Here is a 72,089-nt window from a genome sequence, read left to right on the forward strand (position 1 = left end):
TACCCCATTTCCCTTTTTCCTTGTTTCTTTACTTAGGGTTTTTGGGAGAAGAGAATCAGAGCCGCAGCTGCCGCCATCGCCATGGTGAAGTTTCTTAAACCGAACAAGGCAGTTATCGTCCTCCAGGGTCGATACGCCGGCCGCAAAGCCGTCATTGTCAGATCTTTCGACGATGGCACACGTGACCGCGCCTATGGCCATTGTTTGGTTGCAGGGATAAAGAAGTATCCGAGCAAGGTTATCCGCAAGGACTCCGCGAAGAAAACCGCCAAGAAGTCACGCGTCAAGTGCTTCATCAAGCTCGTCAATTACCAGCACCTGATGCCCACGCGCTACACCCTCGACGTGGACTTGAAAGACGTGGTTACCGTCGATGCTCTCCAGACCAAGGACAAGAAAGTGGCCGCTTGTAAGGCAACTAAGGAGAGGTTTGAAGAGAGGTTCAAGACTGGGAAAAACAGGTGGTTCTTTACTAAGCTCAGGTTTTAAGTGTTTTATTGGAACATGTTTTATGCTTAAGTAGTTTTATCGAACAATTTTGAATTTAATGACGGATTTTGAATCTGTTTGGATAAGATATTTCTGGGTTATTATTTTTGTTATTTTATGGAACGTGATTTGCTCATTTCTATAAGAAGTTTAAGCTTTTGAACTATTTTGTGTCCTTTATAATTTATCATATTGTCTTAACGTAGATCTGTAGATCAATGGAGGTTGTGAATTGAATCTTTTAATGTTTGAACCTATTATAATGTCATCACTGTCATTGATTTATTTTTGGATTTTTGAATGTTTTAGCTAACCCAAGAAATGGGTATGCTTTACTGCATTTTGAATATGCTTGGATGTGGCTTTTCTTGGTTATCGCTGTTTCTGTAAATCTGCATTGATCGAGAGATTAAGCTTTTAGTTTAGGGTTTATCCATTATACAAACTATTTGATTCTTAGTTGAAGTGAGCAACATGTGCTTGTGTTTGACTATCGGAAGCTTGAGGTGGCGGAGTGGGGCTTATTGAAATTGGAATCATAATCCATATTGGAGGGCTTGCCGTGCAATTCCAGTGCACAGAGGTTTGTTACCTATAGTTTACTCGTATAACGAGCGTTGCAGTGAACATTATGCACTCGTTACACGACCACCACTTAGAGGAAAGTTCATGCAAGTCAAGCAAATAGTAGGCAATATTCTAAAAAGCAGTGTTTTACAGTTCTAGTTTTCAGAATCTGATCTACTTGGATTTTTTTACCCTGCATTGTTCCTTTGGGTTTAAAGTAGTGTTCGTATTTGTTATACCACCTCCGGAAATGGCTCTACATGTCACCCCTAGAACACCATGCCGCCCATGGACTACCTTCGTCAAGAGTACTTGGCCTCACGCTCATTGATTGCTAAGCTGCCTTATAATGTCTCATTTTCGACCCACGTGGTCATGTTGCAGCCTGTATAAAGGGACAACAAGATGTGACCTTGTCATCAGTTAAACATTGAACATGACATCTCCTCTATCTTTTTTATGTAAGTCCTCTCATTCTTCTAACGAGGGGCCATTCCATTCCAATATATCCTCTACCTTTCAACTTGCTCTCCTTCCCTATAACATTTGCAACTGTCCTGCTACCGTCGATGGTTCTCTGCCTTTTGAGGGTGAACAGCCACCTTTCCTACCAGTTAGTTGGTTTTCACCATTATCAATTTTGTGTTTTATGTTGTACATTTGATTCATCTTTTTTGGACTAGATGGCAATTATTTAATTTTACACATTATATGGGTTTGGATTAGCAATGATTTGCTTAGGGCTTCACATCTATTTAAAGTTACATTATAAAAATTATAAATAAAGGGAGAGATGATACTTTTCTGCCATTTCACACCAATTATAACTTTTTTATTAAGATTTTGAAGTTGATAGTAATTCCTTTTTCAATGTATAACTGCAATGTCAAAATTAGATTTATAATAATAAATTTGTTTCAAATGCCAAATCGACCGCTCATTTTAGATTGTAGAACATCATTTCTCGTTTTTAATGTGTTTTTTTATAATTCTTTTTCAATCTCATAATTTTAAAAAGTTTGAATTCTGCCTTGTAATTTGTATAAGTTGTGGTTGTCCGAATTAAACAAATGATAATAATTAAATTTATTTGGTTAAATCTTGCTATTAATCTTATATATATAAACATGAGATAATATGTTTGCCATGTCAAAATTTAAAAATAATAGCACTTAATGAATTTAATAGCTATCAAAGATCAAAATCTTAAAATTCTAAAAGTATAGAGATTAAAAATGATCATATTAAAGTTATCGACTAAATCCATAACTTATGCATGGTACATAGGCTACTAATAAAATTTAACCTTTCTAAAAACTACAAAACTACACCTGAATAAATTAATGTTATAACTATTGTTTCTCTTCTTCTCTTTTAGTTTTTAATTTTATTACGCTGTACAATTTCTATAGTTTTAATTTTTTTATAATTTAAAAAACTGTGTTAGAAATGAATTTGGATAATAATACCAATATTTTTATGAACTTATTTGTTTCATCACTCAATTTGCTTCGGAAGTTGGAACATGCAATCTTAATGTACACTGAAATGGTGTCTGGATTACAAAATTCATGTAACAGGCGAAGATTGAAAATGAAATCGTGGTAGAAGGTACCTTCATTATCACCTTGTGAAGTATTTGGATCCATACGAACAAAGTATTATTAGAGGGTGCAACTCCAAATCATGTAACAGTTATCGGAACAACTTCTTGAGATGATAATCAAATTGAAAACCATCCATCACGATAAGCAATGGTTATTCAACTAAAAATCTCTTCATGTATTATATACGAAAATTTCAATTATTATTTAATTAGAAATCTCTTCTTGTATCATCTGAATAAGACATAAATTTATAGGGAAGAATCATCAAAGGCAAATAAGTTTTTTACATAAAAGTTTGAATCGATGAGGACATCAACTTTTTAAGAAAATAAATTGAGACAATAAACACGGCGATATAAGTGTTTCGGCCCCAATTGGTTACTCCACTACCTTAACTTTTTACAACTAAGGATTTTTCCAAATTTACTAATTTGACAATCTTTGAGTACAATGTTTAACCTTACAAACTCCCTTAATGTTTCTACCCAAACCCTAAGACAGAATCTTCTTAAAGAGAATAACAAATAAGCAAACTAAGAACAAATCCTTACAAGATTAGAATGTTTGCAAATTAAGCACAAATACAAGAAGAAGCATTTGAGCTGAAATGAATAGAAGGAAATCTCACAAGTGTGTATAAAGAAAATTGTTGAGAATTAAAAGCACAATATTATTTTGATTGATTTTTAAGCTTAATAATCTTTCTTGTTATTGTAGGGTCTTTGAAAGATGATATTTATATCCTTAATTGATTTCCAATTGTTGTGGTTGTTGGGGAAATAAATAGTCGTTGGGGATGAAATAACCGATGCATTTAATTCACCCGCAACCATGAGTATTGGTACTTGCTAACAAAGTATCAATATTTTTAGCATTTAATGCAAAATTCAGTGACCATTAGAGCCAAAAATATCGATACTAGTAAGCTTTTATCGGTACCTTATGAAAAATATCAATACTGGATCGATTCTTAACTAAAATGTTTGAGAAACATAATGTCAATTTGGTACCGACTTTTGGAGGGGTATCTATATTTTAGAAACTATTGATACTTGGCCAAGTATCGATACTTTTTTTCCTTTTTGCCTAGAGCTATACTGACTTATTTTAAAATAGTTTAACTTTGATTGAAAAAGTCTAACTCGATTGAAACCATTTTAATTTGATTAAAAGTTTATTCAAAAAGTTTTTCTAAGATTTCAAAATTATATCTCTTAGACTTCATTTGAAATATAATTTTGTCAATTTTGTTCAACTTTAACTTTTATTCAAAAATATTTTAATTTGTTATATCAAAAAAAATTATCAAATAAAGCTTGTTATAACACATATCTCTAGGATTTATAATATTCACCATGATAACTCTAGTTTTTTTTTTCATTGAGCCACCAAGGCTTCAAGTAGATGAGCTTCTTTCTATACTGTAACAACCCAGTTTTCAATGGTGCCGAAAATATTGGTTCAAGGCCACCAAATCCAGCAAGTAAGCTTGTAAATTTTATTATTTAATATTTACATGTCAAATATGGTTTTAAAAACATTTTTGAATGGGCAATTTATGTTTTATAATGAATTATTAGGTTCGAGTGGTAAAATTCTAGGTCAAGTGGTTTTAGAAAGTGAGGTATTGGGACCTCATTTCTATAAACCGAGTCATAAATATTTTTATAAATATTTACGGAGTAGAATTAAGGTGGTATTAAAGTTTCGTTGAAAAATTTTAACGTTTCGATATTTAATTAATTAAAAAGGACTAAATTGTAAAAGATGTAAAATTTAATCACTATTTGATTAAATGGGTAATTGATAAAGTAAAAGGGACTTAAATGGTAATTAAACCATAGTCAAAGTTTCCAAGCAGCGTTATGATTGATTCCACTAGCTTTTGGATTAATTGTTCTTTTAGTCCTAAGAAGTTTGAGATTAAATTATAAATAAGTTTATTTAGTTAGAATTTAATTAAATTGAAGGACCAATTGTGAACTTAAACCTTCCTTTGATGGTAATTGTGCCATATATTTATGTGATGGACAAATATGGGCATATATTTGGTGTTTTAAATTAATTATTAACTAAGGGTAATATGGTAATTTGATGGATTAAATTAAATTAAATTAAAAACATAAGAAAAAAGGTGTGGTTATCATCTTCTTTCCCAATTACAACCGAAAGCTTCCATAAAAATAGAGCTAGGGTTTGGCCAAGCTTTAAAATCCAAGCGGTAAGTGATTTTCGTCCCGTTTTTAATAATTTTTATGTTTGTTAGATTATTGCAACTAGATCCAACTAGCTTGTATCTTCGATTTTGAAATTGTTAAAGATTTTGAAAGTTTCCATTGATGAACCTTGTGATTTTTTATATTAAATGATGAATTTAAGATATTAATTGTTATTTAAAAGTATTTTATTAAGTGATTTTTGATGAATTTTCCGGTTATGGACTAAATTGTTGAAATAGTATTAATACAAGGGTTTGTTGCGAAATTATTGCAAAAATGGGCTGTATTGAATGCCATGAATATTCGGCTAGCTTGGATTTTTATTAAAAATGGTTAGTTTGCATGTTTTAGGTTCAAGGTTCAGAGACTAAATTGCATAAAAGAATAATTTTAGGGGAAATTTTATAAAAATATAAAAAATGACCAAATTACATGAAATGAATTGTTTTATTGTCTAAATTAATATATTGAATGAAATTATTAATTTTTAGTCCCGAGGATCTGAGGATCGGATTGGTAATGATATATTTGTAATTTGAAAACTTAAGTTTGAAAACTTAATTTGAAAATTTGGAAACATAAAATTAAATTTTGAAGAAGCTTTTTGGAAAATTTGGAGAAACAATTCAAATGGCTAAATCGAGTTCTGTTTTTCATTCTCAAATTGATAGCCTTTTATAGAGGGCTATTCTCTCTTTACATTATTTGAATCGGGAAATCATTACATTTGAAACTTTGATTAGAACTTTTCAGAGAATATATTCTCTGATTACAAAAATACAAATTACAGAACTATTCACTTGTCTTTTCTTGCAGGGAATATTTCCTGTTCACGCATTATTTTGTTGCAGGGAATCTCTCCTGTTCACACATCATTTCTTGTAGGGAATTTTTCATGTTCACGCATCATTTCTTGCAGGGAACCTTTCCTGTCCACGCATTATTTTGTTGCAGGGAATCTCTCCTGTTCACACATCATTTTTTACAGGGAATCATTTCTGGTATTATTTCTTTTTGGACCTGGTGATGGTTACCAAAGTGGTATCATCTGCAAGATTCATCGTCTTGATTGAGGATGCTGAAGATATCTTCAGATTCAGAGTCCAATGAGCTGAGCATTTCAACCATGAGTTTTTTGTATTCTTTTTTGGTCTTGGTTTGAGCTAACATTGCACTAGCTGTCGACTTTGCTTGAAGAAATTTTGTTGTGGTTTGATCCGGGGCTACGGACTTACATAATCTTGGATTCTTGTTGAAAAAATTATCCAAATATTTTGAATCATATTTTTCATCATTAAATTTGTCCCACCATTTAGTCCTGTAGTTGCGAACTAATAATGGAATTCTCGTATGTTGGTCTTGCTCATAAGAATAATTCCATGAGACAATCCAAGAAATGCATAGTTTTAAGAAAAAATGGATTGTCCTGTAAATGTGTTTTTGATCTGGTTCAGGATGAAATTTGTCAAAGAATTTGGGCCATAAGTTTTGAATTTTTTCTGGTAGTATCTCAAAGGATGATGGTCTATACCAATTCTATCACTCTTGGAACCAGTTTGGGAATTTGAATTGGGTGCCATATTTGAAATATATGAGCCAAGAATGTCTCATGTGTTGGTTGTTCATTAAGAAGGCATTGTACCATGCAATTTGGTAATCCCAATATGTAAAATATGGGTAATGGTCTATTTTGGTGGTAAATTTGGCTGGGAATTTCTTTGGAGAATTTGAGTTTTCACTCCAATCTCTTGGTCGAAGAATTTTTAATATTTGGGCTGTTGAATGGGTAAAAAAATTTGGATCTTTTGGATCTGTGTAATGTTTGAACAATATTGATCCAATTTGGACCAGTATATTTTCATAATACTGTTGGGGTTTTTGAGAATCCAATGGTTTGAAATGTCATCCATTGAAAAGTTCTTTTGCAAGTATTTTTGGAGATTTTTTTGAAAATTTAGCAGCAATTTGTTTGAGAGGAGTTTCCTTTTTCATTTGTGAAAAGGCCAATACTACTTCCGGAGATTGAGATAGGGACTCAATCCATTTTTTGATTTGAGAACCAATCTCATTTGGATCTTGTGTATCTTGAATTATTGTATTTTTGGAGGATTTTGACGATAATGATGATTTCTCATCTTTTTCATGGCAAATTTCATACCATGACTTAATTGGTTTTAAGGTGATTTGGGTTTTGGATAATTCTTCTATTTTCCCTTTTCCTTTTTCTCGAAGTTTGGGGGCATTTTTGAAGAAACTCTCTAGTGAGAAAATCAGGAAAATAATTAGTTTCTTCTTTGATGTATTCAATATCAAAATTAAATATGCTCAAAATTGCTTGCCATCTTGCAAAAATCTGTTTTGATGCAATGTTTTGAACATCTTTTTCTAAAACTTCTTTTGCTGATTTGCAATCGATTCGTAAAAGAAATTTTTTATTTAATAAATCACTTTGGAATTTTGTAATGCACAAAACAATTGATAAAATTTCTTTTTTAATGGTACTATAATTTTGCTGAGCAGGATTCTAGTGTCTGGAAGTAAACTGGACTATTTGCTCTTTTCCTCCTTTAATTTGTTTTAGGATCCCACCATATCCTTTTTCAGAAGCATCTGTCTCGACTATCTTGAGGGCATTTGGATCAACTAAATATAAATAAGGAAGCTTAGTGATTTGTTTTTTGATTTGGGTGATAATATTGGTATGGTTATTTGTCCAACGTTGTGGATTCTTTTTGAGCCTATCATATAACGGTTTACATAATTTGCTAAGACCTGAATAAAAGTCTATGACATAATTGAGGCTTCCTAAGAACCTTTGTAATTGGACCTTATCAAGAATTTGGTCTGGGAATTTGCTAGCAAACTCTATAGATCGTTCTATTGGGGTAATGGTTCCTTGGATAATATAATTACCTAAAAACCTTACTTTGGTTTGGAACAAACTTATTTTGGATTTAGAAACTACTAAACCATTATTTCTTATGACTTTTATAAAGATCGATATATGTTTGAAGTGTTTTTCTAAATTTTCTAAAAGTACTAATACATTATTGATATATACTATTGTGAATTGAGAATATTGGTAAAAAATATCATTCATTATTCTTTGAAACTCAGATGGAGCATTTTTTAACCCAAAAGGCATTACATTCCATTCATATTGTCCAAATGGTACGGTAAATGCTGTTTTATATCTTTCCTCTTCTTTTATTTGGATTTGCCAAAATCCAGATTTCACGTCAAATTTTGAGAAAATATTTGCATTACAAAGTTTTTGTAACAAATCTTTCTTATTTGGTATTGGGCATCTAATCTATTTTAAGGCTTGATTAAGAGGTTTATAATTAATTACTAATCTTGGTGTTCCTCTTTCAAGTTCTACATTTTTTATTACATAGAATGCTGAACAACTCCAAGGGGAACTGCTCTTCCTAATTAAATTTTTATTAAGAAGGTCTTGTATTTCTTTTCTACAAAATTCTTCCATTTCTTTATTCATTTGTATGGGTCTTGCTTTTATGGGTATTTGTCTTTCATCAAAATCATTTTCATATGGTAATGTTACTTCGTGTTTTTTTCTATTCCAAAAGGCATTAGGAATGTCAGAACAAATTGTTGATTCTATTTCTTTTTTGATTTGATCTATTTTTTTTGTATTTCTCTTTTTCTTAATTGTTCCGTTAATTTTTTAAAACATATTTCTTCTTTTAGAAAAGAGATTTGCTTCTGTTTATAATTAATTAAATTATTAATTTGCCCATTATGAATGGATAAAGATTTTAACAGGTTGAGACTTCTTATTTTCGGTTTTTCTACAAAAGAAATTTTACCTTAGTATTTAAAACTTTGGTGGAGATAGAATTATTTGTTACTTTATAAGGTTTGAGTAAGGATATGAATGGGGTTCCTAATATGACATCTTGGGTAATATTTTTTACCATTAAAAACATGTTTGATATTTTATACCTTTGATGGATATTTCTGCATTGGGAATTTTGTAAGTAATTTTAATTTTTTACCATTTGCAGCCTTAAGAGATTCTGATATTTTATTATAATATTTTGTTGGAATAATTCCTTCTCTAATGTAGTTTTGGTCCGCTCCTGTATCAACAAGGGTTATTGTTTCTAATTGAAATTCATTATTTATAACAATATTTATTTTTATTAAATATCTTTGAATAGATACTTCAGTTAGAATCATCATATATTCTTGTGTATTTTCTTCAGGTTTAGGTTCAGTTTCTAATGAACTTCTTTCTGCGATTTCGTGTTTTAAGGACCTCATTTGTTCTTTCATTTCTTGTTGTTCTGTTTTAAGCTGAGAAAGTTCCAATTTAATCTGTTTTATTTCCAGTTGTAATTCAGAATTTGTAATTTGCCTTGGTTTTATTTTTTCATATTTATTAAATATTATGTCTTGTATATTATACATTTGTGATTGACTAGAAATGATTTCTTTTTCTTTTTCTGGTTTATCTTTTAATGAGGATTTTAATTTCAAAAGGTATTATCTTTTAAGCTCTAGGTTTTGAATTTTATCAATAACTTCAATCATAAATTCTTGATCTTTGGTTAACATGTTAATTGAAGGTTCCTTTTCATCAGTAGAAGACTGAGATGTTGTATGTAATTCATCTATTTGTAATTCATCTGTTTCAGTAGATGTATCATTTTCAGAAGAAGTTGTTTCTAATAGGATTTCATTTAATTTTTGTACTATCTCTTCATCTAAATTTAAATTATTGATTTTTCTATTGATTTTACAAAATTTTGAAATATATCCTGGTTTTCCACATCTATAACATTTTATTGTTTTATCAATTTTTTTCCGTTTTTTGTTGTTTCTTCCCTTTTCTGTATTTTCTATATTTAGGTTTTTTATAATATTTTGAAATATTCTTTTTCCTATTTTTTGGCTTTTCAGGGCAACATGTTTTTGAAGAAGAAGTTTCATTCCTGATGTCAAATTGGTGACAGAATGATCCTAATTCCTTTATACATTGATATCTTTCTTTCTTAAGTTGTTTTTGTAATTTTAAATCTTGACAAATTTTTAATCATTCTTTTTGGGTGAAACTAATTAGTTCACCATATGTAAGCTTTTCATATTGAATAATACCTTTATAATTTTCTCTCATTTGATTCCTAACTTTTTCTCCTAATAAAGTGGGAAGTCCTGCTAGAAATTTTTCTTTCCAAAATGGTTGTTGGTTATCAGATCTTTGCATAACTCTAGTCATAAAGACATCTTTATACCATTTAAAATCGGTTAATTTTTTACATTTTAAATTTGATAATAATTCTGAATTTCTATCTTTAAGATGATAAGGATCCCCAATAAAGTGTTTAGAGATTGAGAAAATTAAAGTTGCTACTGCATCTTGGATTTCTCTTCCTTGTTCGTCTAAAATAATTCTATCTTGGTCATCTTTTTTTATTGCTTTTAAAATTTCTTCCTGTTGGGTTTTAGTGAGTGCATGATCCCACCATCCTTTTAATTGACCAGTAAATCCAACAACTAAAAGATTAGCTATAGCATGATCACTGATCAATCCATTTTGATTTTGGGTTTTATAAACATTTGAAACCATTGTCATTTGTTGTAATAAACTAAGAATATTATATTTAGACATTCCATCTATATTCCATTCATAGATTGTATTAGCATTGTATTTATTTTGGAAAATAAGTTTTTCTTCTATGTTAAGATCAGGTGCAGTGATTTTTGGATAATATAATCTTTTTGGTTCTTTCCAAGCCATCTTGTTAATTTGTTGTTCATCTGACCGATTCGAGTCAGATTGGGAAGATTGGTGTAATGTATTTACTGAATATTGGGTTTGTATTGGGGTATCAGGGGCAATTAATTTAGACTTGTAGCTTTCCAAAGCATTAAGTCTATTTTGGATTTCTGTTAGGAATTTATTTTGGGATTTTGGAAAGTATTTGGAATCTCATAAGGTGTGAATATTGGTTCTTTGGAACTTTTTTCGATTATCTCTTTTACTGGTTCTTTCCTGATTGGTTGACTCTCTACCAGATTCTCAATATAATCTAATTGTTTTCCTATTGTATGAAGATTAATATTTGTATAATTGTTTTGTTCTACTATCATTTTAATATCTTTTGATGAGATTTGTTCTCTTGCATCAGGAGCTCTTATTCTTAAAAGGTTTGCTTTTATTCCAGTATTCTTGTGAAGATATTGAACTTCCATTAAAGGGGGATGTCGAGATTCAACTTCTCCTTTATTAGTCTGCCATCTAGTATTATGTCTTATTGTATTAACAGATTCTAAATAATATTCTTCAAACCATTCAAAGAATTTTATATGAACTTTATGAGTATTCATAAATCCATAATATTCTTGAAGAATGTTTTTTTTATCATTATAATTTTTAAAGTAATCTTCCCTTTTTTGCTTATTTTTGTTGGAATAGAAGTGCTTTCTACACCATTATTTATTTATTTCAAACGTTTTTCTAAAACAAATATTTCTGAATTTTCTCATTGTCTTGCATTATTAGTCATTGATGAATATGTTGGTGACATATTAGGTGAATTTTGAGGACTCTCTTCCTGTCTGGCATAGATAGGTTGAGCTATATTTGAGGAATTATCTATTCCTTGTAAATTGGTCCTAAATGTTGTTGGGATAGAAGAGACAAAGGCTCTGGCTGTCCTAAAATCTACTGTTTATGTTTCTGGATTTGACTCTTCTTCTATATTTAACCTCCTAAAGGTTGTGCTGGTACTTCTTATTTCGAAAGAGTATCTTGAAGGCATTCTTTGTGGCCTATTGAATTTTAATTTGATTGTGCCATCTTGGTGCTGAGAAATTTCACTTAATGAAGTGTTTCTTATGGGGGTTGGTGCCCCGGGATCTGTAGCACCTTCAAGTTTCCACTTATTAGGAAGATTTATCTCATGCCATTGTATTGTTCTTGGGATTGTGGTATGAGATGTTGTGGTGTCTGTCTCTATTAAGAAGGTTTCTCCTTTTGGGTTTTGGAGTAAAGCCTTAGTATTAACAACAGAATACATAGCTTTGAAATGGAGTTTATACACTAAAGTTAATACTTCCGTACCAGGAAGCATTTTGTAGTTATGGGTATGTATTTGGAGGGTCAAAGATTGTAAAATATTTTTATCAGTTAAAGAAACCATAAAATTTGGATAACAATTAAAATGTATTGGGCCTGTACATAGGCTTGCTTCTATAGTTCCTAACAATGAGTCATTAAACATGATGTGTCTTTGGTCTCTTAAGACTACTAATATTGAGGTATTTTTAGTGGCTTCAACACTAAGAGGTTTGACTCCAACCTGGACTAATCCAAAATGGATATATTTGTATCTTTGTTCTTTGAGTTTATTAATGACGACTTTATCTAATAATTGGATTGTTTCATATTCTTTTTGAATAGGTAAACTCCTTTCTTTTGTTTTTATAACATAACTGCTGTAATAGGCCCAATTTTCCCGGGCCCAAAAACACAAGCAAAAATTACAAATATAAAAACCAAATAAATAAATAAATAAAACAAAAGTCCACTATTAATGTCCAGCTTTTACAAACCCAAGATCAACACAGCCCAATCAGCCTAAGCCCAACACCTTAGCCCAACTAGCCTAAACAAGCAGAGACCCTAGCCCAAATACCCGCCCAAATACCCCTAGTCCAATCATAACTCAGCCCAAATGGCCTAACACCAGAATACACAGCAGCAAACCCTAGCAGCATTCAGACCCCAGCGCCGCAGCAGCTCCTTTCGTCTGCGCGGGCCAGGCCTCTGCACTCACGCGAGCCTCCATACACGCGCGCCCGTGCACATCCGTACGTGCCACGTCCACCTTCCGTACTCGTACCTACAGCGCAACAAAAGCATGAACGAAACAATAACAGAAAAAAACAAATGGGATTCTGAGATTTTTACCTTTTATTTATTTTTATTATTTATTCTATAATTTTGGCTATAAAAAAGGCCAATAGAGCACTGTAAACGATTACGCATTCAAAGAAAGATAGTACAACAAAAGAAAAAAACTCTTAAAGAAATTGAAGAGGTGATTTCTGGGTTCTTTTCTTTTCATTTGCAGATTGGTTTTTTTTCTTTTTTTCTTTCGTTTTGCACTTGCTGATTGTTTGTTAAGAAAAAAAAGCAGTAAAAGAAAGAAAGACGTACCTGGTGACCACATTCTCCCTCTCCGTCGACATCGGAGTTGAGCGGAGATTGGAGTGTCTGAGGAGTTGATTCGTCGAACGGCGCAGAGTTTTTAGTTTAGGTTTTGTTAATGAAAGTGATAGGTTTTTAGGTTTATTTTAGCCTTAAACACAGAGTTTAAAATGTCACCGTTTGTTGCTAATGCAATGGCTTCAAAACGATGTCATTTTGAAGACCTGATCCGAACGATGACCCGATCCAGGAAGGATCCGCGCATTATGGATCGATTGGTCTATTTATTCAACAAGTCCCTTTATGTTTTGTATAGTTTCAATTTGATTTTATTCATTTTTTTTAATTTGAACTGCATATTTAATTTTGATTTCATTTAGATCCACGTTTTCACTGATCAGATTTGAGCATCCAAATTTTTCGTTTAATTGCTATTTTAGTCCCGTAGAATTTAATTAGTCATCAATTTAGTCTGAATTTGTGTATTTTATTTTTTAATTTAGTATTTAATTAGTTTTTTTAGCACTTGACTTTTAATATGATAAGTCTTATTTTGATGCATTATTTTTGAAAAATAAATATTAGTTCAATATTTAAATCGGATAGTTTTAAATATACTATTATTATAGCTTAAAATATAATAAATTATTATCCTAATCTATTATTAATATTTTTCATTCATCATACATTAATATTTTGAATCCGCTACATATTTTTTATTTAGATCATTCTTATTTTCTTTTTATTTTTAATTTTATTTAAATTATTTGTATATACCTTCCAAACCTATTTTATTTATAGGTAATTAACTTCTTTTAAAATTTTGTGACACAGTTTGCTTACTTTTTTTCATATATTTGTATGTATGTATCATTACTTTTTATATTTTTATATGTATTATCATGTCAAACTAATAAAGGCATATTGCTTACTTTAAGTTTATTCCTAATTCATTTCAAATACTATTCTTTTAATATTTCTCGAGTTATTTTGAAATCATGTATTTAATTTATTTTAGAACTTTTTTATTTATAGGATATATTAATTATTATTATTTTCTTCTCATTGTCTTGATGTATCTTTTAGAAAATTGGTTATTAATTCATTGGATGTTAAATTGTTAATATTGATGGTTGTAAGATATGATTAAAATTATCATTGCTATTTGCATTTACCTATTATTTACTTGTTTTTAGTGTGTGTGTTTGGATTACCATTTATCTTGAACATTGTATATTACCATTCCATTATGCTACATTTGTAAAAATTGTATTTTTTTAGCACAACAATCATTCTATTTCATAATTTTCAAAAAGACCCGTTGTTCATAGCTCTCGAGAGAATTGTGCCCTAACTTACTGAGCTTTATTCTTCTTGATGAATTTGAATAGCCAAGTGTTTATTTTGGTAAAACCATACAATTTTAAAATAAAGCTTTTGAAACTTCAAAATGTTGGATCCTAACTTACTGGATATGGCATTTGGTTACCTCGATTTTAAAATAAAGGTAATGTTTGATGTTTAGGAATTTCAAGAAATTGAATCCTAACTTACTGGCTTCTGATTTCTCGTTTGACTTAAATAACCAAATAACCTTATCAAAATGCATGAATTTTAAAATTTTAAAATTAAAAAGACATACTTAATTTTGACGATTGAACTGTTGCACCCTAACTCACTGAGTGTGGCAATTTATTTCTTCGAAATAAGTGTGTCTTAATATTCAATTTGGTTTATTCAAATTTAAACTTCAAAGGATCGTATTTTAAAATATTTTCAAAATTTTGACATTAAGACATTAAACAATCAATTCGGTACCAATTTTGGGCGTCACGAGGGTGCTAACCCTTCCTCGTGCGTAACCGACTCCCGAACCTGTTTTCTCAAAATTTGCAGACCTAAAATTATTTTCAAGGTGATCCGATCACACCTCAATAAAAGATCGGTGGCGACTCCAATTTTCATTTTCAAATCAACAACTAAACTAATTTTTTTTTTCAAATTTAAATGTGGTTTCGACAGCTGCAAAAAACATTTAAATTTTCAAAAGTTGTTTTTTTGTAAACTTGGTTTGTTAGAACTCTTGGAAGAGTCCAATTATCAAATCTTTGGGGAATAATTTCATAATGTTCTTCTTGTTCATTAACAGTGTTGTTTGAGGTTTGGTCAGATTCTTGGGATTGATTAGAAACAAAGCTTGCAGAAGAATTGGTTCTTCTAAGGAAAGGAAACATTTTTTGTTTTCTTATTTCCTACAGGGGGTTCTACTATCTAGATTTCCAAATTAATTAAGTTGCCTACAAGGATACTATGTCCTTAACATGCCTAACCCATGGCTAACTGGACACTGTATCAATTCTCAGCAAAATAATAATACATTAATGAAGATAGTTAAACCAGAACTCGGAAATATTGAAAACAAATTGAATTTTTTCTTAAACTTAGAAATAACTGCTCCTCCAAATCGAGGAAAATGGAAAGTTTCCAAAATGCCCCTGAATATTAGTATTTCTGTAATTTAACTAGGTAAGTTCGTATGATCTGTATTCTGTATAATTTTGATTAAAGTGAATGTTAATTGGTGATTGGTAATATATATGTTATATTGTTGGAATTTAATTATTGTTGGAAAAATATTATCAAATTTAATACTCAGTTTGGATTGAACGCGAGATTTGAGTACATTCGTGATTTGGCGAATTGGCAGTATTGGAGGAAGATATTGGCAAATTACCTAAGTAAACCAGGGTTCAGCATTTGTTACGAACTCTCGTGTTTTACTTTTTGTTTAGCTCTTATGAGCTTTTGTTTAACTCATATGAGTTTCTGTTCAGCTCTTATGAGCTTCTATTAAACTCTTATGAGTTTCTGTTCAGCTCTTACGAGCTTCTGCTCAACTCTTACGAGCTTTTATTCAGCTTTCGAGCTTCTGTTAACTATGTACTCAAATCCATAAGTCGTTCTTTGAATGGTAAAATATCAGGAGTTGTCTTGGATGATATATGTATATGAAGAAATGGTAAGAAAATGATATGTATCATTATATGTATATATATCAATATCTTGATATGTTGATACATGGAAATTATGTAAGTTGAGACGAGTAATAAACTCAAGTGTGATATGTAGAGATAATAAGATTATCGATGTTGAAATTATATGAAATATGTTCAAGTACGCTAACAAATGTTGTTTTTTGATAATTAGGCAAGTGTCAAGCTATTGGTTGAATGGTAATATGTTTAATTATAAGTTGTATTGAAATGGTAAGTGTTCAAATGAAAATATGCTTGAGCTCATGAAAGAGTGGTAAGGTTTAAAATTATTTAAAATCCTACTATGCTAGGAATGATAGTATAAGTGATGTTGTGGATTTTTATTCACCTTGTGAGTTGTTGAATATAACTTCATGAATCTTGCGGTATCGGTATTGGACTATTCTTGATATGTATAAATTTCATATTTGAAATGAATTGATATGATTAAAGTTTATACGAGCTTACTAAGTATTCATTGCTTACGTATTTGTTTTTCTTTACTTTTCAAATTATCGGAAGCTCGATTGGGTTGGAAGCTTGTTAGAGTTATTTCATACTATCCATTGGTTTTATCGGTACTTTTGGATGTTTTGATTTCGGTTATAATGGCATGTATAGGTTATTTTGGCTAAATGTTGGCCTATATGTATTTTGTGGAGATTAGCCACTTATTTGGCTTGTGTTTTGGCACATTTTGGTTTGTGCATATTTGCCTTATGTGGTTGATGTGTGGTTTAGTTTATGGTTGTATAGTGAAAGGTAAAGTGTTAGCTAAATGTGCATTTATATACATGTGTTTTAGTATGCGATGAGTTGATCATGAATCGGTACCTTGATATGTAAGGTATATATAACTAAATATGCTAGTATTTGAAATACATTTTGGCATCAAATGGTATGTTTTGGTAGGTAAGTGACTTAGTTTGAAATAATGGAAATTAGTTTGGTAAACCTTGGGTACAAATATGCATATAAGTTAGTTATACATATGAATATATTGAATACATGAGTACATATGTTATAATCTGTCATCTGAGGTGCCTAAAGGCATATTGGTTGTATGTGAAGATATTATATGTGAAAAGCTTGATTTTGGTATGTTTTAGTGCCTAATTTTGGCTTGTTGTTACGCACAATGTTAACTGAAGGTACATGCCTTGTTGGGTGAGAAAAATGGTTTATAAAATAGCCTATTTTTGTCCACACGGGCAGAGACACGGGCGTGTGTCTCAGCTGTGTGTGACACACGACCAGGTGATACTGCTGTGTGTCCCCTGTATCTTTTAAAAAGAATGCAAGCCAGTGAGTTACACGGCCTTAGACAAGGGCGTGTCTCTTGACTGTGTGAGTCACACGGCATGGTCACATGGCAGTGTGACCCCTACAGTGTTGAAAATATTAAATGCTTTCGGAAAATTTTCTAAGTTTTCGATTTAGTCCCGATTTGTTTCTAATATGTATTTTGGGCCTTGAGGGCTCGTATAAGGGACAATATATTTAATGTTGATTGGTTTCTGACATGTATATTATGTGATGTGAAATGTTTGAAATTTCTGTCTATTTGTTCTGTAAACTCCGATAATGCTCCGTAATCCTGTTCTAGCCACGGACTCGGGTTAGAGGTGTTACATATACTCTACAAATCGGGCTAATTTAAGTGGGTTAAATGAACCTCCTTTAATATATTAACTTTGATGAAAAATTTTATGTGCATCCGTCACCGACAACAAAAATCTAATTATAGTAGAAGGGTATACCCTCCCCTACAATGTCACATAATAGAAAATCTTTAATACAAATGGGTACATAGCAGTTAACAACAAAACCAAAATTCTAACATTTTGATAGTATGAAGTTTCATATAGCTGCTGCCCTATATGTGCTTAATCTTTATTTAGCTGTTTTGTTGATTTTGATTCAGAAAAAGTTGCTAAAAAGTGTTATTATAAATGATATCTGTTTATATATTATAATTCACTAAGATAACTATTTGAGTAATATCTTTTAAATTCAAAATCAACTATTTAGATTATTTTGTTATAAAAGAAAATTAATGACAAAACTAATGTAAAGAAAGAAGGAAAATAACTATTTAATATCTAACTTAATTTTTTTTAACCAACCCTTAAATAAAAGAATATACGTTCCAGCACACTTAAACCCACATTTTCTTGCATTGAGAACAATGTTAATGCCAATTGAATTAAATTATATTTTAAAATAATACTAAATTATATTTTATTTTGATAGATTTAGTCGATTAAACAAAAAACTATTTTGTTTCAAATTAATATTTATTTAAACATTTTTATCATTTTTCCGTCTCACTAAAAATGTCATGTTGATATTTTGTGGTCAAATTTTTTTAACTCACTTCAATTAATTTAAATATTTTAATTAATTAAATTTTATAAAAAATATATTTAAAACCTACTTCAAAGAATGTTCTTATAATATCTTTTTTATGGATAGCTAAATTTTTATTCATGATAAATTTTAAATAATAAAATGTCAAAGTTGAAACTCTTTACCATTAACAATGAAAATGTGAAAAGTGTATTGAAAAATAAAAGAGAGTATCAGTTATATTTGATTATAATTATAATTATTAATATAAAATTATTTTTAATGATAAATGAATTCCAATTCAACCCAAGTATACTCGGACCAACAAACAAAAATAGAAAATTTTGAGCACCATTACCTCTACTCGTAACATCAAAAAAGAAAAACTTAATCATTTTTGGAAAGATTTCAACTTAAAAAATTAATTAAGATATGATAATTAATTAAGTTAGTTAAGTTTAAAATTCCGTGTGTTAACTTGATGGTTAAGGTGTTCACTACTTCAGGTGTGACTTGAGTTTAAGTCGTACCCTCTTCTTGTAATTAAGAAAATCAAAGTATTGTAATTAAGCTCGTTATTGTTAGGGATTTACCCTCTTATTGTAATTTACCAAAAACTGGTATATTTTAATTTACCACAACGTGGAAAATAAATTTAAATCAATTTCAAAATATTTTAATTAAAATTTTAAGGTTTATATATATATTATATTAATTAAAATTTTCTATTAGTTTAATTATCAGTTTAAACACTAAATGTTAATTTGAAGGATCAAAATTTAAATACATCTATACTTATTGCATGGTACAACATAGATATGAATGTATTAAAAAATAGTAAATTTTAATTACACTATATGCTTCTTTTTTGTACAGCTAACATGTCTATGTTATAGCTACACTACACAAGTGCATTTAAAATTTGGGTTAAAATTAGATTTTAGCCATTGTAAGAAGTTGTGTATTTAGTTCGTATAATTTAATTTAATTTAATTAATTATAGTATTTGTACTTTTTGATTTAATCAATTTTAGTTTTTGTACTTTTTAAAATATAAAATTTTAGTCTTGATCCGAATAGTAACGATTAAATCCATTTGATTAAATTCAATTACTAGTCATTTAGTCTACCTATAATTGTAGATTTAGTCCATCTTTTCCAATTGAATTATTCTAAGTCTTTATAATTTTTGAATTTTGGAATTTCGGTCTTGACGTAAATGACAATTGTTAATCCGTTAATTAGATTTTTAGTGAGTAATATATGGAAATAATAAGTTGACATGGTATTACACATATGCTAATATGTTTGCTGTGTCAAACTTTGGAAATAACATAACATAACTTAATGAATTAAACAATTATCAATTAGTGAGGATTGAAATTTTAAAATTCAAAAAATATAGGGACAAAAAAAATCAAATTAAAGTATAAGGACTAAATTCATAACTTTTACTAAGTACAAGGACTAAAAGAAGAATTTAACCTAAAGTTCACATATGATTTAAATATACTCCTCATCATATTTGAGATAGCAGTTAACACTTAAGCTGACATAAGGATAATGGATAGACCTAACTGATGTAATATTTATACTTTGAGGATTCAATTCAAATATTTAAAAGTTTAAGGATCAATTTAAAATCGAGATTATAGGTTGGGATTTATTGTGGAGTTAAACCCTTTTTTAGTTTAGATTTTCCTTTTCCTTTTTCCTTTTAGTAAATTAGTGCTAATAAGATAAATATATATAAATATCTATTTGAATACAAAAATTTGTACCAAATTCAGTTGGCTCAAAGCGGTCTCCATTTTCAATCACAGTAGCAGCAGCAGCAGCAGCAGCAGCAATGTAAGCTTTCAACTACACTACAACTTTAACAATTTCTTTCTTCCTTTTCTCAATTGCTTTCCTTTGCTTTGGTTGGTAAACAAGAAATTGAATTCAAATCTTCTTTTTCTACGTTTTTTAATAAATATATATTAGTCAGCTAATAAGATCTTATTGTTAGATTCTAGGGTTCAAATTTAACCCGAATTTTTCAGAAAACCTAGTTTAACTGTGCTACCGAAATGAAATTATTGTGTTTTGTTTTAAATTTTCGAGTGAACGTTGTGAAAAAAATTAGGAACAATTCAAGGAAAAATTTTCAGTGCCCCCTGTACTTGATACTTCAAATTTTATCAGTAAACCCCGGCTGCAGGTTCTGCTAATAATTGAAACTCTGCCAAGGTGACAGGTAAGGTAAGGCTGTGTGTGAATTTCATATATGTTTTAGTTCATTGCTTGAGTTTTTTTGCTGCTATTCTGCTCTGCTGCAGCAGGAGCTGTTAGGATTAAGAAAAGAATAACTAGTTATTAATTTCACCCTCCTAGTGGATGTGCATGGAATTTGTTGTGTTGAAAGAACTTGATTTTCATGTTCCTTGATCTTGTAGAGGCTATGAATAGTGTAAAAAGAGGCGCCAGCTGAAGTTAAGAGAAGGTATTATTGTATAATATTTATTGCTGCTTTTTCTTTTCCATAAAAACGAAAGTATAAACATTGGCATAGGCTTCATATGGCTGCTAATGATGCTTTCTTTCTCTTTGTTTTCAGGTGTCTTTACTGAGCATGATAGGTTTTTCAAACAAGTTCAATGTTTTCCATGGAAATAGATCTTGAGGTGCCTTCAAAAGAACAAGAGAAGTTAATTCCTGGATCAGATGAGAATAGTGATGTCCTGGACGCTGCAGAGGAAATAGATGAGGAAGATAATATGGAACTCCTGCAAGCAGTGAGCATGCTGTGGAAGCCTGTGAACCAAATTTGATAGAGAGTTTTACTGGTTGTGAGGACAATGTGGATGTGACTACTGTTGAAGCAAATGTTCACGAAGGTGCCATTTTTGAGCCTCAAAATGGTCTGGAATTTGAATCAAAGGAAACTGCATATGCTTTTTACCGAGAATATGCTCGGTCTGTGGGATTTGGAATCACAATAGTTTCTAGTCGTCGTTCAAAAAGATCTGGAAAATTTATTGATGTAAAAGTTGCATGTTCTAGATTTGGAAGCAAGCGTGAATCTAACACAACTCTCAATCCTCGATCATGTCCAAAGACTGGCTGCAAGGCACGCATGCATATAAAGAGGAGGCAAAATGAAAAATGGGTAATCCATAGTTTTGTAAAAGAGCATAATCATGAGATTTGTCCCGATGATTTTTACTATGCTATCAGGGGAAGAAGCAAACAGCCTGGTGCAGTGTCATGCCAAAAGAAAGGCCTGCAGTTGGTTCTAGACGAGAAAGATGTAGAATTGATGCTTGATTTTTTTATGTGCATGAAGGATGAGAATCCAGGTTCCTTTTATGCAATTGATTTCGATAACGAGAAATGTGCAAGGAGTGTGTTCTGGGTTGATGCAAAAGGTAGGCATAATTACAGTCACTTTGCTGATGTGGTATTTTTTGATACCTTTTTTGTTAGAAACAAATACAGGATTCCTTACATTCCTATTATTGGAGTAAATCATCACTTCCAGTACATGTTGCTTGGATGTGCCCTCATTGGGGACAATACTACATCAGCTTTTGTTTGGTTAATGCGTTCATGGCTTAAAGCAATGGGTGGGCACGCTCCTAAAGTGATACTTACTGATCAAGACAAAGTTTTGAATGAAGCTGTTGCTGATGTGTTTCCTGACTCTCGCCATTGTTTCTGTTTGTGGCATGTACTAAGTAAATTTCCTGAACATTTGGGTTGTATTATGAATCAGAAGGAGAATTTCATAAAAAAGTTTAATAAATGCATATATATGTCTTGGACGCATGAACAATTTGAAAAGAGATGGTATAGGATGGTTGACAAGTTTGAGCTGAAGGAGCATGAATGGTTTCTTTCATTATATAATGATCGGGAAAAGTGAGTTCCTATTTATATGCGGCATATATTTTTAGCTGGAATATCTACAACCATTCGATCTGAAAGTGTTGCTTCTTTCTTTGACAAGTTTATGCACAAAGCAGCTACATTCGGTGAGTTCATTGAGCAGCTTAAATCATTCTCACTAGAGTTGTATGAAATGGAAGCCAAAGCTGATTTTGAAACCCAAAGTAAGCAACCTGAATTGAGATCTGTCTCAGCTTTTGAGAAGCAAATGTCCATGATCTATACAGATACAGTGTTCAAGAAATTTCAGGCTGAGATTTTGGGAATTGTGTCTTGTCACTTACAGAAGGAAAGCGAAGATGAGGACAATGTTGTCTTTCGAGTTGATGATTTTGAAGAACGTCAAAATTTCCTTGTAGCTTGGAGCAAAAGAGAATTTGATATATGTTGTTTATGCCGTTCATTTGAATACAAAGGATTCCTTTGTAAGCACTCCCTCCTTGTTCTCCAAATGTCTGGTGTTTCTGACATTCCATGCCACTATATATTAAAGCGTTGGACACAAGAGGTGAAGATTAGGCAAACTCTAGGTGAAAAATCAAACAGGCTTCATTATCGTGTGCAACGTTTCAATGATCTGTGCAAGCGAGCCATCAAATTGGGTGAAGAAGGTTCTTTATCTCAAGAAGCATATACTATTGCACTACAGGCATTAGAAAAAGCCTTGAAAAATTGTGTCAGTTTGAACAACACTGGAAAAGGTGTTTGTGAGCCAAGCACGTCATCTGTTCATGGTCTTCTTGAGACTGATGCGGAGAATTATTGGAATGCAACAACCAAGTTGTCTAAGAAGAAGAAAGCATGTAAAAAGAGAAAGGTTTGTTTAGGCTCAGTGTTTGAAATGCAGATTCTTCAACTATATTTTTCGCAATATTGTATAGGCCCTTAGAAATAGACTATTTTTCTATTGTAGGTTCATTTTGATTCGGAAGGAGTATCTATGGGACAAGACAGCTGCCAGCAAATGGTTTGTTGCCCATCTTACATATTTTGACTGAATATAAGCTATTGATTGCAACATTAGCATAAAAAATATTAATCCTCATCTTTGATTTTGCGTAACAGACAAGCTCAAGAGCCAATGCGCTAGATGGTTGTTCTGTTTCTCAGCAGGACATGCATGGGATGGTATGGAATATCCTTTATATAAATGTAGTGGTTTGTTATGATGAAGCTGATTAGCCGTATGATTTCATTTTTGGTATCTAACACAACTTTTGTAGGATGTAAGCTCTAGGGCCCCAACTCTTGATGGCTGCTATGGTGCTCAACAAAATATTCAAGGAATGGTATGGAGTTTCTTAATGATCACATTATAATGACATGCTTTTTCTGCCTTCAAATGGTAAAATGTAAGGCCCCTAACCGTGTTTATCTTGATTATAAATAGCCTTATTGGTTTCTACTTTCTGCAGGGACAATTGAACTCAATTTCTCCGTTTCGTGGTGGTTATTATAGCAATCAACAAAACTTATTAGGGCTGGTATGTCCCAACTGTTGGGATTTTCTGGCATAATGTTCTGAAAGCAATATAGTGCTCTAACCTTATGCTTTTTTAACTTAATAATTATCTATAGGGACAGCTACATTCTCTAGCAGCCAGTGATAATCACTACGGGAACCAACAGAATATGCAGGTACTGAGACTAAACCTGCTGCTGGTTACTGCCCTCTTTTCTTTTGCTGATTTTGTTTGATGAAACTATTTCATTTTACATATAAATTGATTCAGAATCGGTTAATTTATCCCCCATGGAACATTGTTGCAGGGTCATCTTCCCTTTAGAGCACCAGCCATGCAGGGTTTTGACATTCAAGAAGGCCTGCAAGATGAGGTACGCACTTTCTTAGGATAAAAATCATTAACGGTTAGCTGTGAATAATGATGGATGCCTTTTATCATGGATTCATTACTCTGATTGCAGGAGCGACCCCTGGACTCAACTCATTTTCTCGGCATTGCATCAAAGCATCTTCATGATAAGCTCCTTTCCTAGTAGCTGCAAATAGTAACATTTCTGTACATTAATACAACGAAAAAGACAATATTAACATCCTGATATTGGTAGGATAAGTTAGAGTTTATTCCTTTAGGGTTGCCCAAATTCACAAGTCGAGAATATATCCTTTTTTTTTTCTGGAAATGAAAACCCCAGTAAGCTTTCTAATGAACTTGACAGTTAAATCCAAGTTGCCAATGCTATTTGAAGAATTTAGTGTTACTGGTATAAGGTAAAAGGTAAAGGTTTTTAAAAAGAAGGGGAAAAAAACACTTCCTGCAAGCAAAACCATGGAGCTTAATTGTTCAAGGAAAATAGTAGTATAGTAAGCCATATAAATAAAATCATCTTAAGTTGATTTGCCAAAAGTTCATTCATCCAAAATAGCTTTGAAGTGTTTGGAAAATATTCATCTGCTGTAAACTCTTCTCGAGTTGGAATAATGGAATATGGCTTTGAAACACATCATGCTACTTCCATTCACATTAAGTTCTAAACGATTTTGAATATAATATTTGGAATAAAAGGATATTGATATTTTAATTCGAATGAAGTTTAGAACAAAATAAACCTAAAATATTAACAATAATAAAAAAGCCACAAGTAGTCGTTATCTATTTATCATCTTTCATATTTTTTATTAAAAAATTCTAGAGATAATGTCACCTTTGGTGCTTAGGGGTGGTGGTAAGGCGTTGTAAGGATTTTGGTACTGTGAAATTTAATTTCTGATTTTTTAAAATTTATAAAATTTCAAATTAATACATAAATAAAATTATATTTTATCTCTCTAAAAGGATAAAATTTTTTATTTAGTTTTTTAAAAAATTATAAAGATATTATGATATTATATTTTAGCTCTTATAAAATTATACAGTTTAATTTTGACCTTGTTAAAAATTATAAAACATGAAGTGAGAACGAGAGAAGAAGAGAAGAGAAAGGGACAAACAGCATAGGGATTTTGTTAGCATTTTGAGAACCTTATATATATATATATATGCTCTTATATATATATCTATACATGAGTGATGGCAATATTTTCTTGTTGAATTGGTTGGTTATCGAATGGTATGAACCTGCTAAGTTGAATGATTTTGGTATGACTTTGTGTATGTTTATATGCTTGATATTGAATCATTGTTATAAGGTGCTTAAAATGGTTAATTTATATATGCTATATTAGATAGAGTTGTGAAAAAAATTGGTTTCACCCATGTTGGTACCATACATGTATAAAATGTTTAATGTGGTATTTAAACTATCGATATGTATTTTATTATGGTACCTGTATTTTTATAAAATGTCTAATGTGATACATGTACTTTAAAAATGTCTAATATGATACGTGAACTATTAATGTAATGTTAACATCGTGAATTGTTAAACTAGTCAATAAAAATTCGGCACCTATAATTTTTCCCAACACAACCCTAACGACATGATTACTGGTGTCACACATAATTACAAATGAACAGTTCTTTCCAATCAAGATTCACAATAATCGAATAACTCGTGTGAAGTGATAAAAACAAATAAAAAGCACAGTTGAGGGTTCATCTAAGAAACAAGTCGGGATACCTATATTTAAGCATTGCATCAGCTAGAATTGACTTTAGATGGTTGCATTTTCCGTGTACAATTAGGAGTTTTTCTTGGCATCCTTCTTAAATCAAAAGATTGGCTTGTGAATTTGACATCATTCACCCATAACTTATGTTAAAAGAAGTATATAAAAAATGTAATTATTAAAATTAAATGAAGTTTTGATTAAAATAATAAAATCAAAATTTTAGAAATGTTGAAATATTGTAGTATTTTATATAAAAATATTAAAAAAATCATCATGATAATAATATTGATTACTTTTAGAAAAAGGATTTTTTAATCATTTCTAAAATGGATTAAGATTTTTCAAGAAAATAGATGTAAACAAAAAATCAATTAAGTCGTTTAAAAGAAAAAGGATAAAGTAACATTTAGGAAATAAATTTTCCAACTTGGTTTGTGGAAATTTTTGTCTACATTAGTTTTGGAACTTGGTAGCTTATTGAATTGGTTTCTCAACTTGAATTCCATTAAAGTATAGCAACATGACACTTTGTAGCACATCATTGTTTGAAAATTTTTAAAAAAAGTATACAAATTTTAAATTTTCAAGTGATAACGATACCTAATCTCAAAATTGGGTTTAGGGTAACGATACCATATCAACATGCTTTTATGGAATCCAAATTCAATGACCAAATTGAGAAAAGCTGTCAAGTTCTAAACTAAACATAGACAGAAAAATTTCAAAAACCAAAGTGAAAAAATTACCAAATTCAAATATTATAAATTATTAATTATAATTTTTAAAAAAATTATATATTATATAATTTCATTTATATATTATGTAATTAGTACCTATAAAAATTAAATATATATACTAGTTAAATATTAAAAAAATTGTAAATTATTTATCCCTATTGGCACGGGTTCAAATTGTGTTATCTCATCCCAATATTGTATAAAATTTTTTATTCTTTTTAACTTTTTTCTTAATAGTGAATTTAACCATACTTAAAACTCATATTTAATATACAATATATATATATATGATGTACATGAACACTTCTAACAACATTCCGCCTTTGCATTACCTCTGGTTTTCATGCAAGTGAATGGTCAGAGGGAAAACATGTATGTTTGATATTTTGCCAATAATCCTGTAATCTTTCTTCTTTTTCTCTTTTTTTCTTTTTTCCAGCAATCTGAATCAATCTCTACCATTTGTAGAGTAAACCCATATATTTAATTTCCTTTTCAGTAAGTCCAAAAATACGTTGTACACTTTCTATAAGTTTAGATACAAAGGTGAAGAACAAATATCAATAGCCATTAGACCTCCTCTTTAGCTTGCACCACAATCCATTCTTGGTGTGAATTGTTGCTCCTGTAACTAGCTCCACGGATTCAGGAGATCCTCTTAGTTCCACATCAAACTTTTGCAACAACATGGCTAATGCCACAGTTGACTCCATGAGTGCGAATTGATCTCCCACGCACTTTCTCGGTCCCCCGCCGAAGGGTAAGAAAGCAAAATCAGATATAATCTGGCAGTTGAAAATAATGACAAACATGCATATAAGAAACATGAATTTTGAGCATGGTGTGGTTTGATTGAATCATTGAGTTTATGATGATAAACCTCATTAGGATATAATGCTCCGGGGCTCCGAGACGGGTCAAAACCAGCCCATCCTTCAATGCCTTCACTCTCCTTTTGTACCTGAAACCTCTCTGGAACAAAATCATGGGGCTGGTCCCAAAAATATGGAGATCTATGAAGATTATATACCTGAAAGAATTATGTTTTCAAAGATGATGTCAATGGAAACGCAGATAGGACTGAGAACAAGAAACTTTCTGAAAGGGTTTATGAAGAAGCAAATACTGGTTTAACTCACAGAAATGAAGATGTCAGTCCCAGCAGGAATGGTGTAGCCATCTTTGTCACCTTTGTAACCACCTGTCAATAAAAACTTAGCTTTTAAGCCCAAAATTAAGGAATCAATTTACACCCAATTTGAAGCCACTGATATATGTTGCAGCAAATGGCTTCTCCTTTTTTTTTAATCATTTAAAAATTTCATATGCTTTCATCTTACTTTCCCTAGATCACCATGTAATATTCCTCATATAGTCACATGATCATAAGTTTCAATTATTTCCAACTCTCTTATTTTCCTTCCATTAATCTTTTTCAGCTCTTTAATCCATGAATGTTCACCCTTATAATCGCCTTCTCCTACATAAATGACCTATATGCTAACAATTTCAAGCAATAACTGCACATGCTAAATATATCAGCTCCAAAGAGTAACATAAATCTCCAACAATATGTTGCTTGTTAAAACCAAATCCAAGAGTTTGAAACCCGTGAGAGAGAGTCTATATGAGATATACCTGGTAATACAACTTCTTGAAGTGCACGTCTGATAAGCAATGGAGGTTGAGGATATAAACGAAGAGACTCTACGATAATAAGTCTTATGTACCTAAAGGGAACGGCAGAATCCAAAATAACATTATACTTTGAAAAGATCCAATATACCTGTAACCGATCAAATGGAAATGATTGGCTTTGTGTGTAAGTAATAGGGAACAAATAATAGACATCTTATTTGTGAAACATTAGTGTCAACTTAAGACTGCATGGTATTTTGTTAACATATATTGAAGCTTACTCAACTTTGGGCATCAAAGGCAAAAAAAAAAAAACAAAGAAGAGAGAGTACAATTTGACCACTAAACCCGATAATAATATTTTAATAATAATGTCTGTCATAATTACATATAACATGCGTTAGCCCCTTTCAGCATGCTACTTATCATGTCACAGGCTGCACTAGTGGACTTTTAGAAGCTAATCATAGCATAGAACGAGGAGCAGGAAGTTTTCATCAAAGCGGTGACTTGGAGACTTACTCTAACTTTTTAATTGATTCAAAAGTTGGACTCTCTTGGCCGAGAACTGAATCGACCTCCGCTTGAGCTTTTTTAATTTTAGACGGGTTCTGCAATTTCACCAAAATACCACACATAAGTATGGCTAAAAATAGGGATATATATTGTCCAAAAGTTGGTACTAGGAATCATACTTGTGCAAGAAGGAAAACAGCCCAAGTAAGAACAGCTGCAGTTGTTTCATGGCCAGCAATAAGCATCGTCATTAGATCATCTCTCAGCTGTTAAAAAAAAAGGCCACAGGGTTGAATAAAGCTCAATGCTAAATACCAGTTTCATGCATAATTCAGAAATGTCAAAAGATTTATTGTTTAGTGGCAGTTTGAACCAGCCAAATAATGTTTCTACACCTATATTGAATGAGAAAAGGTATTTATGCTGCCCAAAATAACATCAACAAGAAGAGAAAACATATGATATTGAGTTAATCCTATTTTTCGAAATACAAATCAGCGAAGGATAATTTACCTGACGATCATCAACATCAGCTCCCCTCATGTCCACCAAAAAACGCAAAACACTTGCATCCTGAAGTCATTATAGTTACGATATCTAAATTTCAAAAGGGACTCTAAAACATATGACCACCCATCTATAGAAGGAACAGGAAACATTTAGTTGAAGGACACTTCAATGAGGATGTAACTGCACCTTAATATTCAAGTAGTCCCTTTGCTGCAGCTTTTCAACATCCGCTTCCTGCCATCAAGCATTAGCAATATTCGACATTTAGTTTATATTGGACATGCTAGAAAGATTAACCAACTTTCATTGCATACTCCAAACAATGGTTTTCAGTAAAAAAACATGAACAGAAAAAAACATGGCTATCAGTAAAAAAACATGAACAGAAAAAAACATGGCTATCAGTAAAAAAACAATAAAGAATACAAAACTAAACAAAAATGAAGTTTGGGGAAGGGGATCGGGATCGGGATTCTTAAAACAAATAAGTCAGACTGAGAGTGAGAGTGAGAGTGACACTCATTTATGGATTAAAGCCAAACCTGTCTGCTATCTTTTGCATTTCTGATGAGTCCATCAAGGCAGTCATTGATGATCTTAAGGTCATAGTGGAACTTCCGTTGTCTAGGTACCACCCACCTTGCCAGAGGAATTTTCCAGTATGGGATGTAAAAGGTAGATCTATGCTCAGCTTCAAAGAGAGTACCATACACTGCCTGCAATGTTGTTCAGAAAGGTGAGTAGGAAACTAGACCTTAACTGTGGCTCAAACCATAATAATATCATGCAATGTAACCTGCACATTTGAGGTTATAGTAAAGTTTAAGCTTAATACCTAAATATGGAATTATTCAATCAGAAAAACTTCAAAGATCTTTTTGTTGCAAACTTCTGTTTATCACAACAATAGTTAACTATTAGACATTAAAATGGAGAAATCTACTGTTTTGATCCAGCAAAAGGGAAAAAATTGCTTGAAATATTTTGCATTGTTGGGGAGTTCCTTTGCCAGAAAGAGACTGTTTACAGACAAATTTGTACCTTAATGTCTCAAACAGGATCATATCCACACTTAGGACTAGGGCATTTTAAATCCTCTCTGCCCTTGCATTTTCTGATTATTGATCTTTCCTTCTCTCTACTAAATTATAGGTTTAGTCATTATCTATAGCAAAAACTAAAGCAAGTTAAAGAACAGATTACAGGACTGAATCTCAAATGAGCAGGACTCTACTCAACAAAGCCTCACTTCAGAGTTAACCAACATCAAGTAATATTTCCCCCATCTTCAGCAAAATCCTTATTTTTATAAATTCATAATTTAGCCACTGTTGTCTCAAAACTTTAGTTGAAACTTTTTTGTAGTTTCCTAGTCCTAATTAGCACCTCAGTCCACAATGCCACAGACATCCAGAAACTGTACACCCAGCTGTGCCATCGACATCCTTTCTCAGGCCTGTAATGGATGTGTTAAGGTGAAGGATCCAGGAAAGAACATATAAACTATAAGTTGTAATTCACATGGGACAGGATAGTAACAAGAAAATCTCAAATTTGCTCATCTGGTTCTGATGGGAAATTTGCAGTATAAAAATTTGCCATACATAGAGAGGGTTGAGGAAGCAGCTAAATTTGAGCAATTAATGATGATAAGAATGATTTCATGGTAAATCACATGACTATTTGAATTTAGTTGCAGGCACAGGTATGACACAGGCATAGCAAAGAATATTAGCCAATAAGGCTTGCCAACTACATCACTGCAAAATATAAATGTGACAAATAGGATAGAAAACATTTTAGTTTAATATGTGCAGGAGTTTATTATTTTACTCGGCTAACGGTAAACCATTAATTAAAAGAAATAGAGTACCATGCTGAGGTGCTCCGCAAGGGATAAATGCAACAGAATTGAAGATTTCCAGAAAGTATTGTCGGACCTGAATTACAGGAGATTCTTTTGTAACAGAACCAAAGTCATAGTTGAAGACACCGAGTCCAATAATATCCAGAGCTAAGCTTGAAAATTCTGCTTCAAGGTCTAACTCAATTGCATCTCCTCCACGTGAACGTTCTCCATCTAAAAGCTTTTCAAATTTTTCGGTTGTTCGTCCTGAACAATCAGTGAATACTTTGACCATAGCTTCCAAGTATAGTGCATGGAACCCAGGAGCAATAACTGCATATTTTTAAAACAAATTAAACATTACCAAAAATATTACTGGTAAGAATTTTTTTTTCACCTCAATAGAAACAATAATCATAAATTTTGAAAGCCATGAATATCTCCAGAAACTACAATAGTTTAGAATAAAATTAGAATATTATATTTAGCTCAAGTTTACTAGGTCCAGATATTAGGTGTTGACAATACAAATCATGCTCTCCGACTAGTCTACTCGAATGAATGCCATGTTTATGGAACTTACCCCTTTCTTTTCTCTCTTATATATATACCAGATGAGACACTCTAAGGCCACTCTACTTAACTCTATCAAAATCCTTTAGAAAATTTTCTTCCATTTCTAAAATCTTGATAACTTCTTGGAAATATTTTAATCCGTCTTTATGCAAAATTCAAAGCCAATATGAGCTGTGGAAGTAGGATAGACAATCACACAAACACTTGAAACATGTATAGTTTTTTTCATCATCGAAAAGAAAGGATTTTGAGCAGATATGCATGTTGACCAAATATGATGGAACAAAACATGTGATGCATTAAAAGAGAAATATATAGACATTCACAAAAAAACACCTCAAATTCAAAATGAGCACCAAGAGAATAAGAAATCTAAGGATTTATTAAAATGTTAAAGAAGGAACCTGGAAAATGAAGTTCATAATAAAGCTGATGAAATTGCGGTATGTATATATGTATGCATGCATGCATGCATGCATGTGTATGTGTATGTGTATGTGTGTGTATACATGTTCTGAACCAATCAAATTTGTATTACCGAGTCAGTCTGAAAGGAGCAAGTGTTGGGTTTTTACTTTTAAGTTCCCTAAATTTGAGCCACTGGGTATATAGTTTCAAGATCACAAGTGTGTGCTTAAAATAAAGCAATAAAAGCAAATAAAAAAAAATCATAAATGCTGAAGATAACTATCAGTCAGAGAACAAAAGAAGTGCCATTTGTTCCCATTATATGCAGATAAACTTCAACAGCAAATAACATAAATTTCATACCTCTTCTTCTTTGGTTCCATGTGTCCAGGTCAGCAGGTATAAGTCCTTTCCCCATTATCGGTTCTAGTATATCAGCAAGAACTCCCTATGAAAATATCGAAATTTTGGTAAATGGATTCAAAAATTTAATCAAGAAAAAAAAACATGGTGGATGACAAGCTAAGCAATTGCTTGGCTCATTGTATTTGATTATTAGAAACCTCACTGATTATATTTATTTATCTTTCAATGTCAAAGAGTTTGTAATAGTATTCAACAGGAAAATGTGGCAGAAAACAAATCATGTAAAGGCCTCATTTAGATGAGGTGCTACAAAGTCCATTTCATTAGTCTGCATCTAACATTATAGTTGATAATCAACTATAGAATAAGAAAACAGAACTCAGTCTTTTGATGCATAGGTTTCTACTGAAAACACAAAGGAAACAGAAACTTTTTTTATGCCAGGTTAGCATATAAAAATGTCTTAACATGATACAGTTAGGGTCACACAGGAAATGACAAATTAAAGTTTTTGAAGGGCAAGGAAATCAATTACCAAGATGTAAAAATTGGTACCTTGTCAAAGGAAAACGCATTTTCGCGAAGAATATGCTTGACAACAATAGGATCTGATACAACAACAAAAGCTTTTGGTCCAAAAGCAAGTTTATACACCGAGCCATGCTGCCACATCAATTAAGATATTAAACAAAAGTAAAAATCAGAAACCTCAGATCATCAAGAATGATAAGCAACAAAAGGACTATAGTGCATGACAATGGGAAAATAAAATTGAGCCACAGGGTTACACAGCATAATAACTGTTATGATTCACATATGTATTAGCAACTAAAATTTTCCGGACAATCCAACATTTAAGACATGAGATTTCCAATCAAATTCTCATATCCAAATCTTGGGACGGGGGCTTATGGTAGCTATGGTAATATTGGACACAATACGATTGCATGATATGGAAAAAAACTAAAAACATAATACAAACACGACACGACATGGAGAAAGAAACACGAACACACACTAACATACAAACATGCCAAAATCTTTATGACGGGAAATTATTAACTTGTCAAAACTTATATAAATATAAAATAACTTAAAAACACAATTATGACACAAGAAAGGACACAGAAACAGAATGAATTGCCAGGTCTAGCTTATGGGATAGTAGAAGTCACTTTTGTGTCAAATTCCAATAGGCCATCAGTTGTAGTAAGAAAAACAAAACTATTGGCAGCTCAAAAGTTCAATTGAACCTCTACCAACTTCCAATCATATAAAACATTAGAAGATGCATGCATGGGGGCAGAACCAGAAGAAGCAGAGGTGATCACATCACAATAAATTCAACATAGTATCAAATCATTAATAGTACCTATATTAAAAACTTGAAAAAAATAAAAAAAGAGTAAATGAAGTACAGTACCTCTAAGAACCAATCATACAAAGAGAAGAAGAGAGGTCGACCAAACAAATCAGAAACAGCACCTTCAGCAACAGGCATAGAACCAAGACTTCCTCCACTTAGGAAATTGGTAAGAAGGTTGCTTGCATTATCCAAGAGATTCCTTTTAGCTTTAGGTTCTTTGGTACTTGTGGATTGACATCTGCAAAAAGAAATTCAATCAAAATACGATCAATAAAACAAATCCAAATCCGAACCGTTCTCACTCCTAAACTTCACTTACAAGAAAATATTTGAAAAAAGGAAGTACCCACCACCTACTTTGCACCTTTCAACTTACCTGATGGCAGCAAAGGCTTTTAGTTTTGGGTTGAGAAATGAAGGAGGTTTTGGGACACCCAAAAACATGAAATCACTGGTTCGTAAACTTCCATGAATGGCAGGTGAGGAAAGGTGCAGAGATGAAACGGCTGCTTCCATTGGGAATAAGGCAGGCAGCTACTTTGGGTGGTTTTTGGTCGTCTGAGTGTCAGTGGAGAAAGCAGAGATTAAGATAATGGATTATATTGGCGTTTGTGGGAGATGGTCATGTTCCATTCCATGTGCCCAACACTTTCCACTAATGTACCCCAAAGTATTTATATTTTTGTCACATTTCTAAAGTGTGCGACGAATTGTGGTGTTTTGATTGGGTTTTTACTTATTTTTATTGTTTCTCTAACAACCTTTTTAAACTTATTTTTAACTACACACCTAATTTCATAAGATATTTTCAATGAAAAATTTTCTAGAAGCTTGAAAATTGTTTAAAAGTTAACTTTATAAATGAAAGTGCTAACATAAAATATTAATAAATATTAATTGAATTCGATGAAATGAATAATTATCGCATCACAAATGTGATTAATTATTATAATATTTTTTTTAACGTATACAAACCCCATAAAAAAAGGCTGATATTAAGAAGCTAGTTTGGGAAATTTCATGCAGCAAGATTGAGAGTATAAATTATAATATGCGAAGCGGAACAAAGGTTGTGTAAGACGTGACATCAGATTAGTAGTTAGAAATCAGAAATGGGGCATGTAGGCTGTAGCAATGCATAAGCTCAGCTGACGAATCGTGTCATCTATTCTGTTCCCACCTTAAAATTTGCCCATTGGAAGGGAAGGATAAGCTTCAATTCCATATTTGGGTGCCGATTGGAGGGGTTCCATAAGCTATTTTGTTTATTTTGTAAGGGAATGACATAAAAACAAAAAAAATATTTTAACCATTCAAACTATATGAATTTATTACTTTAATTTATTTAATCTCATTCAAACCAAAATCTTTTATTAATGATAATTTTTAAACAAAAAGCCGCTTAATAGAATTAAAATGAAAATTAGTCTTAAATAAAATTATTAGGTAAATCATTTTTATTATATTATCTATGATTTCAATAATATTTTTGCCTGAGGAGGTTCTACCCCATAGAAACGCTCTTTAATGGAACTTTAGCTTTAGCTGATTGTGATCAAGAAACCACCAATTTCATTTGGTGGGCTAGGAATGCCTGACTTATCAATTTATCCAGTAATCTATTGGGGGCTCATGTAGCCCATGCCGGATTAATCATATTCTGGGTCAGAGCAATGAACCTATTTGAAGTGGCTCCTTTTGTTCTAGAAAAACTTATGTACCAATAAGGATTAATTTTACTTCTCCACTTAGCTACTTTAGACTGGGATAAGTTCAGGTGAAGAAGTTATAAACACCTTTCCATATGGATGATATGGTAGGAAGAGATTACTTAATAATTTCTTGATACAATGGTAGTCTTGTTGCATAAAAACAACAAGGGAGGCCATAAAGCCTATCATGTATACTAAACGTAGCTAGTTGTCACATTACATCATCCAAAGATAAATCAAACCGAAGACTAAAACCACTTCTAGCAAAGGCATCAACGCAGTAGTTCCTTTCTTTGAAGACGCGGAGAACCCAAATTGGTGGAATTTGTTTAGTATAGTCTTGCAATAAACCATAATAGGATCAAGCAATGGATTTTTGACATGAGGATTCTTAAGACGACTTATAACAAATGTAACATTAACATCAACAATAAGGTTTGAAATGCTAAGTTGTTTTGCAATGCAAAAATTGTCACAAAAGGCCCATAACTTGGCAAACATGTTAGTTATTGTACATAAAAAGCTGTGGGAACTTGATATTTAGCCTCCACTGCAATCCTGAATGATAGCTCCAATACCGTCAACTCAGGGTTTCTAATCGAAGAACAATAATAATTAAGTTCGTACCTACCCAAAGGAGGGGGTTTCCATTTGACTTTAATAAAGGAGGGATGAATGCATTGTTTAATGTTATTATAAGGCAAAAATTCCCTTGCAAGGGAAGTGGCTTTTGGAATAATGGAGTCTTGACAAAAGGGATAGTTAAAGAATTTAGAATTTTTATAAAGCCAAAGTTGTCTTAGAAGATGAAAGAAGATTACAAACCATGGAATATTCGTCGAGTTTGAGGCAGGGGTGAAGCCAGAAATTTTTTTTAGGGGGCCGAAATTAAATTGTATATTTTTATGATAGTAAAAATGCAATTTCACCATTTTAATATCTATATCTTTATAATTTTAAAGGATTGAATAAAAAAATTATCATTTTAGGGTGGGAGTGCAATTTTACCTTTACTAATTTAAATTTTTTATAAATTTTAAAGGGGCTTAAATGGAAAGTTTTCCATTTTAGGGGGGGTTGGGCCCCTACCAACCCCCTGGCTATGCCTCTGGTTGGAGGTTGCAGTAAGGTTAATCTTCAGCCATTCATTGAAGCCAAGAGAGAAAGAATTCACAATAGCTTAGGGAATTTGTGTTGGAGTATTTCCTAAAATCAATAATGAGATCATTGTAATGACATACATATTTATCTAGTTTATTGATAAGGATATCGTATTATTATTTTGAGTCTCTATTTATGTGTTTTAAATAAACTTATTAATAATAATATCATGAGAATAATATGATTACTCTTAGATGTCCTTAATCAAATATTATTATAGGCTTGGACAAAAATAATACATTAAGAGTACTGTGTGGTTGATTGATGACAAGATGTTGTCATGGATATGAGATATCAAATCAACACATGGATACATGTTAGAAGAACATCGTATTAGACTAACCCACCATGAGAATGTTTTTTGGATTATTATGTAATAGTCGCGACAATTTCATTGTGATAATGGTAGTTATGATCTTTAAACTTGAAGTCATCATAGTTCCAACATCGAGAGTCATATACTTTATACAATCAAATGTCTTCATAAATGGTTGTATTACAAAGCCAGTTATTGGGTATACCACAAAAACATTTTTTATCTTTGAGTATTGTATGTGTTGTAGCACTATCTGCAAGACACATGTCTCTATTGATTTTGGGTCCATCGAAATTTTGTTGAATATTCATATTCTTCATAAAAACAAACAAAATATAATAAGAGAAACATTACAAATATTTATTAAATATATAAATTATTCTTTATGCAAGAAAATAAAGCATACTTAAAACAACATAAAAATGTCAAAATAACATCAATTTTTCTAATAATTCTCAAAGAAATCTGCCACATCTAGTTGAGTTATATGGTTAAGGTATTATATTTATCACCCTCGTAAGCATGGTCAGTTTTAGTATTATAGTGAATATCTTCATCTTTTACCTCCATTTCATCATTTTGGGATAACAAATTTGTCTCCATATGCTTTCCCTTCTTTTTAATGGATGCTTGATAAAATTTCACTAAATGCTCAGACGTACGACAGGTACATGACCAATGCCCCTTCATACCACATCGGTAGCATATATTCTCAACAATCTTTGAAGAATTATTTTGACCACTTTTTTCTTATCTTTCATTATTATTCTTTTTCTGGTGGTTAGAAGTATCATTATTATGACCACCATGATAACGATTACTAGTACGTCCTCGACCACGTCCCCTATTACGTCCACAACCACGACTGCGACCTCTATATTTTCTATTTTCATAATTATTGTGTACTGCTACATTCACTTTAGGGAATGGTGCAAAACCAGTGGGACGAATTCCATAAATTTTCGTTCACAACTCATTATTTTGTTCAGCCACCAAAAGGCATGAAATCAATTCAGAATATATTTAAAACCTTTTTCACGGTATTGCTGCTGTAGGAGCACATTAGTAGCATGAAAGGTTGAAAATGTTTTCTCTAACAAGTCCTCATCAGTTATGTTTTCTCCACATAATTTTAGTTGAGAACTAATTTTGAAAAGTTTTGAATTGTATTCACTTACAGTCTTAAAATCTTGCACCTGTAAGTGCATCCAATCATAACGAGCTTTAGGGAGTATCACCGTTTTCTGATGGTCAAATCGTTCTTTCAAATTTTTCCACAACTCAAGAGGGTCTTTCACAATGAGATATTCCACTTTTAATCCTTCATGTAGATGATGACAGATGAAAATCATTGCTTTTGCCTTGTCTTGATTAAATGCTTCTTTATCTGCTAATATAGTATTTCTTAGACCTTTAGCATCTAGGTGAATTTTAGCATCTAATACCCATGAAAAATAATTCTTGCTTGAGATGTCTAAGGCCACAAATTCAAGTTTGGCAAGATTTGATATTATAACCACGTATATAGTTTAACGAGAGTTATATGGGTAAATTATATACAGTCGAAATGACGTGAACTTCAGTATGAACTCGTAGAAGCTCGTGCTAATAACGTATTATAAAAAAACAAATAAAAGAACACTTAAAGTAAATAGAGAATTTTCTTGTATCTTCCTTTCATTTACAAAAGAGTTCTGTATATAAGCCATTGACATTCAATGCAACATAAATAAATGAAGCTTATTTAACTGCTTCATTAACACGTGCATTAAGCATCTTTAATAATGAATAGGGGTTTTAACTCATTACTTTCGTAAATGTTTAAAGGTTATAGACATCCATTTAATGTATTTACAACACTATAGTATATATTATTTTTCTTTACCCAATGCACGAGATTAAAATTTTTTTAATGTTTAGTTATACTATTAATAAGAAAATTGCAATTTAAGATTGTAAAAATAATTTATATTAGATTAGTAATATTTTTTATTTTTATATAGTAAATAAAATGATTAGTAAATATAGATAAATAATAATAATTACACTTTTATCATGGATTCATTCCCCTTACTAAAATTGATGGCATCCGACATATATTTAAGACTTGGTTATCATTTTATGTACGAGTAAAGAGAGCATTTATTTCAAAAAGTTAAAGTAAAGAAGATTTCTTTTATTTCATACCATAATAAATTATTTTTTATTCAGTTTGTGACTAAGTTTTCAAAGGGGGAAAACTTGGTGGAAGAGTAAATCTAGATAAATGTGTAGGAGTGGACCTACAACATAGTGAGTGAGTTAAGCTTAAATCACATATTGAACTATTGATTTATAGTGGATTACTTTCTGCACAAAGCCCTATAGACTTATGATTGGATGTGAATAGTGTATATAAAATTAACACAAAAATAAATATTCAATTAAACCTCAAAATAATGTCCACTACTTGCTCGATAACTATAAGTGCACAGTATCATAGTCAGATAATAATTACAACAAAATATATCCATATGGATGTATTTTGAGGATCAAACCCACAAGAAATTATGTGAATGGTTTCAACTAATTAACTCGACTCACTAACTAAATTATTATTATAAGTTAGAATGCAACAAAACAAGTTAATATGAATAGTTCATAAAAGAATGTAATGGTTAAGGTGTTGGAAAAAATTGGTTTAGAAATCGATTTTGTGGCACATTGGAAAATTAAAATTTGTCCAAAAACTAAGTGGTTATGATATTTATAGTGACAAAACCTTTATAAAATCCATACCCGTGTTTTGAAATAGGTAGTCTAAGTTGTTTCCTCGACTCTCTACCAATAAATCTTCTCTGCTACTCTCAAACATTAGGTTGCTTAGAGTTTGAGTTCTAACTCACAAACAAATGAACAAAATGAAAAATTTATTAATGTTCCAGTGGGGAATATCAATATCTCTTTACGAGCTAGAAACAAAAAAACAAACTCTCTCGAACTTAGTGTTGGAAAATATGAACATTAGAAAAAGGTAATTACATGTTAATAAATGTAATTACATGTTATTATTTACTATCATGATAGGTTAGCCCAAATTAAAAGTGATCTAATTTGGTTAAAGTTTTATTGGGCTTTAATTATTAAATAAAGTATGGATCAAATATGTGTAGATACTCTAGTAATTAAGTTCTAATCAAATTCTAATTAATGATGGGCTAATTAGGAATTAGGGCTAATATGCCAAAGTTATAAATATTAGGGTTATGGTCCCTAAATTACATACAAGATATATTTTCTAATATCCCATCATTAGGAAAGAGAACAAATATTCTCTGAATTTCTTGTGTGCTAATTTGGAAGATTAAATCCCAAAGATTCAAAAAACTTTAAGGAATTCATGGATTCAGGTACGCTTCCGCATCTAGTTTTTATTCTTTTTTTCTTGATGATTGGACATGACAGATCTTGATTTATAATTTCTTACGTTTTATATCATATCTTAATTTATGATTCTTACAAGTAGTATCAAAGCCTCATCATATCGAATCATTGGGAATTAATTAATGTTCTTCATTTAAATGATTGATTCATGAAATTTCATGGGTCTTATATTTTGGATATATATGTTGATCTTTGAAGGTTTATATTAAAGTATTTTTTTGATCTTGATTATCTTGAATTCGTATTAAAATTCTAGGGTTTTGTTTTAATTTTTATTTGGGTAATTTTCAAATTGATGGATTTAGTTACAGAGTTTGAAATATTTGTATAATATTATTTCAGCAAATGATCATGTTAAATGTAAGATTTTTATTTGAATTTCATTCTTCGTCGGTCTTGTGTTTCAATTTCTATTAAATAAAAAAAAACCTATACGAATTTAGTTAATAAAAAAAATGGAAAAGAAGTTCATAGAATAGAAATTGATTCATATATATATGTTTCATATGTTTCGTTTATATATAAAAATATAATATATGCATGTTTTGATTGGTTTAATGTATGTTGTTTTGGAAAATTATATAAATATATATGATAATCTTTTAATTTGATTGAAAGATGAAAGTAAGAGAAATATTTTGAAATAAATAAATTCAAAATTTGATTTGGGTTTTAATTAAGGATATCTAATATTTTAAATAGATTCGTTGAAACAAAATGCCACCAAAGTGGCCTCTTTTACGTAGATTAGTTTATTTAAAATATTAAGATGATTATATGTTTTTATGATTCATGAGTTTATTGATTGACCCAAAGGTAAGTAGATATTTGGCAGAATTTTAACGACATCTGTGGTGATAAATGTGTGACAATTATAAGGTATTTTATGTGACCAATAAGTTAGTCCAAAGATTAATTAATTGTTTGACACTATTTATTGTCAATGTTTGATTACTACAACGAGAGTATCGATTACTGTTAATATTACTGTCCAAAGACTTGATATTAATGTTGTGTTTGGTATCTTGAAGTGGGATTAGCCATTATCTTGAATTTATTGTTTACTTATGAATATTGATGTGAACTTGTGTTTTTTTATTTGTTCTATATTCAGCTAGTTCATCTTCTGTTGCCAGAATATCTGCAAATATAAATTCTATATCCATGCTTAATGGGACTAATTTTAAGGAATTGAAAAGGCACTTACTTATAGTGCTTGGCTGTATGGACATAGACATTGCACTAAGGGAAGAACAACCTGCACCTTTTACTGTGAAAAGCACCCCTGATGTTAAGAGGGATTTTGAGATGTAGGATCGTTCAAATTGCATGAGTCTAATGATCACGAAACACAACATTCCAGAAGCCTTTAGGGGCATAGAATCTGAAGAGATTACTTAGGCCAAGGGTTTCCTTGACGAAATTGAGAAGTGTTTTGCTAAAAATGATAAGGTCGAGATGACATTACTTTTGACTTCTTTGATATCTATGAAGTATAAGGGTCAAGGAAATGCAAGAAAGTACATTATAGAGATATTCCATATTGCTTCAAGACTTAAGGCACTTAAGATCGAGCTCTCTGAGGAATGACTTGTTCTTATGGTTTTGGTATCACTTCCTGCACAGCTTAATCAATTTAAAATTAGTTATAACTGTCAAAAAGAGAAATGGACTCTAAATGAGCTCATTCCTCATTGTGCGTAAGAGGAAGAAAGGTTGAAGCGTGATAAGTCTGAAAGTGCTCATTTGGCCAATGTCCCTAAAGACAGGGCAAGAAAAGAAAATTATCAGAATGAAACTGCTAAGGGTCCAGCTCAAAAGAAACAATAGCAAGCTATAGAGATTTGTTTCTTTTGTAACAAGTCTGGACACATGAAGAAAGATTGTACCAAATATCGTGCTTGGCATACAAAGAAAGGTGTATTTTTTAATTTGGTTTGTTCTGAGGTTAATTTGGTTTCAGTACCTAGAAAAGTTTGGTAGATAGATTTTGGTGCTACTACTCACATAAGTGTTTCTATGCTGGGTTGCCTGAGTTACCGAAAGCCAAGTGATGGTGAAAGACACATCTTCGTGGGTGATGGAAAATCAGTAGAAGTGGGAACGATTGGGCATTTTAGGTTGTTATTAGGAATTAGTTTTTATTTGGATTTAAAAGACACTTTTATTGTACCGTCATTTAGATGGAATTTAGTTTCTGTTTATTCATTGGACAAATTTGGATATTATTTTTCATTCGGAAACAATCAATTTAGTTTGTCTTTAAATTTGAATGTTGTTGGAATTGGTTATTTAAATACTTATACAACCTTTATTTGCTAGAAACAGTTGCATTCTATAATGAAACCTTATATGTAGAATCACATAGTATTAAATGCAAATTTAATAAGGAAAATCTAGCATCATTGTGGCACAAGTGCTTAGGTCATATCTCAAAAGTTAGAATTGAATGCCTTGTATGTGATGGTATTTTAGAGTTTTTTGACTTCATAAATTTGATGTCTGTGTCAATTGCATTAAGGGAAAACAAACCAAAACCAAGAGATTGGGTGCCAACAGATATTTAAATGTCTTAGAATTAATTCATTCAGATATTTGTGGGTCATTCCCTATGGCATTCTAGAATAATCAACAATATTTCATAACATTCATAGACGATTACTCACGTTATAGGTATCTATATCTCATTTATGAGAAATATCAGTCTCTGGATGTGTTCAAAGCTTATAAAGTGGAGGTTGAGAATCAACTCAACAAAAGGATTAAAAATGTCAGATCTGATTGTGGAGGTGAATACTACGGTAGATATGATGGCTCAAGTGAACAATGTCCAGGACTATTTGCAAAATTCCTAGAGGAATGCAGTATTGTCCGACAGTACATTGGTTTTGTCCCACATTACACCATGCCAGGATCACCTAGATGAATGGTGTAGCTGAAAGATGAAACATGACTCTTAAGGATATGGTAAAGAGGATGATTTCCATTCTACCTTACCTGAGTCCCTCTGGGGAGAAGCATTAAAGATAGCAGCTTACATTCTAAATAGAGTACTCAATAAAGCAGTTGCAAAAACAACTTATGAGCTTTGGATAGGTTAAAAGCCTAGTTTAAAACACTTTCACATTTGGGGATATCCAGTTGAGGCAAGGCCTTATAGGCCACATGAAAAGAAATCGGGCTCCAAAATAGTGAGCAACTACTTTATTGGTTATTCTGAGCGATCTAGGGGCTATAAGTTTTATGATCCATAATAAGGAGTATTTTAGAGACAAAAACTGCAAAATTTTTGAGGATGTTGAATTTAGGGGGAGAAATAAGGTTAGAGACATTTCTTTTGAGGAGGAATTGGATTCTAACTCAATTTCTACTATCACTTTTGACGATATTCAGGTTTTCATACCTATCATTGATCAAAAAGTGAATCCAGAACCTTAACAAGATAATGTTGAACAACTCCCCATTCAAGATGAGGTAATTGTTCCAGAAGAACAAACTCAACAACCTCAAGAATAAGTGCCATTAAGGAGGTCCACAAGAGAAAGGAGAAATACTATTCCAAATGATTATGTTGTATTTCTCCAAGAACACGAGAATAATAATGGAATGATGAAAGATGCTCCAATCAACTTTCATCAGGTCATGAAAAGTTATAATTCTCAAAAGTGGATTTATGCCATGAAAGATGAGTAAAAGTCTATGTAAGACAATAAAGTTTGGGAACTTGTTCTATTACCTGAAGGTGCAAAACCAACTGGTTGTAAATGTATATTTAAAACTGAAAGGGATGCAAATGGTAATATGGAGAGGTATAAGCCACGTCTTGTAGCTAAAGGATATACTCAGAAAGAAGGCATTGATTTTACAGAGACTTTCGCTTCAGTTTCATCGAAAGAATTTTTTAGAATAATCATGACGCTTGTTCCTCATTTTGATCTTGAGTTACATCAGATAGATGTTAAGCCTGCATTTCTTAATGGCGACATTGAATAAACAATTTATATGGTGCAACCAGAAAACTTTGAGTCGGAAGACTCAAAGAGTATGGTTTGCAAATTGACAAAATCCATCTATTGACTCAAACAAGCTTCCTGTCAATGGTACCACAAGTTTCATCAAGTAATTTTTTCGTTCAGTTTTGAGATAAATATTGTTGATGATTGTGTATTCAAAAATTCAATGGGAGTCAGTAGATATTTTTGGTTTCATCAAGTAATTGACATTTTGCTTGCCACTAATGATATAGGCTTATTGCACGAAACCAAGAGGTTTTTATCGAAGCATTTTGAGATGAAAGATCTTAGGGACGCCTATTTTATTTTAGGAATTCAGATATCGAGGCTGATCTTAGAGTATTCTTGGATTATCACAAAAGAGTTATATCGGTAAAGTACTCAAAAGGTTTGGCATGCAAAGTTGTAGACCAGGTGACACCCCTTGTCACTAAAGGAGGCAAATTTAGTCTTACTCAATGCCTTAAAAGTACCATTGAAATTCAGGAAATGCAAAAGATTCCCTATGCATCAGCTGTTGGGAGTTTAATGTATGCTTAAGTATGAACGCGTTCGGATATTGCGTACACTGTTGGGATGTTAGGCAGATATTTAAGCAACATTGGTATAGACCATTAGATATCAACAAAAAGGGTTATAAGATATCTTCAAAGATGAAAAGATTACATGCTTACTTATAACAGATTGGATCTTTTAGAGGTCGTAAGGTATTTTGATTCTGATTTCGCTGGGTGCCAAGATAGTAGGAAATCTACATCAGGCTATATTCACCTGTTAGCTGGAGGAGCTATATCCTGGAAAAGTGTCAAACAGACACTTGTAGTTTCATCCACTATGGCAGCAGAGTTTGTAGCATGCTATGAGGCATCAAACCATGAAATATGGTTGTGGAACTTTGTCACTGGGCTGTGCATTTTGGAGAATATAGAAAAACCACTCAAATTATTTTGTGACAATAAGTCAGGAGTGCTATATTCCAATAACAATAGGAGTTCATCTAAGTCAAAACATATTGACATAAAGTTCCTAGTTGTGAAAGAAAGGGTGCAAAATGGTCAAATATCCATAGAGCACATTGGGGGAAACTCTATGATAGCGAATTTACTCACAAAAGGTTTACCACCCAAGGTCTTTCATGAGCACACTGCTCACATGGGTGTTACATTGTTTGAGGATATCATGATCTAGTGAGAGTTTATATTTTATTTACTTTATGTTTATTTTCAGACATATATGTATTTGGTTATTTTCTGATAAAAAATGAAGTATTTAGTTTATTCACTTTGTTTGTTATTTTGATACTGACCTCACTTAAGTTTAAAGAGGACCATTTGGAAATAGAAATGTTTAGATCATATTGAATGTGATTTCCATACTACACATCCATACTTGATCTATGTCATTTGTTTGTGCTAATATACGTGATCAGGGATGGATTTAGTTATGCTATTTGTAACAAAAGTTGGCTTGGTTTCTATGTTAGCATAATTAATGGACGAGATTGTTCAGAATACCTTTTGGATGTGATAGTAAATTTTTTGAGCTCATAAGGTTATATAATGACATGTAATTATAAAGTAATTAGTATATATATGTGTGGTCCAAGTGAGAGATTGTTGGAAAATATGGACATCACATATATAATAAGGGTAATTACGTGTTATTATTTACTATCATGATAGGTTAGCCCAAATTAAAAGTGATCTAATTTATTTAAAGTTTTATTAGGCTTTAATTATTAAATAAAGTATGGGTGTAACACCGCAAACTCGGCCTAAACGTTATGGCCGAATCTGGCGATGTCACATGGTAACGGTTTTCGAAAAAGTGAGTTGTCGTCAAAAATATTTTTTCTATATAACCTCTTTACAATATCTTATGTTAATTCTAGGACGTGTTGTTCATTTTCAAAACGAAATTCATTGTCACAAAGTTATTCTCTTTTTAAAACGTTATTGATTTCAAAACGTCACTTATTGCGAAAGCTTTTCTTAAAACCGTGCGTATTTGAGTGATTTTGTTAAAACGTTTGATTGGTTTTTGAAAACTTGATTATCCCTACTACTAGCAGTTGTAAGTAAAAACAAAATAAAAACCCCAATTTAAAAGTAAAAATCCAAAGAGGTCATTATTACAGTCAAATACCCCTAAAATAAAAACAAAACTATAAGTAAGTACTAAGTCGAATAAAATAGGTTATGTGGCCACCGTTGAGTCCACCGTCGCACCGATCTGCCTATTTCTGGGGATTACCTGTACAGTCAAATCAAAAGGGTGAGTTTACAAAAACTCAATCTGTAATCTCATATAAAACAAATAGACAAAAAGCAATTAGAGTCTGGGCCTAAGCCCTTTTCAATGTCAGAGACAATACCAGTTTGGGCTTTAGCCCATCTCATCACACAAGTAATCATGTGTTTGGGACTTGGCCCATTACAGTAACAATAATCAGTACAGTAACAGATTCTACAGTATATAGGTCCTACCCAGCCAGCCTCTACACTCCATCTCCGTCCAACCCTACACTCCATATGGGGATATAATCAACCCACCCATTCCTACACTCCAAAGTAGTGCCAAATGCGGCACTAGATAGTAGTTGCAGCTAAGCTGCCAGTAAGTTAGGCTCGAAGCCTTTTAGTACACTTCCTCCAATCAATATCAATCCCCAACCCAATGCAATGCATAATACAGTCATGTCATGGTATCATGTATAAACAGTATATAGTATATAGCATGCTCAAAGTACAAACATACATATCTATCTTATATAGGTATATAACTAGGGGTGTTCATTCGGTTAACCGACCGGTTAACCGACCCGAAATTTCTATAACCGAATTAACCGACCTTCCAAAAATTTTAACCGTTAACCGAACCGATTTTTTTTAAAAAATTTAACCGAACCGAAATTTTTTCGGTTAATAAGGTCGGTTAACCGAATTAACCGAAAATTATGTATTTTTTATTTTTGGTTAAAAATTACCCGAATTACCCGAATTACCCGAATTACCCGAATTACCCGAATTACCCGAATTAACCGAATTAACCGAATTAACCGAATTACCGAAAAATACCCGAATTTTTTTATTTTTTATTTTTAAATTTTAAAAAATTTATAAATTATTAAAGTAAATTGGGTTTTAGACTTTAGTAAATTGGGTTGTCTTTTAGTTTTAATTTTATTGGATTGGGTAATTGGGTAAACTTTAGTTTTAGTTTTATTGGGTTGGGTAATTGAGTTTGGGTTGGGTTGGATAATTTTATTTATTAATTTTTTCGGTTAACCGAAAATTTTCGGTTAACCGACCGGTTTCGAACCGAATTAACCGTTAACCGAAAAATCATAAAAAAATTAACCGACCCCCGACCGAAAAATTCGGTTAACCAACCGATTAACCGAATTCGGTCGGTTAACCGAATTTTTTCGGTTTTACCCGAATTATGCACACCCCTATATATAACAGTCCTTCAGTCATTTCAGTCAATTAGGGGTTTAGGTAAACTTACCGACCCTTCAGTAGGTTCACAATCGACTTGGACGATCTGTGCAACCTTAGCAGTCAAACAGTGAAAATGGGCCCATGTTGCAAGCTCAAGTAGGCCCACACGCTCATGAGGCCCACACAGCCTAAAATGGCCTTGACCGTATGGTTCACACGGTCTGGTCCAATATTCCCACATGCTCGTGTGGTTAACCTATGTGGGGCTCACGTGCCCGTATGGCCCACACGGCCTAATTCGGCCCGGCCCATGATTCGCACATGGCCAGCCTTGTCAATCACACGCCTATGTTCGATCACACGGCTTACCACACGGGAGGCCACATGCCCGTGTAGCGTCGACAATCACATTTTTTGACTTTTCGCCGATTTTTGTTTTCAGAGTTGTGTTTACACACCTAGTTTGTTTGTGACATAAAAACACTTCCGAGATCCCCAGCACCTATGGTCAACAACCAAACCCCACAATCAGTCCTAATTGCTAGTTAACTCGAAACCAAAATATTGACAATGATTCATTCAATCCGTTCGTTACTTACCTTCAAAACCGAGCAACCCCCAAGTACGGATTCGAATAAGATAGGTCACCACTCCCACAATTCGCTACTAAAAAAATCTGAAAGACCCAATAAGACAACAATTCACATCTTCAAAGCTTAAAAGAATAGAAAAGCTTTCCCTAATTCACCAAACACAATCACCTTACCTACTAAACGAGTAACGGTAGAACCACACCGCTCCAATGCTAACCGAATCGTTCTAGTCCTTAACCTTCATCAATGAAAGAGTTGACCTATCACCAAAAATCCATAAACCAAATAACACCACAGTTACAAAACTTACCACCAACGCGTAAAGGGAAAACGGAGATGAAAAATTGCGGCAACAAGGATTTGAGAAGGAAATGGACCACTAGAAAAACCAAAGCAGAGAGAGAAGGAAATTTTCAGTAGTAGTCGACAACAAACAAAAATAGGAGAAAAGAAAGGCCAAGGGCAAAATTCGCAGAAAGAATAATAGCCAGGAGAAAAAAATAGTTGGCTACAAGGGAGAGAAAAGAATCGGTAAAGAAAAAAATAAAGGGGAAGGATGAAAAGAGGGAAAAAATTCGGCTAAGGGAGGTGGGAGACGTTTGCTCACCTTTTTCTCTAAAAAGTAAAAATTTGGGAAGCACAGAATTCCACTCAATCACCCTCACGACACAAGCAATAAAAATAAATCCCATGTTTGCACAAGGACTTGAACTCTAAACCTCCTGCTCAATTGCACTCTATTTAACCACCAGACCAGCAGGCTCTTTCTAACATATTTTACCAATATTTATTTAGAAGCCTACTGACTAGAGATAGAGGTTTATTCATTTAAAAACAAAAATTTGCCTAAGCTAAGGCTTGAACTTGAGACCTCTCAAACACACCCAAAACACATAACCACTAAAGCAGACATATATTTTGTATTACAAAAATACGAAAATAAATATATAAGGGATTTTTGGGGCGTTACAATGGGTCAAATATGTGTAGATACTCTAGTAATTAAGTTCTAATCAAATTCTAATTAATGATGGGCTAATTAGGAATTAGGGCTAATATGCCAAAGTTATAAATATTAAGATTATGGTCCCCAAATTACATATAGGATATCTTTTCTAATATCCCATCCTTAGGAAAGAGAGAGCAAATATTCAAATCCCCAAGATCCAAAAAAACTTCAAGGAATTCATGGATTCAGGTACGCTTCCGCATTTAGTTTTCATTCTTATTTTGTTCTTGATGATTTGACACGACAGATCATGATTTATATTTTCTTAAGTTTTATTTCATATCTTAATTTATGATTCTTACACTTAGAATTTATTTGAAGAAAACTAAAATTCGGTAAAGTATTGACACTTAGTATCGTTATTATGACCTAGCCAGTGGTCTCTATTTATAAAAAAAATCACAAAATTATTAGTTGAATAAGAAGAAGCAAAATAATAATATTTTAATAGAAAATATTTAGTTACACTAGGACTACAAGGGGTAGGTGGTGCACACATGCACACCCTCTTTGGGATCCTTGTGTGCCGCCCATGTATTATGGGCCTACTAAGCCTTTTTCCATATATTGGATACAATTATATGTTTTTCCTTAGTCTTTTAAATCAACCCATATAATTTCTCCTACCCAATAAATTATTTTTTTATTTAAAAATTTTAATTAATTAATTTAGTTAGTCTTCCTAATTAAATTATTTTTTCAATCTAATTTTAATTTCGTTAAAGTCATGACGATGTTACCATACTAGAATTTGAGTAAATAAATTTGATTATCTTGTTCAATAAAACTGCTATGACTAATTAATTTAATTTCCACTTCGAACTCCAAGTATTTAATTACAATCAATTAAATAATAATTCAAAAAAGTTAATTTAGTCTCTATGTCATCTTTTGCTCTTAGCAAGAGAACGCATTCACTATAGATAGTGATGCATGTGATCTATTTTTTTTAGTTTGTCATTTTCATATATCCATCCAATCGTTCAAATGCAAACCATATAAGGTTGTACCGAGCTAGCGAATGACCGATTGAACATGCATAATTAATGCTGAAATAATTTGTAATTAAGTTTTAACTTTTCGTCGATTAATTAGAACATCATTTAGTCATTGAGTCATTCTACTAAATTACCATGACTGAGTTCTCCCTATTGTATACCATTATGAAGGCAACTAAACAAGTGTTATATCTAACAACCTTGCCATATGTGTTTTACCCTCATAAGGTATCCTTAATCTCTTTGGGTTAAATTTGTTCACCCAATATGATCTTATTTTGTCTCATGGTAATCATTATATCTTCCTTCGTGAAAAACTCAATTACTAACACAGTAATTAAATTATGTTTCCTATACAAATGACCCATGGCAATGTTACGTTTCCATCTATCATATAATGTCGATAGGATAACACTATTTACCCTTTATCAGGCTATGAATTCCACTATCATAAGTGGAGCTATGTCATGTAGAAGTCGTATACCCAACGTACTAGTTTGTGGCTCTATTACCAATTGATTAATCTTGAGATTGAATTTTGGAATCCCGAACAATCAACTTGAATTAAACGAACAAAAATAAGTTTTCTTGGAAAAGAAGAAAGGACATTTAGGCTTTCAAAAAATCGAAAAATTCAACCAAATAAATTAAGAATCAATCAAGAATTTCCAAAATTAAAGAAGTAAATAAAATAAAAAAATATGAAATAATGGAAATATGAAACCAAAGGTAAAAGATGATAGGTGTGTTGGAAAAAAAATCTTGTTTGAAAACAATTTTCTTGCATAGCGGAAAATAAAAATTTTGAAAACCGATCTGGTTTTTGATATTTATAGCAATAAACCCTAGACCGAAATTGTACTTGTGTTTTTGGATAGATGGATCTTTTTTGTTCTTGGCTTTCAACCAAATGATCTTCTTTGTTATTCTTGTACCACGAATTGCCTTGAGCGTGGGCTCAATCAAATTGAATCAAACACAGAAACTAGAAATAATTTTCATTTCTTTTGGGGTGAAAATGAAAATTCTGTTCTTAAATAGAAACCGATAGAATCATTATTTTGGAAAATATATTTAACTCTTAGAAAATAAAAATCTCTCTATTTTCGGGCAGAATAACGATATCTTAAAGTTGTGTAAATAGCCTTACTGGTGCCATCTATTTTTAGGGAGAGAAGGTAGAACCTTTTGAATTAGAGAAGTTCATTTCAACTAGAAAATGTTATCCTTCCTAAAGTAGGAGTACAGGGGCTTTTGGGCCCCTTTCATACCGGGTCCAATTACAAGTACTTTCCAGGCTTTTAATCCCGTACTTTCTAATTTGATCCAACTTAATATTTGTTTTTCTATTTCCTAAAAATAAATTTAAATTATAATTAAATAATTTTCTCATCCCAATTTTCATTCCAGTAAAATTATGACGATTTTACCCCTGATAAAATTTTTGAGAAAATATATTTAATATTTTATCATTTAACTTGTTCATTATGATTGTATGTTTATTTTAATTTTCGGGCTTTAAAATAGCTAAAAAACATAAAGTCAATTTTTCGATCATTTTTGAGAAATCCTTATTCATTTGTAAATGAATTCATTTCTCATTTTCATTTCCTTTTTGAGAAAATCACATTTATTTCCAAATGATTCCATTTTCTCCAATTTCGTTTTCATTTTGGAGAAAACCATAATCATTTCCTAAATGTTTTCTATTTCTCTATTTCACCATTTCGATTCATTTTTGTTCATTTGATGTATCATGTGATTCATTTTTGGTTTCAATTAGCTAGAGGATAGATCAATTAGACATATGCAATTGAGGCTCAAATGATTTATAATTAAGTTCTAGTTTTTTCCTATTAATTGTAAACTCATTCAGTCACAAAGTCATTCCAATATAGTATCATGACTGAGTTCTCCCCAACGACATACCATTGCAAAAGCAACTCGATTAGTGCTCATCCAATGACCTTGTCATAAGTGTGTTACCCTCACAAGATATCCTGAATCTCTTTGGGATAATATCTGTTCTCCCAATATGATCCTATTTTATCTCATAGTAACCATTACATCTTCCTTTATGAAAAGTCAATCACTATCAAATAGTGATCAAGTCATCCATCACAAAGACGAATGGCCCATGACAACATTTACTTTTCATCAACCATGTAATGCCAATGATAAGATATCATTTACCCATGTCTCGGGCTATGAATTCCACTATTTTGAATGACGCTACATACTGTAGAAGTTATACACCCTATGCACCAGCTTTCGAATCATTATCTATTCAAACTCAGGTTTTTACTTACATCAAAGTATATGAGTCACACATACATAGTCTGCCATCCACATAGGATTAAGGTATGCCACACTGTGAATGTCACAAGTGAATAAATCCATAAACGGATTCAAGATCTATTCTTCTTGGGTCCAGTCTGATGTACTACCGATCTAGTCAGTCACATCTATGTTTCTATCTTCTGGGAGTTATCTGCTCTGATGCTTAAGACAAAACATCTCGCCAATTGGACTTGATAGATGACATATTAGTCTTTCAATTTGTTTGAACATTTCTGATTGGACTAAGGACGTGTTTAGGTTTGTTTACTAATACAAGTTGTCTTTTCGTATCACGGTCCAACCACGTAATACCGCTCAATATTAGTTTAAACGTTAGACAACCAATGAACAACATTCGTTTCCATTTTGCTTTGTATGCAAAAACCATTTGAGAACAATCATACAAAGTATATTAATGTAATCAATGAATTTTTTTTATTAATCAATATTTTCAAAAAAATTACAAGTTTACAAACGAATATACTACATACAGAGCACCAGATCCGACAAGGTGAAGGGTGACACGATAGATGAATAAGTAGCGTAGTCTTTTTAGATGAAAAAGCACTAATAAAGAACTATAATGACTTTTAATCAACCCTTCCAATTGACAAGATTTAGGCAAGTTGAATTTATGAAGAACCTTGTCAAGAATTCTTGAAGAATTGAAGTAAAAGTTTATCAAGAAAGTAACAGGAAACTATTCTTGTAAGAAAGAACTCTCTTAAAGTAATTTTATTAATCAAAATAATCAAGATATAATATATATGGTGGCTATGGAAAACAAAATGTCATATATGTAGATACCTAAACTACTCGGAAAATAAGGAAACAACCCTTCCGTTATCTCTAAGCAATTGACCTAGTCATAATCTTTCTCTTTAAGCTAAATTAATAAAAATACTTAAATTCGTAATAAATAATTCCATAAAATATAAGACCTCATAAATACATTAATAGGCTTATATATAATCAAATTTAAGCCCTGTAATTGAACATGATATGATTTAAAAGCTAAATAGAGTCTAAAACTCGTTATTCACATTTCAATCACATTTAGAAAATTCTACACGAGTAGTTCTCATTAAAATAGTCATATCTTGAGCTCACAAAGCCAAAATAAGGTGATTCAAAGTGCGTTTCAAAGCTAAGAGATAGCTATTTTATCGGTCAAAAGGCATCTCAATCTAGAAATACTTTGATCCCATCCAAAAATGCATTGTAAGTCGAGTGATCTTCTAGACTTGAAAATTGGCAGCTTCGGTGAAATTAATTTAATGTGTCAACCCATCCGTGCATGCATCATTTCCACCTTCCTCGAAAAGATTCATCCTTGGACTTTTTATTTATTTGAAAAAAAAAATTCTTTATCATAAGTGGAGTAGTTTAATTGAGCTTATTGCAAATGATCAACAAAATCCTAAAAGAAACAAATAAACCCAATAGACAAATTCAAGTTATGGTTAGTGAAAACATAATCAATTCTCTCCTATAGGTATTTTATTTCTTTTCAATCTTTTCATCTTGAATTGAACTATATAATGACTGGATTTTTAGTGGTGTTGGAAACTACAGTTTTGGATCCTCATTTTTGTAAATCGAGTTCGTAAAGATAAAATAAAAAGATTAAGTAAGTTAGTATGAAAAAATATTGAAGATTAGTTAAGTAATTTGACCGAGAAAATTGTTAATTAAAGCTTAAGGACTAAATTGAAAAATTCCAATTGCTATATGCAAAACCATCCACATGTAGTAGCTGACTTGCCGCAAGGAAACCCAGTTTTCGAGGAGAACATTGAACCGCCTGCACCAGAATGAAGGGAGCCACTAATGGCTCATCCGAAGAGGGCATTGCGCAAGTACACGCTTCCCACTTTAGATGTTGTCCGAGATAGCATTGAGAGGCCAACGTTAAATGCAAATAATTTTGAAATTAAGATGGTCACCATCCAAATGATACAAAATAATTTGCAATTTTAGGGAAATATGATGGAAGACCCGAACAAGCACTTAAAGAGATTCCTACAATTGTGCAACACATTTAAATACAATGGAGTGACCAATGAAACAATCTGTCTATGGTTGTTTCCGTTCTTGCTTTGCGACAATGCTTACGAATGGCTTGATTCCTAAGAGTCTGGTTCCATTAAGACATTGGATGACTTAGCGGGGAAATTTTTAGACAAAATTTTCCCCATTAGTTAAACCATCAAATTGAGGCGCGACATTGCTAACTTTAAGCAATTCGAGGGCGAGAATTTATACGAAGCTTGGGAACACTTCAAGTGGCTGCTTAGGAAATTCCCACACAACGATATGCAAGACTGGCATTAATTGCAAATATTTTATAACGGATTGGATAGAAGCTCAAGAGTCAGCTTAGATGGCACATCAGTCGGCGCCTTCATGAATAACTGACCGGCTGTGAGCGTGTGCACTAAAACACTGAATTTGTGAAACTATTTTTAAAGCCCAATTTTACTGCAAGCGTACAGGTCAATTGTAATATTTATAGTGTTACAATGGAACACCAGAGTATTTCAAGGATCGAACCCAAAGGAAGAGGCAACTGAGCAATAACTAGCATACACGATAGAGTCTAAGCGGCTACTAATACGATTTTATAGTACGACAATTCATCAAAAGATTTCACCAAATCTTGGACTAGGGGCATAAATCACGTAAATTACCAACTGGCTCCATTTTATCTTCCGATCTTAATTTTATCAACTTAGAAGAATTACGTTCGGTTTATTTTCTAATCTAGCAGGTTAATCTGGGACTAATGAACGGGTGCGCAGCAATATTACCTTCTGGTCTCACTTTATCTTGATATTCCCTAAGGGGCGTCATTACCTAAGTTCTTAGTTCTATTCAAATTAGTCCAATTTATTATGATTTAGTCATTTTTCTAAGAAATGTTAGTTTACCCACATCTCTTTCAACCAACCTCCTTTGATGTTTACCTACTCATGCTCAAAGTAAAGAAAATAAACATAAACATTGAAAATAAGACAACCATGAAAGTAAAGCTTGAGAAAAGTATAAAAGTTGATATTTTTATGCAAGAAAACTTAAATAGCATGAAACCTAAGGCATTTAACAAAGAAATCTAAGGTAAGAAACATAAAAGGAACAACCTTTAACAAATTTAAAGTAAAATAAACTGAAATACATTAAACTAAAACTTAAAGAGTCTTGAAAGGGATGTATAGGGACTCAAAATGTAAATAAACCTTAGCTACATTGTTAACTAGCTTAGTTAACACTAAGAACAACAAGAACCAAAAGTAAATGCAGAAAAAATAAACTCTAATCTAAGTTAGAAGAAGAGAAAAATAAAAACCCTAGAAAAGTGTAAAGAAAAACTAAAAAAACCTCGAAAAAACTGAACCTAAAACTAAGCTAATGTGTGTCTCACTCCTCCTCAGCATTTTTTGGCTTTTTTGAAGTGTATTATGATGAATTTTTAATGCAAAAATGCCTGTACATGGGCCTTGTGAGATTGGTGGGTCAGATAAACAAAGGTTGTCCTTTTTGTCAAAGTTTGTCCCCCTAACGAAGGTGATATTGGGATACCTAGAGTAGGATATTGCGATATCTCGAGTAGTGTTGAAACTTGGGGTCTTCCTTGGGAGGTGGATATTACAATACCCAATGGGATATCGTGATACCACTGAAGGGAGTCATTGATCTTCTACACTGTCGGAGGTATCGCGATCCCAAGGGTTTGATATCGTAATACCCTTACCCGAAGTGTCGTTTTCGCTTGTTTTCGACCTCTAACACGTCCCTACAAAACTCAAACATACGTTAGGCCTCCAAATGGCTCTAGCGGCCAATCTGGGTAAAAAATTAGATAAAAAGAGACATTTTCACTTATTACCTAAAAATATGAAAATAACAAAAATAACGAAAACCTATGCTAAAAACTCTATTTTGCCTAAGAAAAAGCTCCTTACATTATTTGGAAAAGCCTAATTTGCCACATCTATTTTTGGCAGATCAACTCGCTCATACTCTAGTCTTTTATTATCCTCAAGCAAACACACAAAACATGCAAAAAGATGACCCGTGGACTAAATTAGGTAATTAAGTTATATAGCAGTATAAAATCAAATTTGTACAAGAATTACTTCACATGCAATTTAAGAATGATATCTAGCTAATTTACCTACTCCTAATGTAAATATTTTTAGTCCAAGAAGTTAAAGTATTAATAGAGGTAAAGGCAAGGAAAATGAACATATGTACAAATTTTATCCATCAAAATAAATTATACGAATCACAAATAGATATTTAAAAAGAATTTTTCATGTTCGGTCCAACAAACACAAACTATGTACAAATTAATGCGTCGGTGACTTATTCGGGTCACAAAAGACTTTTAGGCTTGTAATGTTCTGAGGCTGAGGTTGGTATAGATTCAAAGAAATTTCATTTCAAAATGATTCAAGCACTATGAATAGTATAACACAGACATTGTTCTCAATTCCCTTCAAATGTGATCGTTACATCTCACTGCCTTATTTCTCCATCTCTCACCTTTCTTATTTCTCCAACAATGTGGAAAAGGATGATTGATATTAGCTCATTTTTGTGCACTATGATTTTAAGACTATTTTATGCTCCTTTCTTTTTATTGTTTTGAGAATCTTTGTAATTTGTTTGTTCTTTTCTCTCGCAATGTTGTTGATCCTCACTTTTATTTCTTTTAAATTTTTCTTTCCTTTTTAAGCACGATTTCTAGCAAGAATCAATTATGAGCTAATTCAATCCCTTGTGACTTATCACTCAAGTACATTTTTGTGAGAAACCTCCATAATGTTCCTACCTAACCCTCGATGTCCATAGCCTGACGTTCATTCGATAGTACGTTACAAAATTTAAGGACTGTGAAAGGTTGAGTTTTGAACTCAATTTCGGCTAAAGGTTTCAAATACAAAGGCTCATTAAGAAGGGTAATATACGACTCAAATTTAGGAACTAGGGATAATGTAATGTTTAAGGTTAGTAGAGGTGATCATGGGTTGGGCTACCCGACTCGGCCCGATGACCCGCCCGAAAAATGGGAGGGTTCGGGTAAAAATATAGGCCCGAAATATGGGTTTGGGCAAAAAAATGAAGCCCATTTAGAAAATTAGCCGGGCTCGGGTAAAACTTTTTTTGCCCCGGCCTGACCTGGCCTGGCCCGGCTCGACCCGAATTATACATTAAATATATATTTTATTTTTAATCAAATATATATATTTTATTTTTAATCAAATATATATATTTTGTATATATTAAATATATATATTTAATATGGGTCGGGCCGGGTCAAGCTCGGGCTTAGCAATTTTCTCTCGGGCCCAGCTTGGACAAATTTTTAGGCCCATATTTCAGGCTGGGTTAGGCCCGGGCCGAGAAACTGGGCCTAAAACTTTGTCTGGGCCCGACCCGAACCCGACCTGGCCCATGATCACCTCTAAAGGTTAGTCATTTAGGCTCAAGGCTATACAAACAATGCCTAAGGTCTTTCCCAGATCAGTCACCTAGCAACAATCTATTAAGCATGCATCTATTTTAACAAACAATTAGCAATTCGAATTATTTATCTATAAGGATCCATATCTTTTATTCATCTTACGATACATTTTATACATTTTCATTTCGGTTATTGCCTTTAGTCTATTATACCTATTAACTAAGTGAACTAATTAATCTACAATTAAGAGCAATAAATTATCTAATATCATTCAAAATTTACAAGTTTGGAAATACTATATATGTATTTGATATGTACAATTACTAACTTATTACTCAATTACAGTCTAAGCACCATGCAATAACAAAAATTAAAAATGAAAGCAAGAAATATATTTTGATTTTTTGAACTTTTTTGAAAAATGTATAAAAACAAAAATAAGCACACATAAAAACCTATGTGCACCTTCCACACTCAAACTACACATTGTCCTCAATGTGTTCAAAAGAAAGTATAGTAGGTTATTGGACTTCCCTAGAATGGAGCATCATAATAGCTCAAGTGCCCACCTCCTTATTGAAGATCTATATGTCGTGTAGTCTTTCAAGGTAGCTCATTGCACATAAGAAAAACAAACATAGAAAAACAACAAAAACAAACCAAACATAAAATAATAATATCCAATAACAAAATCAAAATTGTTTAATAGTTTACATGCCGCATAAAAATAAGTAAATTTAAAATGTGAAAGCATGTAACTGAGTATTGGACGTGTCGTCCCGTGAATCGGTCTTGTCAACTCTTTGTACGTTTCTTCCTTTAGGAGCGATCTACTTCACTTTCGTTTATCAGAGAGGCGTGCTCTACTCTCTTAGATCCACACCCTCAGACATATAACCTGTAGATGTAGAGGCTTCTTCCATAGTCTTATCTCGAGGTGTTGTTTCACGAACCTCTAGCTCCTCCTTGTCTGTTACCTCAACTTCCTCTTTTCCTTTTGTAGACTCTGCTTCCCCTTCGTTATCTTCACCCTCGAATGAGTCATTCGATCTGGTGGGCCATTGTATGGCTTCTACCCCTAACTTGCCATGAACACCCTTATAAATGGCTTCATGGCCTCAAGCATTCAATCACTGTAGCGTATATCAGGTCCAAGTCTGCGTTGCCACCGTGTAGGCTCACTCTCAGTTTCCTTTTCGACACTCAACCTTTTTGTAGATCGAGGTACTTCCCTTTTTTCGCCACCTTGTTGGTTCCACTCATGAATTTGCGTCCTATGAAGCTCTTAAAATTGTTGGAGCAAGGAATCTCCAATGATAGTATTTGTTGGATGTTGAGATTGCTTGGTGGATGTTATGTCGACACCAGCCTTACGACAGAGGTCAGTGACTAAATAAGGGAAATAAATACCGACCTTACCACCACCCGCGATGTAGCGTTTCATTTGTCGATTCACCAAAGTACCTACATAAATTCTTTTTCACTGCAAAATGGAATACAATAGGGCTACTTGAAACACATTTACATTATTAGCATCCAATGCAGGGCAAAGTTGTGTGCATATGAATTATATCCATATTTTCGCAATAGGGAACCTGATTGATTGCTTAAATAAAAGGTTTTCCAGAGGAAGCTGCGCTCTTCCATTCACTTCTACCTTCTGTAAGGTAGCTTAAAATGCTATCCATGTTTAAATTAGTAAAATGGTTTAAATCAATGGACGATAGATCGTCCTTCTTGTAACATGACACCCCATAATATTCGCAGATGGAGGCGTAGAAAATATCAATATTTTTACTCCTAACATATACACTATCATATGTAGCAATTTTTAAATTAGAGTAGCACTCCAGCACCACGGGGATAAGGGCAGGTTGCTTGGGAAGTAAGCAAAAGTTATCCCACCGGTGAAAATAAACATTGTCCCAAATTTCATCATTAAAAGATGAGGCTAAATTAAAACCACGTTTAGAGATAAACGTACATCCTTGAATGGTTTGATAAAATTTTACGGCCTCCTTTTGGGCAAATTTGATGCCATTAATTTTGGTGCCAGAACTGAGGTAGTTTGGGAATGAGATCGTTTACGTATTCTTTGGGGCATTCTTATAGTTTTTTTCAATCAAAATCAATAAAAATAAATTAATTACCAATCATAAGCAATCAATCTATAAACTAAAAGCTTAAAATGAAACTAAGAAAAAAATAATAAGTAAGGGAAAACAAAACTTAACAAACCTTGATTACCATATTCAAATGGATTAAATAGAGAAGTGTCGTGTTCCCCAAGCCAAAACGGTGCAATTCTTGCAAAGAAAGAAAACTAACAAAAAGTAAAGTAAAAGAAAAGAAATCAAAAAATGAATCAAAAGATGAAAGGGGATTTAGAGGAAATAGAGTGGGGGAGAGTTTTTAGGGATTTAGGATGAATGTTTAAGGAAAAATTTTGAAGGATGGGGGTTTTAGGGTGTTTTAAGGCTTAAAAAGCCTCCAAAACACGCGGGTCGAGATATTTAAAACTGGTTATCGTGTGACCTGACTTGGATATAATGATACCCTAGAGTGGATATCATGATATCCCCTATTTTGGGACTCCACACATTCCATTCTATTTAAGGAATCGCGATACCAGGGTATCACGATATCACTATGTAAAACAAAAAATTTGAATTTTTTTAAAGGAAAAAAAGTCAAAAATTTGTACTTTTGAAATTCCAGTGGTATCACATTATCAGGGACCCTAGATTGCGATAACCAAAAGATTTTTGGTCCTCTCGAAACTGTCCAAGAAATCGAGATATCCCCCATTAGGTATTGCAATTTCACTGAACTTATCCCAAAAACATGACAAAATCATTAATTTTCATTTCAATCCTCGAAAATCTAACCTATCAAGTTCAAAATTAAACTAACACAAATTAAAATCCTAATCTAAATGCAGAAAATAAATGGGGCCCATGCTGAAAACATCTAATTATTTACAAATTCTTGTTCATTCGCCACATGTGGCGAGTTAAAAATTCAACTTCGGGTGGTCAGTCACATCACTAAAATGGTGTTTCATCGGTGTCCTCGACACTTGAAAGTGTCTTTTGTTCAATACGTGACTAAGGCCACTTAGGAACCGTATTTTCTTTCTTATCCTCATTTGTTTCCTGATTCTCTTGTGTGGCTTGCGAACACTTGAAAAATTACACCATTCCATAAAGTTTGCAAACTTGTTAGCATGATAATTTTGTGTCTCAATTACTTGGCACTTATATTCTTGTGAGTGTAACATCTCCTTAGACCTAGACTCGGGCTCGAAACATTTGAAAATTTTGATTTTTCCCTCAATTTTCATAATCAATTCGCCTTGTTCTACGTCGATAGTAGCCCTAGACGTGGCTAAGAAAGGTCTCCTTAACAAAATAGGAATTTCTAGATCCTTCTCGAAGTCAAGCACGATAAAGTTTACGAGAAAAATGAATTACCTAACCCTCATTAACACATATTCAAAGAATCCCTTAAGCTCTTCCAAACCTAACCTCCTAGAAATAGAAAATGGCATGAGGTTAATACTGGCACCTAGGTTATACAGGACTTTCCCGAAACTTACTCAACCTATCTCAATGGGGATGGGAAAGTTATCGGGATCCTTTAGTTTGGGAGGAACTTTTCTAAATACTACCGCGTTATATTCTTTGTTAAGTACAATTTGCTCTCCTCTCCCTATTTTTCTCCAACGAGACATAACATCCTCAAGGAATTTGGCATATTTGTGAATTTTCTCAAGGAATTCTAACAAGGGGAGATTCACATTTAAGGCTTTAAACATCTTGAGAAAGTCTATGAACTCCTTATCATCCCTCTTCTTTTTCTCTTCCAAGCGACTCGAAAAGGGTAGGGGCTTTGGGCTCGGTGGTAGTGGTGGTGGTGAAACGGTTCTACCCTCGGTTTTGACTTGCATGGGTTCACTCTCTAATCTTTCCTTCTCTAACAACCCCATCTCCAAATCTAGGATTAGGGACGCTCTCTTTCTTCTCACCTACTTTCTCCCCATCATTTGGTCGAATAGGTTCCTTAACCAAAGCCCCAGACCTAAGGGTGATCGCTTTTATGTGCTCATTTCCTTCTCTCTTTAGATTAGGTTCGGTATTGTTAGGTATGTTAGAGGCTAAATTGTTTTGCAACAGTTGCAAAACTTGGTTCAATTGACTACGGATTTGGTGTATATCGACTTGCATTAGATGCAATCCTTCCTCTACTTTACTTACCCTAATTGACATGGAAGGTCACTACTATAGGTGGGTCACTACTATAGGTAGATTTTCTCTCTTAATCTTGGGGTGCCCTAAAAGATAATGGAGGTTGGTATGATGTGTTGGGTTTTAGAGGGTTAGCATTTTAGTTCCCTTTATTTTGAAGGTCCTGCTAGGTTTCCCCCCACCTAAGGTTAGGATGGTCACGTAATCCCAGGTTATAGGTGTTGAAGTAAGGTTTATATCCACTATTCCTTACATAATTCACCTCTATCTAGTTGCTCTCATCGTTGTGTCCTGCATTAAAAAAAGTTAGATTGGGCTGGTTTTGGACTTGCGCCTTAGTCGGACTCATCTCAATTTTTTTAACCTTTTAAGGACTTGTTGATACTTATCCTCGCTAGGGATAGTGTTTGCTGCAACTTGTTTGGCTTGATATGTGAACTACTCAGCTGGCCACATGTACGAGTTCATCGCTATGTCCTCGATGAGTTGACAGGCCTCGACATAGGTCTTTGACATAAATGCTCCAATGGATGCTCCATCAAGACTAGAGCGTAAATTTCCATCAAGTCTACTGTAGAAGGCTTGAAGTTATAGTCAATCTTGTAAAGCATGGTACGGACACTTGTGCAACATCAATTTGAAACACCCTTAAGCCTCATATAATGACTCTCCTTCTAATTGTCAAAAATTCGTAATGTCCATTTGAAGTTTCATGATTTTTCTTGGGCGAAAATACTTTGCTAAAAACTTGCTCACTAGCTCATCCCAAGTATTGATTGAATATATTGGTTGCGAATTTAACCACATAAAAACATCGTTAGTAAGAGAGAAACGAAATAACCAAAGATAGATAGCGTCACTGGATACCCTATTATACTTGAAAGTATCACAAATGGTTAGAAACCACTTAAGGTGTTGATTTGGATCCTCATTCATTGACCCTCAAAATTGAAGGTTCGATTGTATCATTTCGATAATTATCGACTTGATTTTGAAGTTGTTAGCATTGATCGTTAGGCAATTAATGCTTCCTCGAACAACATTTAAGTTGGGCATCACACAGTCACACAAAGTTCTTTGATTCATGGGTATTTGTGATGGTTGTCAAATTTCTCCTTGTGGTTTTTAAATAGGTTGCTCTCTTGGTGAAAATGGAATGCCTCTTAAATGTTGTGCTGTTCTTGTGTGTGTAATGATACGTTCCGGTTCTGGCTCAAATGGTAAGACACAGTTACCAATTTGAGCCATACAACGCCTCCTATAAACACAAGAGATTAAAAGTAGTTAAATCTAAAAACAAAATAAAAACAATAGAAAATAAGGCGATATCTATAAATCCTATCTTAACTATTTAACCCTACCTAAAAGTGTACATTAAAAATTACTCAATCGTACACCATCTTCCCTAGCAACGGTGCCAACAACTTGATCAGCTGCGCACATACGCACTAAAGCACTGAATTTATGAAACTATTTTTAAAGCTCAATTTTACAGCAAGTGTACAGGTCAGCTGTACAATTTATAATGTTATAATGGAACACTAGATTATTCTAAGGATCGAACCCAAAGGAAGAGGCAATTGAGCAATAACTAGCATACATGATAGAGTCTAAGCGACTCCTAATAAAATTTTATAGTACAAAAATTCATAAAAAGATGAGTTTGTAAGAAAATTAAATATTCTACACTAAGAACTAAATCGTAAGAAATGAAAAACTAGAGGGGCTATTAAACAAATAACTAATTAGGGCGGTTGGCTTTGATATGGTTCACCAAATCTCGAACTAGGGACAAAAATCGCGTAAATTACCAAGTGGCTCCATTTTATCTTCCGATCTTAATTTTACCAACTTAAACAAATTAGGTCCAGTTTATCTTCAAATCTCACTAGTTAATTCGGGACTAACGAACGGGTGCACGACAAGATTACCGTCCGGTCTCATCTTATCTTAATATTCCCTTAGGGGCGTCACTACCTAAGTTCTTAGTTCTATTCAAACTAGTCCAATTTGTTACGATTTATTCCTTTCTCCAAGAAATATTAGTTTACCCACATCTCTATCAACTAACCTCCTTTGAGGTTTAGGTACTCATGTTCAAAATAAAGAAGATAAACATAAACATGGAAGACAAGGTAGCCATGAAAGTAAAGCTTGAGAAAAATATAAAAGTTGATATTTTTACGCAAGAAAACTTAAATAGCATGAAACCAAAAGCATTTAACAGAGAAATCTAAAGCAAGAAACATAAAAGGAACAACCTTTAACAGATTAGAAGTAAAATAAACTGAAATACATTAAATTAAAGCTTAAAGAGTCTTGAAAGTAAGGTACAATGACTGAAAATGTAAACAAACCTTAGCTATAGTGTTAAATAACTTAACTAATACTAAGAACAACAAGAACCAGAAGTAAATACGGAAAAATAAAAGCTAATCTAAGGTAGAAGAAGAGAAAAACAAAAACCCTAGAAAAGTGTAGAGAAAAACAAAAAAAAAACTAGAGAAAACTAAACCTAAAACTAAGCTAATGTGTGTCTCACTCCTCATCAGCAATTTTTCGCTATTTTGAAGTGTATTCTGATGACTTTTTATGCCAAAAATGCCCCTACGCGGGTCTAGTATGATTGGTGGGCCGGGGAGACAAAGGCTACCTTTTTTGTCCAAGTTTGTCTCCCTGACGAAGGTGATATCGCGATACCCAGAAGAGGATATGGTGATATCTCGAGCAGTGTTGAAACTTGTGGTCTTTATTGGGAGGAGGAATCCTTGATCTCGCCATCCCAAGGGTTGGATATTGTGATACCTTTGCCCGAGGTACTGCTCTTGTTTGTTTTCAACCTTGCAACACTCAAACACACGTTAGGCCTCCAAATGGCACTAAAGGTCATTTTGGGTAAAAAATAAAAAAAAAAGAGACATTTTCACTTATTACCCGAACATATGAAAATAATGAAAAACTATGCTAAAAACTCTATTTTTGCTTGAGAAAAAGCTTCATAAGTGCATCGAAAAATCCTAATTTGCCACATCGATTTGTGGCAGATCAATAACACTTATGAGAAAGCCTATCAATTGATCAAGGATATGGCAATAAACTTATATATGTTGTCGAATGAGCGCTTTTCCTATAGCCAAAAGCCATTGACAACTAAGGTGGTCAAGGAAGATGATAAATATCAACAAATTCTGGAAAAATTACATTGTCTAGAGACCACTATCAAGCTATCGATGAATGATGTCGCTCGAAGCTACACATCATACCCAGAGGTTCAATTGAAGGAATTGAATTACTTGGGGAATAAGGGTGGAAATCCCTATTCAAACACGTACAAACCTAGTTGGAAATACCATTTGAATCTAAAGTGGGTAGGCAATCAAAGTAGTGGAAACCCAGCTCTGAATCCACCAAACCCTCTATATCAACCACTGCATGTGCTAATATCAGAGATCCATGGTAATGAACACGTTGGTTGTGGTCAATGCTTGGACCGAATAAAAAATGAGATGCAACTTATGAGGTCCAACATACAACACGTGAATACCAAATGCACGCAAACTCGCATGGACAACGCACTTTGATCCTTCCAGTTTTTGCGACTGGATTTTAAAATTTAGGGCATTGTCACAACACCACATTCCACTACCGCAGCAATACACTTTAAACCTAAAATTTTTTTCAAATTTTAAGTGTCGCGACACAGAAGTTCTAACCTATATTAATATTAAATTTTTGGTTTGTATTGTGACACCATACCCCATGTTGCGATAGAGCAATTAAAACAAAAAAAATGGGAACATTCGAAGTGTGGTGTCATGACACCAACCCTCAATGTTGCGACACCAATGTCGAGTCTACAGTTCCAGACCTGAAAATTCACGTGCCTGAATGCTTAGTATATATACTAAAAATTTTTTTTACCCTAATTACTACCCCTAATCACTCTTTATAAACCTCCTAAGCACTCCCAAAGGCAGCCGCCCCACTCCCAACTCTTTATTGCTTCTGATTCACACTAATTTCTGCTAGTTGTTTCTCCTCCTTACGCCATTACTGTCCCACCACTGTTGTTTTTCCTCTTTGATAGCCACCATCAATTCGCATTATCACGGTGACACATTCTTAATCTTCTCATTTTAATTTGTCATCATATTACTCAGTTGATTTTCATTATTACCAGCGATTCTTTGTAAATGGCTCTGAGAAAAGCTTGTCTCACAACACAACAAGAGGAGTCGAGGGAATTCAATTCTACTCATTTCTCTTGCCCAGAGGTCGAAAAATAATTCTTAGAACTCCAAGGTAAAATATTCATCCAATAACGCGGGTTTGACTGCTAGTTTAATTTGAACGACAATATTTGGGATTATAAATGTACCGACTTTTTCCTTACACCAAAAGAGTCGACGATCGACTCAATGGCATACGGGTTTTACACCTCGCTAAAAGAATAGGAAAATAATAAATCCTAGCATGACGTGCACACTCACGTGACTGTCTGTGGCAAGGAGCTCCTATGCACCCCTTTGGAAATATGTAATCTTTATAATGCACCATATTATGTCTTCGATGTGTTAGACAGACTAGATATTGATTATTTTAGAGACATAGATATGGATGAGATTTTTACGTACTTAACTGAGAAGAGAGGCGTTTGGAAATGTCAATCGAGTACTAATATCTCGTTGACGTTCAATCAAGCAATAATGTTTTCGGTTGCCAAAAAGTGGATGCAGTTTATCTGCACGTGAATTTCTTCGGCCCTTAATTTGTCCAACATTAACACTTTTTTAGCTATTTTGTTATATTGTATCTTGTAGTATAGACAGGTGTGCATTGGGAAGTTGATCTATAAGGCGATGTTCACTTGCATTAATGGCAAGAAAGTCGGGATCTTTTCCCCACACCTAGTGACTCCCTTATGCAAGAATGCTAAAGTCCTAATGTCCACGACTGAACAATTTATTAAGCTCACTAAGAGTATTCTCTGGAGCTCCATCTACACCCAGTACGTCAAGCTCAGCCGGAAACACATCCAAGATTGGAACGAGCGACGAAAATAGAAATGGACGTTCCACCATCCCTCAAGCAAAAAACGAAGGAAAAGGCAAGGAACCGATGAAATGACTGATAATTCTAAATTATATAGACTTTTTTAGTTCATTCTAACTAGTAATTTGTGTAAATTTTGAGTATTTGTACAACAAATTTTGTGATTTTATGACAAAATTACCAAGATGGAAAAAAATTAATAACAAATCTCCATTTTTAATTATCTATGTGCTAAACTTTCATAATTTTGCTAAATTTGAATAAGTTTGGTGCAAAAGGAGGAAAGACAGTCTTAGAGCTCACTTCTTTTACGGTCAAATGCTATAACATTCTTATAATGCTCGCCAAGCAGAGGAGGGCTGATAATGAATTATCTATGGATGTCCAAAATAATTTAATTTAATTTGTGAATCATGGGACAAACTTGACCCGGATCGTAATTGGATCGTAGAAGTGGGCAAGCCTGCTGCTTGATTTTGAAGCCAAACAATCCATTAAGGGGGAAAAGCCCAAAGTAGGCTATGAGCAACCCAACCATCCATGGATTAACTAATTAAGGGTCCCTATACTTGTAAAAAAACCACAAAATAGCCTCATCCCTTAAATCAAGCCTTGCACAAGCTATTTTTAACAAATTCATCCACTCTCTTTCTCTTCTCAAGGTGGTCAACCACAGAATGGGGGACTGGCATGCTATTTTTAGCAAACTCAAGCTATCCCCTCCTTTTATAAATACCCTCCTTCACCCCCTCATTTCATCATCCCTCGTCCCTTATTTATCCATCTTTCTCTTTTTTCTCCTTTTGTTTTCCTTTCCCGTTTTCCTTTCCCGTTTTCAAGTGAGTTGTCCAAGGATTTAAGAGCATCCCATTCTGCCATTGGAGGAGCATTTTGGTTTGACTGTTATGATAAGGAGTGAAGCATAAAGGAGAAGTAAGGAAGTTGTGCCACGGAGAACCACCGGAAACGACTTTGCATTTATTTCCCTTCACTCTTTTAATTTCTTATTGTTCAATTTAAGAAACATATTTGCAATTAAAGTTTATGTTTTTAATATAATTATGGTTGCTTAATTCCTTCGGTGTTAGAATAATTTAATTTATATAACTTAGATTATTAATATTGTTATGATGTTATGTGCCTTGGTTATTTATGCATTCAGATAAAATTATGACTATGTTATTCAAACATTATAAATGTAGGAATGCAATTGAATTAATTAATTAATCCTAACCGGACTGTAATTAATTGACACAATATCTGAATGGTGCATGTTTAATCTATATTTGATAAAATTAGATTAAATTTCATAATAATTCGAGAGAACCCTATTACCTTGCATAATTCTAGGATTCATGTGATTAAATTGTTTCAATATAAAAATATGTTATACTTAATTGCTAAGTTGTTGACATGGACATATGTTATACTTAATAATTTAATAAGTTGAATTCTTAAACGATGCTTGAAAAGGTAACCTTGAAGTCGTAACAGACATAGACATATGCAGACGAGATGTTAAACTTCAGAATTCGAGAGAAGCCAAAGTACTCGTAATTTAAATAGGATTAATAAACAACCTAGTTGCCATGAAATTTTTCGTAACATCATTAATAGTATTTAAATATTTATAAGTTAAGAAGGAGAATTATTCTAACGCATTCATGCTATTGTGTTTTCTCTTAAAGACTTGCACACTTATTTTGCTCTTTATTTGATTTAATTTAAAACATACTTAGGTTAGTTTAGTTTAATTAAAACACATCTCTTTAATTTATTTTCCAACACCAACCAATTTGCTTAGTAAATAATTTTGCAATATTTGATTTGCATAAATAGTCCCTACGGAGACGATAACTCTTACTCACTACTTTATTACTTATCAACGATTGTGTATACTTGCACATCAATCAAATTATTTTGAGACAATGACCGACATGGAGTGGGTTATACAGTGGATGCAGTGGATGGCATCGTTGGGCATGGGCTACGCCCAAAAATTTGGGATTCCTATTTCAGAGCCACCACCAAACTGATACCCACCCATGCCACAAGCCGATAAGGAATGGGAGGAGGAGGAAAAAGGGGACGATGAGGACGAAGAAGAAGAGACGAACTTTGAGGAGGATCTCGATGAGGTTTTTCAATCAGAGCCCGATTAGTTCTTCGAGTCCGAGGGTTGCCACACCAAACACGGGTCGAAGGAAAGATCCGATGATTGAGGAGTGTGGAAACACGAAAATATGTAGACTTTTTCATGCCCTTTTTAACTCAAATCCATGTAGTTTCGGTGTAATTCTTGTCAGAAAAATATAATATAATTATTAAATTATTAAATTTTACTTAAATTATTAACATATTGAATTTTAATTAATTTTCATAAATTTTGAATTATTTTTGACAAATTTGCACAAATGGTGAAAATTGGCTCGGCAGACACTGTTAGAAACACAAAACCGTGAAGCAATTTTTGAAGCATTCAGGCGAATTAATTTTTCAACATAAGATGGTCCAAATTATGAATATTAATTCATAATATAATTAATTTTAATTATATCCAATTTATTTTGCGTTAAAAAATATTATTAATTATATTATGAAAGAGGGCCCAGTTGTGCTAAACCGAAAGACTGATGCAATCAAGAAATGGGCTACCCAAAACCGTCCAACATGCAAACCCAATCAGCTCAAATTAGCTGATTATTTAAGTTGAAAATCAGCCCTTGAAATTTACTTGAAATTTCATTCAAACCCCTCCACTTTCTATGCTTTTAAAGGTTCAGCCAAGCTAAATTTAGCAAGTTCGAAACATTTAAACTTGCCACAGGTGTGGTCGGCCAAGGGGGCATATGGCTGCTAATTTTTTTTCTATTTTTAGCAGCCAATCCCACCTATAAATACTCCCTTCACCTATTCATTTCAACACACCTCTCATTCCATACATCTCTCTCCCTTCCACTCATTTTCTCTCTTTCAAACCTCTATTTGTTTCTCATTTTTCCGTTTCATTCCCTTTGTTGATTTTCCTCTTGGAAAAGAGCCCTTCAACCACCTTGGGTAGCAGCATTCAAGTGCTTGTAGAAGCCTCAGTTCAACAAGAACAAGTGAAGAAGGAGGAACAGAGCAAACTAGTCAGGCGTCAGAGAAATACCGGATTTGATTCTAGTTCTCTATCCTTTAACTTTTGTTGTTTTTGTTATGAACATGTCTATGAATATTTTTTATTTTATTATTCTAAATTTAATTAATATGACTTAAATTTAATTCATGTTAGATTGATTGCATTTCACCTACTTAAGTAATTAAAAGCATGTTTGTGTTGTTATAGGTCTTGGTAAATTGTTTGATTAAGTAAAACCATGATTATGTTATACTTGCATTACAATTGTAAGGTAACTAATTAATTAATTATTAATCATATTGAAATTGTAATTAATTGACACAATACTTAATCAATGTATGTTTAATCTTCTAAGATAGCTGAGGGTTAAATTAGCGATGATATTAAACGATACATTAACCTTTCATAACTTGAAAGATTATTATGATTAAACTGTTTCAATGTAGGAATATATTTACCTCACTTAATCTTTTACTTGCTTATTAAAATTGATTAATTGTTTGAATTGACATAGTAATATGTTCAAGAGATTAGTTAATTTAGTGAGTCTGTATGTGCTATAGTTAACAAATTACCAAGTTGCCGTGAATTTATTCGTAACAACATGAACATTGTTTTAGTAATTATAAGTTAAGAAATAGAATTGATCTAACACAATTATGTCATATGGATTAAACTTGTTTTTTTTCAAAAATCGTGCATTGGAATTTTTACCTTTTAGTTTTTCTTAGTTAATATACTTAGTTAAAATCTAGTTTTATTAAACCCTTTTTCAAAACAAAAGATTTTTCTTCACCAAAGTGTTTTTAATTGCATTTCATAAATATTTTTTTGCGTAGTCCATGTGGATAAGATAACTCAACATTTACTTGTCACTTTATTACTTGTTACGATTGTGTACACTTGCACATTTCCATCATTCCAGAGCTTCAGCCAGATGTCGATTCTCATTAATAACTTCTGAACTTTTGATTTTATTTTAATTTCTGAGACTTGTAAATTTTGTTTTTTTGGATGATTTTAATTTTTGTTTGGACTTTTTTATTTATTTTTTGCTTTAGTTTTATTTTAGCTAATTTCTATGTTGGAACCCCGTACGATATGAGGCACTACATATTGGAGCTAAATTGGGATGAGGAGCACTACTCGACCACATCCAAGGACCTTTGACGCTTAAATCGGGTAGTTTCTTTTCCTATCTTTGGGATGCACATTAGGGACAATGTGCCAAATAAAGTGTGAGGGTAATAGAAAATTTTCAAAATTTTTATGTTTTTCTTAG

At 32.7% G+C, this 72,089-nt stretch overlaps 2 protein-coding genes and 1 pseudogene across 2 annotated transcripts; 2 read left to right on the forward strand and 1 right to left on the reverse strand.

Moving 5' to 3' along the window:
* Nucleotides 1-3: 3 nt before the first annotated feature.
* Nucleotides 4-655, forward strand: LOC107954863 (60S ribosomal protein L27-3). The gene has a single exon (XM_016890550.2). It carries the CDS (start codon nucleotides 82-84, stop codon nucleotides 487-489), a length of 408 nt encoding a protein of 135 aa, XP_016746039.1. The 5' UTR covers nucleotides 4-81; the 3' UTR covers nucleotides 490-655.
* Nucleotides 656-21,203: 20,548 nt separating this feature from the next.
* On the forward strand, nucleotides 21,204-24,548 carry LOC107956214 (protein FAR1-RELATED SEQUENCE 2-like; annotated as a pseudogene).
* Nucleotides 24,549-27,130: 2,582 nt separating this feature from the next.
* On the reverse strand, nucleotides 27,131-34,624 carry LOC107954864 (cytochrome P450 97B2, chloroplastic). Its single transcript, XM_016890551.2, has 14 exons — nucleotides 34,289-34,624; nucleotides 33,970-34,150; nucleotides 33,102-33,209; nucleotides 32,544-32,628; nucleotides 31,291-31,529; nucleotides 29,893-30,066; nucleotides 29,537-29,584; nucleotides 29,354-29,413; nucleotides 29,020-29,106; nucleotides 28,847-28,935; nucleotides 28,325-28,416; nucleotides 27,826-27,887; nucleotides 27,567-27,716; nucleotides 27,131-27,471 (listed from the first exon to the last, which is right to left on the reverse strand). Exons 1-14 carry the CDS (start codon nucleotides 34,426-34,428, stop codon nucleotides 27,247-27,249), a joined length of 1,740 nt encoding a protein of 579 aa, XP_016746040.2. The 5' UTR covers nucleotides 34,429-34,624; the 3' UTR covers nucleotides 27,131-27,246.
* Nucleotides 34,625-72,089: the final 37,465 nt, after the last annotated feature.

The sequence above is a fragment of the Gossypium hirsutum genome, chromosome D07, assembly GCF_007990345.1.
Source record: "Gossypium hirsutum isolate 1008001.06 chromosome D07, Gossypium_hirsutum_v2.1, whole genome shotgun sequence".
Taxonomy (NCBI): Eukaryota; Viridiplantae; Streptophyta; class Magnoliopsida; order Malvales; family Malvaceae; genus Gossypium; species Gossypium hirsutum.

Excerpts from the sequence above, each read along its gene's own strand:
- LOC107954863 (XM_016890550.2), top strand. The coding sequence starts at position 82 with ATGGTGAAGTTTCTTAAACCGAACAAGGCAGTTATCGTCCTCCAGGGT.
- LOC107954864 (XM_016890551.2), bottom strand. The coding sequence starts at position 34,428 with ATGGAAGCAGCCGTTTCATCTCTGCACCTTTCCTCACCTGCCATTCAT. Across the intron at positions 31,530-32,543 it reads ATGGAACCAAAGAAGAAGAG|TTATTGCTCCTGGGTTCCAT; the intron begins GTATGAAATTTA and ends AAAAATATGCAG. Across the intron at positions 28,936-29,019 it reads CTGTTTTCCTTCTTGCACAA|AACCCGTCTAAAATTAAAAA; the intron begins GTATGATTCCTA and ends GTGAAATTGCAG.